We start from the raw sequence: 72,089 nt of genomic DNA, 5'->3' as shown, positions 1-72,089 counted from the left end.
AACTTTAAGTTAATTTAGAGAGCTTCAAGACTAATTAAATTAATAAATATCTCAAACACATCTTCATTTTAAGTTTTTAAATATATTTTGAAATGAATACTTACCAAACAAGTTTTTTTGTTTTGTTTTTTCTTTTAAGAAATTATTTTTGAAAATAGGGTCATTAAGAATTTTTTTCATATTTTCTTTATAAAACAATTTTTAAAATTAAAATCAAAAGGTTTAGGGAGTGGTTGATGATTTGACATGTTGTGGTCATGTAAATCTGGAAATCTCAAAATGATGTAATATTCTCAAGTAAATGTGACAATAATGGATGTGGAATACATGAACATTCTTTTTATTTGGAAATTGTATTTTGATAGATATGTAAGAAACTCCTATGCTTTCTCGACCTGACTCGAGAACTTTATTTTACATATAAATCAATAACAGTTTGAGTGTTTTCGATCTCCTCTCGAAGTGTTCTTGTTGATCCTTATAGTTATTTTACAATAAAAAGGTTTAAAGTCAAATTGTCTAATTTCATTCAATTATGATTGATTCTAACATTCTGCTGACCTTAGTAAAATCACCTGACTTTGTTTGTATCATATATATATATATATATATATATATATATATATTATTCGACCAAGAAAAACTCAACTGATCCAAAAATTTATTGTTGACTGTTGTTGGTTAAAAACTTAAGTTTACACTAACAAACTAAAATTTATTGTTTATTCTTCTTGCCTAAAAACTTAATTTTATAGTGTGGTATCAGAGTCTGTACAGAAAAAAGGGATGCATATGGTATGAATATAATAAAGAGAGTGAGTAAGGGAGAAAATCACTTAAACATGGATACACCTGAACCAAACACTCAACCTATTGCTACTACTTCTTCTTTATCGCTACCAAAACTCTATAAAAGACTAATTCTCATAAAATAGAAAGCCTTATTGAGTACTCTCATGTTCCAGAAGATGCTCTAATTGTCGAAACAATACCTCCTCTATTAAGTTCGTACAACATCTTCAAAAGACAAAGTGTCACTAGATCCATCTGAAATCTTATCTCTACAAATCGCCCTCATATGAAAGAATACGTCCAATCATCTCGACTGGACCAATGCAGCTTAAGAGCTACAAACCAAGAGCAGTACGTAGATCTAGAGATTCTTGAGTATCTCATAAACCACTGGAAGACTGAAGGATATACAACCTTATGTTTTGGGGCTCTCAGACTCATTCTTTCTCTTCATGGAAGTAAGAACCAACTTGTCTTTTGCAAAATAGCTCTACTGGACTCCAGCTACCTCCACTATGAAAATATTGTCATAGGAACTGTTCTAACTACACTTCATGCAGGAAGTGCTGTCCTCACCATCTTCCTAAACTATAACGTGAGTCTTAATGATAATACTTTGTCTACCAGACTGAAAGTACATGTCCAAATCACCGAATCTGACCAAGTTTCAGAAGCCATGTCAGCTACCCTCCATCACCAGATAATATGTCGCTTACAAAATGACTCGATAGATCTTCGTCTCTCATAATGCTCTTCTGATTCTCTATTAATTGTCACCAACCGAGAAGAAGACATACCCTCCATAGTTCAGATTCTAAGAAAGATCAGAAGGGGAGAATTAACTCAGCTAATTCCCCCTCTTTAATCTCTAATATATTTAAAATACACATTACTTATGACATATATTTATATCGTACTTTTTATTTTATATATATTAATGCCAAAATATTGTTTCTGTATGTGAAAATTTATGTAAAAAAATTATAATTAATATCTTATGTTTTTAAAAATATTTGTATGAAATATATGTAAAATACACTTTACTAATAAAAAAAGTTCATAGTTTTTATTTATCAATAATAAAATATGCATTCCATGTACAATTATTTATGAAGAAAAGTTATAATTAATATAAATCGGTGACAGTGTTATAGTTTAATGTAGAGGTGGAGATTATTGCTCCCTAACTCCCAACAATAATGAACCGTTTACTTTTTCGGGTGAACAAGTTACAATATTAAGAAGGTGAATGATCGCAACCTCTCACCGATGGTAATAAATGGAGCACCCCAGCCGGAGAGGTAGTTTGCTCGTGAGAGAAATAAAACCAACCGTTTCTTTCTTTAATCTTGTTTTTGTTAAGTTCATTTGAGGGACATCTCTTTAAGTCCATTGTTAAATACTAGTCTGTGTTAGTGATGATTCTTGGGTACCAAATTGTGTTTGGTTACTCAGTGACCATATACTAAAGGATTTAGTAAGGGAGACTATTAAAAATAGGGTCATGCTAACATGTGCCCTTAGGGCACATGTTAAGAGTTAAATGTAGAAATTTTTATTTAAAAATTGTGCATTGTTTTCATAAACTTTTCATAATTAATGTGTTTATTACGTTTTCCAATATAAATTTACTATATTTAGGTTTCTTAACATGTGCCCCAAGGGCACATGTTAGCTTTATCCTTAAAAATAAACGACCTTAAGAGCAATAAATTTATTATGATGGGTCAACTAACTTTATTGTTCACATGACCCAAAGATCCGAGGTTCATGAATCAACATTTCGGGATTGTGAAGATGTGATTTTTAATTTCTGAGTGCATCTTTATAGGGTGAAAAACACTTATGAAAACTTCAAATTGTTCTTCAAAGATGTATTTTTGAACAAACCACAACAAATTTAAAAAAAAATTAGTTTGGATATGCATATCTGAAAACACCCAGAGACATTTCGGATATACATATGGTGCTCATATCCCTGATCTTTCTCGCGGGCATTATCTCAACATGGCACTCGATCGGCCAGCCAATAACATCCCTAGAGTCCAATCTCAATGAGTGTAGCATCGAGTATCAACCGGCTTCAGTCAGGAATCCAAAGCCAGCCATCTCGCTACTTCCTATAGGCCAAAGTCAAGTTCAACTAGGGTTCTAAGGGCAAATTAGTGCTTAATGACACCACGCGGCAGCCAAATGTCTCATCGATCACTTTCAAGGGCCATCAGGACAAACCAAAGCGTCACACTAACGGTGGCCACCAGATCAACCATATCGATACATGTCGTACAGTCCCCTTGGTCTATTGCCACATACATAAGGTACACTAGATCCTGGTGTAGGATCTTTCACACAACAGAATACCCAAAACAGCCTTTAAAGATAAAGCAATCAAATCAAACAAGTGAAAACAATTAAATGAATCATAAACTTTAAGGTAACCCCTCTTTTTATTCGAAAGCATTCCCAGCAGAGTCGCCAGTTCTGTAATACGGTGGGAGAACTGACTTTTTGAAATGTTGCGGATAGCAAGAGTCGCCACTGACTTTTATTTTATCCAATTTATAGAAAGGCTAAAAGAACAGAAAAAAACCTTTTTAAAAGACTTTGAGTTTGGGGGGTAAGTTATACAAAGGGAAGGTGTAAGCACCCTTTGTATTCATGGTTATCCACGGGCTCTTAATTGCTTAGCTCACTTTTGTTTTCAAAAATGTTTGAAATGTGGGAAAAAAAAATTTTGTTCAAGGACTTTAGCTTGTAAATAAGCGTAGCCTTTTTTGAAAGTATTTGAAAAGAGAGTGTGAAAAAGATTTTGAATTTAGAGCAAGCAATTAGTAGCAACTACCCTAAGTTTTGAAATTGTTCTTTTAGACTTTAATGGGAAAGGGCTATCCATACCATAAAGAGGGCAGGTAGTCCTTTCATTGGATTTAAAAAGGGTCATCGAAATTATCGTTCGCCACAAGACTGTCCCTGCCATGAAGAGGGCAAGTAGTCTTAGGGAAGGATATAATAGTCATTTTAGGCAACATGCGAGAATACCTTAGCAATGGGACAATCATCTTATTTCCGAGGCAACATCGAGGGAAAAAAATCTTATGATGATTTCAATGAATTAAGGCAGCATTTGCTTTAGGTATCCTCGGAATCGAGGGACTTGACTATTTTAGAATCGTAATTAAAAGGCAACAGGCAGCATAAGAAGGGTTACCCTAAAGGTGTGTGTGTGTGGCACAATCATGTGGTTAAGTTCAGATATTTATCTTGTAAATAAGTGGTCTAATTCATTTTAACAAGGCTTGCACTCCCTAGGATTACTAACCACACAGTTAAAAATAAAAAACAAAGACAGAATTAAAAGTTCCTACGCTATTACAATAAACACATGTAAGGCAGAAAAATAAAGGCAATAAAGTAAAGGCGGAAATTAAAAACCTAAATCTATTACAATAAACACCTGCAGATATTACAAGGCTTTGGTGCAGTTACAATATAGAGGAAGAGTTGAGCGCGAAAATAAAAGCAAGATAAAATTGAAAGGAGAGCGAAAAGACAACAAAAAGGTTTTTTGAAAACAAGGCTAACGAACCTAAAATTAAATTAATTAGCCTAAAAATAATTATTAGCCCAAAAATAAATTAATTAGCCTAAAATAATTATTAGGCTAAAAATAATTATTAGCCTAAAAATAAATTAATTAGCCTAAAAATAATTATTAGCCTAAAAATAATTATTAGCCAAAAAATAAAGAATGTGATAAAATCCTAACCCTAATTCATGAAAATGGACAACATTTACCTATTATATATATTTTAGGATTAATGGTTAAAAAAAGAGATTTTACCAGAGTTTTCAAGGGCAATGAAGCAAACAAATAAGTGTAAGGAAGAATTGACACCTGCTCCCCTTTGGCCAAATGAGTACTTGTAAAAATAAGATAATAATAAGAATAAAAATATTAGTAATAGTAATAATAATAACACAAGAAAAGAATTGGGTTTAGAAAATTAAATTATGGACAAAATTACAAATAACCTTGATTTGGCCAAATACCAAAAGGTTTTTGGCCAAATATGAATAACCTTGATTTGGCCAAATACCAAAATGTTTTTGGCCAAAAAGCAATTGGGGTACATCCACTTGGTCAATCCATAGAAAACTTGTTCATAAACCAACACAATGTTACAGTTAAGAAAATAAATGGAAAAATAGAAAAGTGATTAAACTAAAATCAAAAAAATATAAAAACCTGATTATAAATCAAATAAAATCAGAACACGAAACTACAATTTTTTTTAGATTTTTTTGAAAATATGAAAATAGAAATTAAATCAAATAAAATAGAAAAAAGAGGAATTTGCGATTTTGAGGGAGAAGTAGTTTCAGAATTCGACTGATAAGCTAAAAAATTTATTATTGTGCTGCAACCGGAATTGCAACCCTGAAGAAGGAGAAGTAGGAGAAAATATTTTTTGTGTTTGTGAGAAGAGAGAGAGTCGGAGTAAGGGTTAGAATTGTTAGTCCTATTTATCATCATGAATTAGGTTAGAAGAAAAATAACTATAGTAAAACTATTGACCAAATCAAAGCCCAAAAATCAATTTGTTTTAATTCTAATAAAAAATTAAATCAAACCAATTTAATAAGATTGACTTGTTCCCTAAATTTAAAAAATGCTAAAAATAGGACAAATAAGATTAAAAACTTCTTTTTTTGTATTTTTGAATATTTTATGATTTTTGGTGATTTTTGACTAAAAATGCATAAAAAGTTTAAATTGCTTATTTTAAAAAATGCCTATTTAATTAATACGAAAATTAAAAATAAAATGATAAAAAATGATTTTTTGTGATTTTTTAATATAAATGAAAATAAAATTATTACTATAGTTAGAAACAAATAAAAGAAAAAAGTGTTAGAAGTGGGATTCGAACCCGAGACTTTGTACTTGCAAGTGTTACCTCTTTACCAATTGTGCTATATTATTTATTTGAAATTAAAGCCAATTGAAAGTGTATGAAGCATGGGAAAACATTTTGCTATTTATTAAAATATAAATAATTTAAGAGTAAATTATTATATTTTAAAATAGACTTTAAATCGAATATTTATAAAATTCAAGACGTCAATGTGAATGACCTCAAAATTTTATAAAAAATCCAATTTTGAAATAATTTGAATTTTTGAATATGGTGGGCAAATTTTGGGGTATGACACCATCTCTCGCAAAATGCCCCTTGCATTTCGTGGTTGATAGGGCCCTCCTAGGTACTTTTGGATCGGCAGCCTGTCTCATTGCTCCACGTAGCTGTGCAGCCCGCGTATCAAGAGAAACCTGCATGTCAGGAGCAGCCTGAATGTGCTCCTCCTCGGTTCCTGCTTACTATCCCCGTACTCCCGAGATGATAACACATAAGTTAGGCGACTCCTCGGGAACCTTCTATACTGATCAGCTCTCTCACGCTGAGCGGATGTTGTCTGTCTCGGTTTGCCAAGTCTAAATCTAGGGTTATCAGCCATTATCCTGAAAAAATAGCATCGATTAATAAACACTCAGGAGAAAATGAAACAATGAAACAAATATGAAAAATTAAAAAACTCAACCAACATTTCAAATTGGCATATCCGAAAACTCCTCATAGGGGATTTCAAAAATGCACATCCGAACACCCCTGCGGACAGTCATTGTTGCACAACTGCGTCTTCTTGCCCTAAATGTCCAAAAAAACCATTAAATAATGATCCAAATACCCACATTATCCAAATTAAACTTCTATCTAATGAATTTAAATGAGTATAAATTACCTATTACATACATGCAATGTAAAACAAACAATTTGGAGAAACTTACTAAAAATCAGAGCTTTTGGAAACTTGATGAAATGAGTAGAATAAACACTTGCTTCAGTAACCTTGTTCCGTCAAAGTATCGTAAAAATTTGTTTCAATAAGTTGCTCAAAATGAAGGATTCGAAGATGAAGATGAAGATGAGTTGAATGAAAATGAAGAATGGGGGTTTTGTCCGCGCCAAATATATACTTAAAACAAGTTCGGAGATGCATCTCCGAAAATCCCCCTAAACTTGAAAAAAAAATTGTTTCAGATATGCATGTCCGAAAACCCTCTAAAAAAATGATGTGGTGAGTTTGGAAATGCATATCTGAGGGGTATTTTAGAGTTTTCGCCAAGGGCTTCTAAGAAGACATAGGAGTGCATTAAGAGATTCTTCTTTTATCATATCCTAAACCACTCTAAAAAATAACGTGGTGAGTTCGGAAATGCACATCTGAATTCTGGGGGTATTTTGGAGTTTTCGCCAATAGCCTCTAAGAAGGCATATGAGTGCATTAAAAGATTCTCTTTTATCAAATTTGTATGGGCTTGATTTTTATTAAGTATTTCAATTTTAGTGGATTAGTCACCGAGTTATTAGATTAAGCTACAAATAAATAAAAATAAAAGGCAAAATAAAATCGTCATTTTGGTTAAAAAATTAAAAAGAAAAGACAAATTTTTAGGTACCTATGAGTTTAAATTGGGTATCGGTATCTTTAGTACAATTTGTTTTCAAGTTTTAATTTATTATAAATAAAATAAATAAGTGATGTGACATTAAATCATGTTGTTTGATTGGTTGAGGGTACAAATATGTAATTAAGTTCAAGGATATCAAAGTGATCACCAAAAAAAATATGATGTTTCTCGCATATGCGAAGAGGATAGATCATATTTGTAAAAGAAGAAACAATCTAGTATGACAACCTATGTGTATGTGGGGGTTGAGCCTAACACATGTATGTCAATGATATGATCATGGAGTTAGTTTTAGAAAATTTAAATGTTTAAGTTATAAGAAGAATTTATCTTACTTGGGATTTTATATTAATTGATGTTAAGTTGGGCTTTTAGGTCCTTTATTTATTATTGGTACTATATATGTACTCTCATTGAGATGTATGGAATTATCAAAGAAATAAAATGAAGCAGAATTTTCTTAGTTAGCTTTTTATCTTTGTGTTTCTTAGCTTTCTTTAGTCTTGTTAGGATTTTAACTTTATCTCCCTAACAATCAACTCTCAGAAATAATCATGATTTTAAGTCTCATCGCATGGACAGTGCGACCAAATCACACATGTGAATGAACTTTTTTAAATGAAATGCAATGTTTTGACCACATGTAATAGGTGTTGCTTGCATATGCAATGACGTCCAAACATAATCAGTATTTAAGTGTGTCATAAGAATTTTCTCAATTTTCTCATACTATCTTCTCTGTGAAATATTAGTAAATCATAATATCCATTTCACTTCTTTCAGGTTGAATCTTATCAAATACACATTTGTAGGAGACTAAGTCTCATTATAAGACCACTAAATTTCAACCATTGTATTACATAGTCTCCCAAGCACGTAGAGAGTAAGAAAAAATGCTTTGAGTGGAAGACCGTGACAATATATGGTCCCCTAAGCACGAGGCAGGTAGGGGTGAAGTGGTTTGAATGAGATACCATGACATTACATAGTATCCCAAGCACGAGGTGCGTAGGTTCAAAATGCATAGGGTGTCGAGTCGTTCGTTCTTCTTGGTTGAGCTCTTTCTAGGTCGAGCTTGGTAACTACCTGGTATCTTCGTATCTTAAAGATTTGAACTATATCGTGTCTCATGCCCTGCATTTTGAAAACATACTTTTACTTTTCTTTATCTTATTGGTTGCTTCAAAAGTACTTTTACTTTGGTGTAATGATAACAAACGCCTTCAGAATAGATGCATCAGTATAGAATTTTCAGTTTCTCTAAATTTCTAGAGTTATATCTTTTAATGTTCCTTACTTTCTGTCACACGACCACTTTGCGTTGGAGGAGTTTTTACCACCATGTCATCAATGTAAACTTTAATATTACAGATGATCTGGCCATCAAAGATGATATCCATCAACCTTTGATAGGTAACTCCAACCTTTTTAATGCCAAAAGGAATTACTTTGTAATAATAGTAGTTACACGTCTTCATGAATACCATTTTGGGTGCGTTGTCGAGATTCTCTTTATCTCGTAATATCTTGAGTATGCATGTAACACTCCATATTTTCATAATTTAATTTAAAAATTAATTCAATTGAATTATGGGGAATTATTTGGAATTATTGAGAAGTATTGAGAAATTAAGCAATTGGGCTTGAGTTGTGATTAGTAAAGAGGGGGTGCATTGGTGGGCCCTATTACTAATTAAAATAGTTTTATTTTATTTTTTCACAAAATAGAGGGATTGTGAGAAAAGAAGAATAGAACCAAGGAGAAGAGAAAAAGCTTGAACGTGAAAAGAGAAGAGAAGCAGAAAAGTGCGACAGAGGAAGAACGAAGAATCAACCTTCAGGTAAGGGGGGACTCTTCCATTTATATTCTATTATGGGGTTATAGGTAGTAGGATAGAATTGAACATGTTGTTCATGTCAATTGAGTTATGCTTAGGTTGTAGAAATGTTAGGTTTTGGGAGAATTGATTAATAATGTTGTATTGATCATGTATGGTGTGAATTGGATGATTGAAATGTATTATAAATGTGTTAATTTGTGTTTGTGGTTGCTGTTTGGTGTTATAATACATTTGGTTGCGAATTGGTATGGATTCGAGTCTATACGGTGTTGGAAAAAATGGTATTTTTCTTCTACAGCAGCGTAGGAACCGGTTCCAAGGTGGGAGGAACCGAGTTCCAGTAGTAGAAACCAGAAGCGAAGGAATTCTGTACAGCAGGAACCGGTTCCCATGTAGGTACAACCCGATTCCTAGTAGTAAAAACCAGAGAGAAGTTTCTGAAGGATTTCAGGAACCGGTTCCCACGTAGGGAGGAACCGGGTTCTGCGTGACTTTTTCTAAATTTTCTTAACTTTGAAAGCTCCTAACTTTTAAACCGTAAATCAGATTTTGGTGCCGTTTTGAGCATAGTAAAGCTAATCAAATGATTTACATAATAAAATTGTGTTTTGGATCGTGATTCGAAATTATTTTAAAAACACTCGATTTTATTTAGTTGTGGTGGTTTATGCGTACAGGCACATTAATGAATGTTTTACCTGTTATGAAGTTGTGGTTGTAATTGGTGTTTGTTATACATATATTGTTGATGTAAAATATGTATTTTAATTGGATGAGAATAGTATAACTGTGTGTGGCTATTGATTACTGTATTGGTTGATGATTATGACATTTGGTTGGTTTATGTGGATGATGAGCATGTTATGGTTGATACATGCATTTCATAATCATTATGTGATTGATCCTTAACGATGGTGGATCAGTGGTAGCTAATTCCCATTGTGTGGAATTAGTGAGTGGGTGTCGCCGTATCCTTGACGATGGTGGATCGGTGAGATGGGTTATCCCAGATTTTGGTACCACCTGCATGTAGTTGCATTGCATTAGGCTAATTGTGTTATTATAACATGAATGGAAGATTGTCCAATGTTATAATATGTGTGATTGTGTATTGGTTGTGACTAATTGTGTAGTTTTGAATCTGATCGTAACTGTAATTGGGTGAATGATATGTTATTGATATTTTATTATCTATATCTTATAACATTAGTTAAATGTGAATGAGACTCACCCTTACTGTTGTTATTTTTCAGATTTAGGAGTAGCTCTCGTACTTGGTGAGGATTAGCTCGTCAAGTAGTTCGTTAGAGTCAGTTGGGTCTGTGTCATGCTCTGGTCGTGTAACACTGGAACGTTGTTAGAGTTACTTGTTAAACTCTTTTTATTTGGGTGGTTGGTGTTTTAAGTCTATGACTTGGTTGTTTTATTATTCAGATGTTAAATATAATTCCGCTGTGTTAACATGATGATCTGAATAAGTTTGTTTTGACGTTCTCTTTTATGGCATGACATGAGTATTGTTTAATCATATGGAAGTTGTAATGCCCTTTTCATGTTTACTCTGATTATTGTTTAATATTTATGGGGGTATTAGAAGGGTGTTACAATAGTGGTATCAGAGCATAGTCGGTCGTTTGAGTCAGAGTCTTAGTGTCGATTAATCCCTCGTATGCGATTAGTGTAAGGTTGACACTATTGATACTTCTTGTTCTAATAAATATTGTTTTATATTTAGCACAACAATGGCCGGAAGAGGAGGAAGAAACGACGACGCGATTGCTGAGGCTCTGGGTATGATTGCTGGTGTGCTTGGAGGGAATGCCAATGGGGCTAGAATTGGTGCTGACAGGCAGCTGAACAGTTTTCAGAGGAACAACCCTCCGTTGTTCAAAGGAACTCATGATCCCGAAGGCGCTCAGAGGTGGCTGAAGGAAATTGAAAGGATCTTCCGGGTGATTGATTGCGGTGAAAATCTGAAGGTGAGATATGGTACTCACATGCTGTCTGAAGAAGCTGATGATTGGTGGATGGCTAGTAGGGATGAACTGTAAGCTGCTAGTGTTGCAATCACTTGGGTTGTGTTCAAGAGAGAATTCTTGCGGAGGTACTTTCTGAGGATGTTAGAGGCAGGAAAGAGGTTGAATTTTAGGAGCTGACACAAGGTAACATGACTGTGCCGGAGTATGCGTCCAAGTTTGTTGAACTGGCGAAGTATTATGTCCACTTCAACAATGATGAGGCTAGCGAGTTCTCGAAGTGTGTTAAGTTTGAGAATGGTCTCCGTGACGAGATTAAACAGGGTATCAGATATCATAGGATTCGCAGGTTTGTTGATTTGGTTGACTGCCGCTGAATCTTTGAAGAGGACAATATTAAACTGAAGTCGTCACACTCTCGCGAGTTAGTCGACAGGAAAGGGAAGAAGCATATGGATCGTGGTAAGCCATATGGTAAAGGTAACCAGAAAGCTGGAGGCTGGAAGAAGCCTAGTGGGGGAGACTCTAGTGCCCCTATTAAGTGCTTCAAGTATGGAGAACCTGGACATCGCATTCAAGAGTACAAAAGTGAAGAAAAGAAGTGCTACAAGTGTGGAAAGGCAGGTCACATTGCTATTGAGTGCAAAGGGAACACTGTAACTTGTTTCAATTGCGGAGAAGAGGGCCATATTAGTCCTAAGTGTCCTAAGCCGAGGAAGAATCAAGCTGGTGGTAAGGTGTTCGCCTTATCTGGTTCCGAGACTACTCCAGAGGATCGGTTAATTAAAGGTATATGTTTTATTCATGGCACTCCTTTAATTGCGATTATAGACACTAGCGCGACACATTCTTTTATTTCTATGGACTGTGCTAAAAGGTTGAATTTAGAAATATCTAATATAAATGGAAGTATGGTTATTGACACTCCTGCGTCGGGTTCAGTGACTACTTCGTTTGCTTGTTTGAACTGTCCAATTGATATCTTTGGTAGAGAATTCGGAATGGATTTAGTGTGCCTTCCGTTGGAACAACTCGATGTTGTTCTGGGAATGAACTGGTTGCAATTCAATCGGGTTCATATTAATTGTTTCTCGAGGACGGTTATTTTTCCTGAAGATGTGAGTGTAGAAGGTTTGGCGATGACTGCTAGGAAGATAGATGAAGCAGTTAAGGACGGGTCTGCCGTGTTTATGTTGATTGCATCTATGGCAGTGAAGGAGAAAGTGGTGAGTGGTGAATTACCGGTAGTGTGCGACTTTCCCGAAGTCTTTCCAGAAGATATTAGAGAGTTGCCACCTGAGAGAGAAGTGGAATTTGCTATTGAGTTAATTCTGGGAACTAGTCCTGTGTCGATGGCACCTTATCGTATGTCGGCTTCGGAATTGGCTGAATTGAAGAGTCAATTGGAAGAGTTACTTGAGAAGGAATTTATTCGTCCTAGTGTTTCACCGTGGGGTGCACCGGTGTTACTAGTAAAAAAGAAAGAAGGCTCAATGAGGCTGTGTGTGGATTATAGACAACTGAATAAAGTTACTATCAAGAATCGGTATCCGTTGCCGAGGATTGATGATCTAATGGATCAATTGGTTGGGGCATGCGTGTTCAGTAAGATTGACTTGAGGTCGGGATATCATCAGATTTGGGTGAAGATAGATGATATTCAGAAGACTGCATTTAGAACGAGGTATGGTCATTACGAATATACTGTGATGCCATTTGGAGTTACTAATGCACCTGGTGTTTTTATGGAATATATGAATAGGATCTTTCATCCCTATCTCGACCAGTTTGTGGTGGTGTTTATATATGATATTTTAATTTATTCTAAGAATGAAGAAGAGCGTGCAAATCATCTTAGAGTAGTACTGGAATTGCTGAAAGAGAAGAAGCTGTATGCTAAACTGTCGAAGTGTGATTTCTGGTTAAGTGAAGTAAGTTTCCTTGGACATGTGACTTCCAAGAATGGTATCGCCGTGGATCCAACAACGGTAGAAGTTGTGTCTCAATGGGAAGCTCCGAAGTCAGTTTCTGAAATCCGTAGTTTTCTTGGTCTTGCGGGTTACTATAGGAAGTTCATTGAAGGCTTTTCAAGGTTGGCGTTGCCATTAACTAAGTTGACTAGGAAGGGTCAAGCATTCATCTGGGATTCGAAATGTGAAGAAGGATTCCAAGAGTTAAAGAGGAGGTTGACTAGTGTGTCGATATTGATTTTGCCGAATCCGGCGGAATCTTTTGTTGTTTATTGTGATGCTTCATTGATGGGATTGGGAGGTGTACTAATGCAGAATCAACAGGTAGTCGCTTATGCGTCGAGAAAACTCAAAGTGCATGAGAAGAATTATCCGACTCACGACTTAGAGTTGGCAGCGGTTGTAATTGTGTTGAAACTGTGGAGGCATTATCTGTATAGTTCAAGGTTTGCAGTATTTAGTGATCACAAGAGTCTGAAGTATCTCTTTGATCAAAAAGAGCTAAATATGAGACAAAAAAGATGGTTAGAATTTCTCAAGGATTGTGATTTTGGGCTGAATTACCATACGGGTAAAGCAAACATTGTTGTCGATGCTTTGAGTAGGAAGTCCTTGCATATGTCTATGTTGATGGTGAAGGAATTCGACTTAATTGAACAATTCAGAGATTTGAGTTTATTATGCGAAGAAACTCCTAACAGTGTTAAATTGGGTATGTTGAAGCTGACTAGTAGTATTCTCGAGGAAATTCGAGAGGGTCAGAAGACCGATGTAGAGTTGGTTGATAAGTTGACTCTGATTAACCAAGGTAAAGGAGGTGAATTCAGAATCGACGAGAATGGTATAATGAGATTTGGCAATCGTGTTTGTGTTCCTGATGTTGCCGAATTGAGAAGAAGTGTTCTTGAGGAAGGGCATCGTAGTGGGTTGAGTATTCATCCTGATGCTACCAAAATGTATCATGACTTGAAGAAGTTATTTTGGTGGCCTGGAATGAAAAAGGAATTAGCTGAATTTGTTTATGCTTGTTTGACTTGCTAGAAGTCGAAGATTGAGCATCAGAAGCCGTATGGAGCTATGCAACCGTTATTTATTCCTGAATGGAAGTGGGATAGTATATCTATGGATTTTGTTTCTGGGTTGCCGAGGACCGTGAAGAATTGTGAAGCTATTTGGGTTATTGTGGACAGGTTGACGAAGTCTGCTCACTCTATACCGATGAGAATGGATCATCCGATGGAAAGATTAGCTCAATTGTATATTGAGAAGATAGTAAGTCTGCATGGTATTCCTTCGAGTATCGTGTCGGATAGAGATCCAAGGTTTACATCTCGATTCTGGGAAGGTTTACAGAAGGCTTTGGGTACTAAATTGAGGTTGAGTTCTGCTTATCATCCGCAGACTGATAGTTAGACTGAGAGGACAATTCAGTCATTGGAAGATTTGTTACGTGCCTGTGTATTGGAAAAAGGTGGTGCATGGGATAGCTATTTGCCATTGATTGAATTTACCTACAACAATAGTTTTCATTCGAGCATTGGTATGACTCCATTTGAAGCTTTGTATGGTAGGAGATGTAGAACACCTTTGTGTTGGTATGAATCTCGTGAGAGTACGATGATTGGACCAGAAATTGTACAAGAGACCACGGAGAAGATTAAATTGATTCAGGAGAAGATGAAGGCTTCTCAGAGTCACCAGAAAAGCTACCATGACAAAAGACGAAGGACACTTGAATTTCAAGAAGGAGATCATGTGTTCTCGAGGGTGACTCCTACGACTGGTGTTGGTAGAGCACTGAAATCGAGGAAGTTGACTCCGCGTTTCATTAGTCCGTATCAGATTACAGAGAGGATTGGAGAGGTGGCTTACCGTATTGCGTTGCCACCAATGCTTGCGAATTTGCACGATGTATTCCACGTATCACAGTTGAGGAAATACATCGCGGATCCATCTCATGTGATCCAAGTAGATGATGTGCAGGTAAAGGATAATCTGACAGTTGAAGCTTTACCTATGAGAATTGAAGATCGAAAGCTGAAACAATTGCGTGGCAAAGAAATAACACTGGTCAGAGTAGTTTAGGGAGGACCAGCAGGTGGGAATGTGACTTGGGAACTGGAAAGTCAGATGAAGGATTCCTATCCAGAGTTATTTGCCTAAGGTATGTTTTCGAGGACGAAAACTCTTTTAGTGGGCGAGAGTTGTAACACTCCATATTTTCATAATTTAATTTAAAAATTAATTCAATTGAATTATGGGGAATTATTTGGAATTATTGAGAAGTATTGAGAAATTAAGCAATTGGGCTCGAGTTGTGATTAGTAAAGAGGGGGGTGCATTGGTAGGCCCTATTACTAATTAAAATAGTTTTATTTTATTTTTTCACAAAATAGAGGGATTGTGAGAAAAGAAGAATAGAACCAAGGAGAAGAGAAAAAACTTGAACGTGAAAAGAGAAGAGAAGCAGAGAAGTGCGACAGAGGAAGAGCGAAGAATCAACCTTCAGGTAAGGAGGGACTCTTCCATTTATCTTCTATTATGGGGTTATAGGTAGTAGGATAGAATTGAACATGTTGTTCATGTCAATTGAGTTATGCTTAGGTTGTAGAAATGTTAGGTTTTGGGAGAATTGATTAATAATGTTGTATTGATCATGTATGGTGTGAATTGGATGATTGAAATGTATTATAAATGTGTTAATTTGTGTTTGTGGTTGCTATTTGGTGTTATAATACATTTGGTCGCGAATTGGTATGGATTCGGGTCTATACGGTGTTGGAAAGAATGGTATTTTTCTGCTACAGCAGCGTAGGAACCGGTTCCCAGGTGGGAGGAACCGAGTTCCAGTAGCAGAAACTAGAAGCGAAGGAATGCTGTACAGCAGGAACCGGTTCCCATGTAGGTACAACCCGGTTCCTAGTAGTAAAAACCAGAGAGGAGTTTCTGAAGGATTTCAGGAACCGGTTCCCACGTAGGGAGGAACCGGGTTCTGCGTGACTTTTTCTAAATTTTCTTAACTTTGAAAGCTCCTAACTTTTAAACTGTAAATCAAATTTTGGTGCCGTTTTGAGCATAGTAAAGCTAATCAAATAATTTATATAATAAAATAGTGTTTTAGATCGTGATTCGAAATTATTTTAAAAACACTCGATTTTATTTAGTTGTGGTGGTTTATGCGTACAGGCACATTAATGAATGTTTTACCTGTTATGAAGTTGTGGTTGTAATTGGTGTTTGTTATACATATATTGTTGATGTAAAATATGTATTTTAATTAGTTGAGAATAGAATAACTGTGTGTGGCTATTGATTACTGTATTGGTTGATGATTATGACATTTGGTTGGTTTATGTGGATGATGAGCATGTTATGGTTGATACATGCATTTCATAATCATTATGTGGCTGATCCTTGACGATGGTGGATCAGTGGTAGCTAATTCCCATTGTGTGGAATTAGTGAGTGGGTGTCGCCGTATCCTTGACGAAGGTGGATCAGTGAGATGGGTTATCCCAGATTTTGGTACCACATGCATGTAGTTGCATTGCATTAGGCTAATTGTGTTATTATAACATGAATGGAAGATTGTCCAATGTTATAATATTTGTGATTGTGTATTGGTTGTGACTAATTTTGTAGTTTTGAATCTGATCGTAACTGTAATTGGGTGAATGATATGTGATTGATATTTTATTATCTATATCTTATAACATTAGTTAAATGTGAATGAGACTCACCCTTACTGTTGTTATTTTTCAGATCGAGGAGTAGCTCTCGTACTTGGTGAGGATTAGCTCGTCAAGTAGTTCGTTAGAGTCAGTTGGGTCTGTGTCATGCTCTGGTCGTGTAACACTGGGAACGTTGTTAGAGTTACTTGTTAAACTCTTTTTATTTGGGTGGATTTCTTATGTTGGTGTTTTAAGTCTATGACTTGGTTGTTTTATTATTCAGATGTTAAATATAATTCCGCTGTGTTAACATGATGATCTGAATAAGTTTGTTTTGACGTTCTCTTTTATGGCATGACATGAGTATTGTTTAATTATATGGAAGTTGTAATGCCCTTTTTCATGTTTACTCTGATTATTGTTTAATATTTATGTGGGGTATTAGAAGGGTGTTACAATGCATCCATGAAACAATGTGTTCGATAACCAGCGGCTCCATCAATTAGCTTATCATTTGGCATCGGGTATGGGTATTTAAGGCATGCTTGATTAAGGTCGGTGAAGTCGACACACATCTGTCATTTTCCACACGGCTTCTTAACCATCACCAATTTTGCCAACCAAGTAGGATACTTGATTTCGTGTATGAATTTAACATATTTAAATTTATTTACCTCTTTATAGATTGTTGTCCATTTCTCTTCACCCTCTTTTAAATTCCTCTAACCAACCAATTTAAACCCGAGCTTGATGGTGAAGTGATGACACACTGTATTTGTGTCTATTTCGAGGTTGTAAGAGGATGCCCATGTGAATAAATGCATATTCCTACAGAGTAGTGGTATGATGACGCCTTCCCTGTTCTCCATCAAAGAGGTTTCTATATAGGTGGTATGGGAGCTCTTTGAACCTATTTTCATTTTCTTCAAATCTCCTGTTTGTACAAACACGTCCTTTAAGTAAATAACTCTTGGATATATATATCCACAAAATTAACACCATGGGATTTGACCAAAGGTGTAACCCTCCCTTTCACTTCTTGATCTTCAAAATATCTCAATAACATCTCATAGCCTCCTCTTGATCTCATTTCACCATGCTTACCCATCCATTATTCAAGGGTATCATTACTACAAAAAACAAATTTTACCTTGAATGCGAAATGCATTTAACCTCGGCTACAGAAGTGAGGTAATGAAGAGCTTCATGAAAATCTTCTATTTTACCCCTTAATTTTTAAAACACCAAGGGTAAAGTTATCTGCACATGGATTCGAACCCCAGAATAGACATTTTTATGATTTTCAAAATTAGCGCATCACACCTCTCGGTTGATAAATAAAATCGAGGGGTAAGATAGATTTTTTTTTAATTATTACATTGTTTACATAAAATATTAATAAATTAATTTATTTACAAACTACATTGTTTACTAAGAATATTACATTGTTTACACATAATATTGAAGTAAAAATTAATTTGTCAATAAAGATAAAATATTGGATCTCGCTTTCATTTGTTTATGATATAAAACAAAAAATGATTAGATAAATAAATGATTTTCTGCTCAAAAAAATATTTAAGAACACAAACCTTAAACCCAAATAATTTTCTGCTCTTGCAATCCATCATAGATAACTTTTCATGGCAAATGCTTTCACAAGAAAGAAAACAAGATATATAGTGGTGTATGTAGATAGTTTCAAGTGCTTCATGATGTTTCATTATCAATTTTTGATATTTAGAATATTTTTATAATGGAAGTTTTGTATGCTTCCCGCGGGTCACTAATTGTAGTTTATTGAACGTTGATACTCGTTAAATGGACAAAAATGATTTGTTTAAGGACAATGAATATCATAAATAAACATGCTTAATCAACCCCTCAGTTTTAGTTGAAAATCGAGGTAAAAAGTATTTACCCCTCGATTTTAGTTGAAAATCGAGGTGAATAAACTTTTTCTTCTTTTTTTAAAAACATTACAGTGTTTACACAAAATATCAAAATACATTAATTATAACAAATCCAAATTCATCATCGTCGTTGTTATTCTTGGAGAACAACAAATTTTAGCTTTAATCTAGATTTTATTGCATCCCTTGAATGTATCCAACTTCTAATAAGTTATTCAAGGTTGATCGCCCTTCTTTGTTTAACTTGAAGCAAATATATTTTTTCTGCAGTTCCAATCCATCATAGAGAACTTTTCCAACCTTCTTTAAGTTCCAATATTTCATTATCTTGAACAAACGTTTTAATGACAAATGCTTTCACATGAAAGAGAACAAGATATATATTGGTGGATGTAGATAGTTTGTTGTGGATTGATGTCTTGACCATATCTTGAGCGTTATTCCTTTATGAATGTAGGATAGAGATTTGTTGTTGTAGCTCTGTAACAAAATCCCTCGATTTTGTTAAAAAACTGAGGAAAAAGTATTTTTTTTAATAGATAAATAAAATAAAATGAGAAAACCCCTCGATTTTAGAAAAAATGGTGAATGAATTACGCCATATTTAGGAATAAATTTCTCAATATTGTCAACCAAGGAAAGCATTGTTATTTTCTTTGATTGACAACATAAAGGTTATTCCAAAAATACAATAATAACATCAACACCATTATGTGAGATATATTGCAATGTCAGAAAAATGTTTTGTTTAAGATAGAAAAATATAAAACATTGAAGATTTTTTCTGTCTTGCAATCCAACTCAAAGAATGATGAGTACGAGTTTGAGACGGCTACATATAAGTTAGGACTAAGGTAAAACCTATTTAACGAGTGCTTTTATAGTAAGCTCTGATTATTTTATCCCTCGACTGTTACAGAAATCGAAGGGACGGATCAATTAGCTTACAAATAAAAAATAAAATAAAAAGAAAGGTTTCACTTATAAAGAAATAAAAACATAAACTGCATTAGTTGAGATTCGAAGCATGTCCTGAATTATTTTTCCCCTCGGTTATATTAAAAGTCGAGGGAATATGTGGTTTTTTTAAAAAGAAATAAAACATGGCGCACCTTGACTTTATACCTCGGTTTTTTATTGTGTGAGGTAAAAGCTTTATCATGAAATGCATTATTTGTAGTAGTGTGTATTTCATGGTTAAATAAAAAGTAGATAACACCGCTTCAAGGGTGTTGAAAGTCAGCTTGATAATGATGAAGTTGTACAAAGAGGGGCGTTTACCATCACATATTCGACTTTAATTGCCTTGACGTTTCCGCCCCTCCCAAACACGGTGATGATTGAGATGTATCTTAAGACTTGTACCTATTCTCCAAAAAACCTACTATATGTCGGGCAAGTGAATCAACACACTAGAGGAATGAAGAATTGTGTTGTATTGTAAAACGATGTCAAATTAAAACTTCTTTTGTAAAATTAAATGTTTAAATTTTTTTGAAAATATTGAGCAACATAATGAATAAGTAGAATAAAATCAGAGTTAAAAATATATTCTAGCATTTGAGCTTTCACACATTCAAGCTTTTCATCCATTCATTCAAGCTTCTACCATTGGAGCTTTTTCTCCTCCTTTCCATCATCTCATACATTCATGCTTCCACTTCTCATCAATTTGATTTGATATGTTTTTCAAAATTCTATTTTTTTCATGTTTTGATTTGTAGTTAGTTGTTTAAGGTACATTACTTGTTTAGAGTACATTAGATAGTAGTTGAACCAAAATAGGTAGCATACACAGACATGCGTTGACATTTGTTTGGTGTCACATTACATCATGACATCAAACGCTCTTGGAAGACCACCTAGGTCAGCTAATCAGGAGGTACTTAAGGATAGGTGCAATCTGTCAGCGTATTGTGGAGATGAGGAGATCAGACGTAGAGGCAAGACTCTTTGATGATGACAGTCCCTAGTTGGCCCTCACGGAAGACATGATTGTTAAGGCACGAAATGCCTTGCAATATAGATGGAGGAGAAGACGGGGGGTTAGGCAGACCCAATAGTTTATGTTTATTTGTATTTTTTCAATATTTTTAGAATAATTTATTGTATGACTTTTATCATAATTAAGTACTGTGTTTTTTTCTCCATAATTGAGTACTATGTTTGAATAAATTAATGTATGCGTTTTTCTTTGAATTCAAGGCCTAAAATGACCTAAAATATGTGTGCTTCAAAAAATATCAAATTTATTAAATTAAAATTGAATTAATTGAATACATAAGATATTTTAGAGATACATATCTGAAATGCATCCAAATAACTTATAAAGATGCTTCTCTGGATATCGAACCGTGGTTCTCCCTATCAAATCTAACGCCAATCACCACTAGACCAACTAACGATTGGTATTTCGAGGTGGATTTTAGAAAGCAAAAGATTTGTGTAATTTAGACTGCGTACGAAGATGAATTTACAAACACATACGACTTTCCAAAAATGTGCGACCCATCTAAGGGAGAAAAGAACATTCCCCTAAATCCAATCAAACATCCAATCCAAAACATCAAACAAGAAAAATACCTAAAAGAAAATATCTCGACCAAGAATTAAAATCAAATAATTATAATAAATTAGAGGTCTAGCTAACATTAGTACAATAACAATGTTGCATTATGATTGTGTATTTGTATGCTTAACCAAACTTTTAATAATCCCTACCAAACAAATGCATGATTACTTACGGGCCACATGCATGTCATACATTGCTAATAATCAAGAGACAAAAATTAACCCAACATCCATAAAATTAATGAAATTGATCAAAAAGTTCAATGAATTAATTAACAGATGCAAATACTCATTGCATCATATGATAAGTTAGCCTTTTTCCTTTGTTATAGCCTATAAAGTAGTTTACACTTTAAAGTAGATAGTACTAATAAACTTTCTAATAACGAATATCATAATTGAGTTTATGATTTTTGATTAAAAAAAGTGTCCCATTTTATACGGGACCCCTTCAAAAATTGAGCCGTTGTTCAAATTTTCATCTATCATCATCATCATCATAAAAATACATTAATATTTGTACTACTAGTAGTATCAAATTTGAAAGAGTGGGTTGACTAAACTAACAAGGGTAACATGGGAAACATACAAAACTCTTATTACAAAGATCCAAAACATGGCCTCCATTTTTAGCACACTACTATAAATAACAAACTTTCTCTGCAAAGTATCTTAACTTCTTCCATCGTAGAAAAAAACGCAACAAAGACACACTACTAGCTATTCAGTATTCACACATACAATACAATTTTTTTAAATGGTCGATGTGGACCGTAGAATGACCGGTCTGAACCCGGCCCGGGCTCACTTAGCCGGTCTAAAACGTCTCTCCGCCAGAGCCGCATCTATCGCCGCTACCACCACCGTACGTAACGGTCTTCTCTCGTTCTCACCTCTCGCCGATAAGATCATAACGAATCTCCGGGACTCAGGGATTCACGTTCAACAGGGTCTCTCCGACGCCGAGTTCGCACGGATTGAAGCTGAGTTCGGTTTTGTTTTCCCTCCAGACCTGAGAGCTGTTCTCACCGCCGGTTTACCCGTCGGAGCTGGATTCCCTGACTGGCGCGCTACCGGGACACGGTTCCATCTTAGAGGCTCCCTGGATCTTCCTATGGCGGCTATTTCATTTCAAATCGCGAGGAACACGATGTGGGCCCGGTGTTGGGGTCCGAAACCGTCGGAACCCGAAAAAGCTTTGCGGGTTGCAAGAAACGCTTTGAAGAAAGCGCCGTTGTTGATTCCTATCTTTAACCATTGCTACATTCCTTGTAACCCCTCTCTCGCCGGAAACCCTGTCTTTTACGTCGACGAGAATCGAATCTTCTGTTGCGGGATCGACTTATCGGATTTCTTCCAGCGCGAATCACCGAATCGGGGCTCCGAAGTTGTGATTCTCAAGAAACAGAGATCTGTTACAGAGAAGAGCGTTAGCGCAGTTTGTTCTGAAGTGAATTTGACGCGGAGGAGTCTCGACTCCGGAGGGAGGACACCGAGATGGGTAGAGTTCTGGAGTGACGCCGCGGTTGATCGACGGAGGAGAAGCTCGTCATCGCGTGCAGAGTCGTCACCGGAGCGGTTTTTCGATATTAGAAAGTCGGAGGTACCGAAATGGGTTGAGAGTTACGTTGAAGAGATCGGGTCGGTTTTGAGAAAAGGTGGGTGGAGCGAACCGGATATAACCGAAATGGTGGAAGCTTCGGGTTCGGGTTTTTTTGAAGGTGATATGGTTATGTTGGATAATCAAGCGGTGTTGGATGCTCTTTTGTTGAAAGTGGATCGGTTTTCGGATTCACTTCGGAAATCTGGGTGGAGCTCCGAAGAGGTTTCGGAGGCTTTAGGATTTGATTTTCGACCCGAGAAGAAGGAAAGGAAACCGGTTAAGAAACTGTCACCTGAATTGGTTCATAGCATCGAGAAACTGGTGGGATCGGTTTCCCGGTCATGAATGATACTAATTGAAAATTGAGTTGTTCTTATTTTGATGGTAATGCTAATATTAGTTTTATCTATATACTAGATTTTCTTTTTTTACTTAAAAGAAGCATGTTGAGGAAATTTAGGTTTGTACTTCCCTAGCCTCTTGGGTTAATACATTAGGAATTGGGAAAATGCATTATATTCTGCGTAATATTCATTATCATATTCTACTGAATAATTGTAACTTTATGATAAACAATAAAATGTTAATATGAATTCTCTAATTCTTTTTATGTGGGAGTATTTCTTGTTTTATTTAATTTGTCTTGCTATAACGATCTTTTGAATTTGAAATGAAACATGCACAGTATGTTTGGAGTTTGCAAACAAAGAGAATCAATAGGCTCAAAGGTTTTGGTGGAATATCTTTAAAGAGACAGAAAAAGAAAGATATATGTGTGTGGTCTACATGAATATGTTTGTGTTTGGCTTAGAAAGATGTTACATTTTACACGGGGTATCCGGAAAGAAGATGGGAAAAGGCGTAGCCACAACAAAATATTGTGATGTTTGGAAAGTAGCAAGGAAAGATAGGGACCACGTGATGTCTGTGGGTAGCTTAGCTGAACAATGATTCGTTAGATAAATTAGGAGCTCAGATCCTCTCCCGTGAAATGCAGAATAAAGTTGTGTACGAGGGTTGAAGAAACTTTTAAAAGTTTGCAGTAGTAGTTGATAATTTCTTCATTCCTTATCACCATAGTTTTCTCACACCAATGAAATTTAGTATCTATTGGACCGAGATATTGGACCCCCAACCTCTCTTTGATGAAATATGGGAGCGGTAGAGTCGCATAACTTCAAGCCTCCATCATTGGTTATTAGACAGATAGAGTGATCTACAGGAGCACATTGCTGTTGTAACACCCTAAAATCCTGACTCTTAATTTATAAAAGATAAACTGATAATTTTGCAAACATCGGTGTTACATATGCTCAACTTATATTCTCAACAACAACATAGTAAAAAATAGCAGCGAAATTCAAATATTTTACCCTTACTTTAATTGTCTCAATAAAATAAAGTACTTCATAAAGTGATATAACCCAGACTTGGATACAAAAAACAAATAACACATTTTCTTGTCCTAATGTTATAGATCAAAGCTTCAATGAGTAACAACAATCAATTCACAATCCAGTTGTGTGTGCAATGTGATCAACACCTCGACTCTAATGCATGTGGTATCAATCCTGGACATCAGAGTTATATTACTGATTTCATCAATGGTTCTTCCCCTTCGAACCCACTTGTCATTGATCTCCCTTCTGAATCAGTGACTCATCACTGAACCAAAGTCTATACATATATCACTGATATGATACACATGATGCATGACATACAACAACAACATGCGGGTGCATTAATACTCACCACTGGTTCCTCTTCGAACCGTAACAAGTATGATATACAATTATAATTCACCAATAAGAATTCATACAAGTATTCACTTAACTCTTAAAACATGTCAATGTTATTCACCAATTCGTCAAAATGCAACAAAACAGCAACCAATGGTCATTGCAATTGGAAACAACTCGAAAATTGAGTAGAAACAACCAACTATGCGTTGTCGCCCTCGCTTGGAGACCTATAGCTCATTGGGCTAGCTCTCTTTAAACGCACCCGTATCTTGCTAAGCGTGAGTAAAAAACCAAAATAAAACTCTCACTGAACGTATCGCTACGCGAGGCTTCATCCTTGCGGAGTAAGAACGCTTAGAGCAGCAGAACCAATAACGTGAATTCCAACATTGAAGCCCTATGAAAGTTTCGATTTCAACCCAACATCATCCAATTCGCTTCGAAATCATTATGCATATTTCATATCATGTTTATTACATAGATTATCCACTAATTAAACATCTAATTTATCAATTTGTCATAAATCTATAAATATATTCATCATACCAAACCTATGAATATGAACATCCAATTTCAGATTTACACATAAACATTATACCCAAATTTCAACAAGAATTAGAGCACGAATTCCACCTAGATCACTGCAAGAAATTAGGTCTTACACAACTTTCTTCAAAACACATAAAACATCAACAATGTAGAAACCTAATGGAAACAAAGAAGATGGCGAGGATCCCTCTCTATCCTTCATGCAATTTACATCCATAGATGAGTAATTCCCCAATTACCTCAACTTTCCAATATCAATCTAAGTTTTTGGGCTATGATGTTCTTCCCTTCCAAGAGCTCTCATAAGTTTCCTTGCCTCTTTCTCCCAATTTCACATGCTGACTACTTTATCTCCCTTCACATTTTCTATTTATTTGATCTAAAATTAATTTTAATAAATTTTACACTTTACCTTTCACTTTTTCTTATTTCATCTTTTCACTCTACTTTTCTCATTAATTCAACTTTCCCCAAACACTCCTAATTCCCCATTTTCTATAATTTTAATTAAACAAAAATCTAATAAATCTCAATAAACCCCACACTTAACAAATAATTCACATAAACATTTTATCACATAAATAAATAAATAAAAGTATTTAAAAGTCAATTAAAATAATTAATTCAAATTTTGAGTGTTACAACTATCTCTCACTTAAAGAATTTTTGCCCTCGAAAATTACTTGAGGGAAACAGTTCCAGATAAGACTTTCTCATCCGACTCTCCAGCTCCCACGTCATGCTCCCACCAGCAGGTGTAACAACCCAAATCTACCCAACGGTTTATAAAGGAAATCAGAGTGCAAAATCTCAAAATAACATGCTTGAGGCGTCACATTTATCAACTTAAAACATATACGCATACATGCTCATTAATAAAGATACATAACACATATCAATGGGGAGAATTCATAATCCAATGGTCATTCAAAACCAAATCAACTTTAAAATAATGCAGCGAAATTCATAAACTCATAAACTTCAAATAATAGCATCTTGATCCAACACGAAACTTATGTTGAAACATCTAAGACCAACAAAAGTGCTACTCCCACTTGCTTCTTTCCCACCTATAGCCTTATGTTGAAACTTATGCTTTCCCTTATCAGTTGGAGCCCTATTAGGTTTACCATAGTTCTGATTCCCGTTCTTCTTCTCACTAACATTTTATTAGTGAGCAGATCTGGCCCGACTATCCTCATCATAGATTATGTATTTGTTGACTAGCAAAGAGAACTGACCAATCTCCTGATGACCAATGAACTTCTTGATTTCAAGATGCAAGCCACTCTCGAACTTTATGCACTTAAAACCTTTAGCTCCTACCCCATTGTAGTGAGGGATAAACTTGGACAGTTCCTCAAACATATCCATATAATCAGCTACAATCATGCTCTCTTGCTTCAGCTTTAGGAACTCAATATCTTTCTTACTACAAACATCAGCCGATAAATACTTCCCCAAAAATGGTTTCTTGAAGTTCTCCAAGTGATCTCAGTACCTGCAACTTCCAACTTCTGACGGGCATTATCCCACTAATACTCAGCTTCCTATGACAACATATGTGTCCCAAACAACACTTTTTGCTTGTTAGTCAAAACCATAACTCAGAAGATCTTCTCAATCTCATGAATCCAACTCTGATCACCCTCAGGATTGTACCTTCCCTTGAATATAGGCGAGTTATTCCTCTGAATCTTTCCCAACCCACAAAATTCATCAATCGCTCCCCATTGATTCTACTGAGTCTGAAAGGCCTCGTTTGCTTACGCCATCACCTTAGCCATTGCTCCCAGAGCATCAAAAATGTCTTCATCATTTCTACCTATAGCCATTTCTTTATGCACAACCAATCAAAAAAATTTAACTAATCGTAAACATAAAAGTAAATAGCAGTTAATAAAAACAAATATCAATAGTGTTCACACACATGTCGCATACAAGGGCCCAAACTAGTTCACAACCTAGGATGAATGGACAAAGAAGACTCTAACATCAACTATGTAACACCCTAAAACCCCGACTCTTTATTCATATAAGATAAACTGATAATTTTATAAACATCGGTGTTACGTGTGCTCAACATACACCCCTAACAACAACATAATAAGAAATAACGGTAAAATTCAAAGATTAGTTATACTTTAATTGTCTCAATAAAATAAAGTACCTCATAAAGTGATATAACCCAAACTCGGATACGCAAAACAATTAACAAATATCCCCGTCCTAGTGTTACAAATCAAAGCTTCAACGAAACTAAATAACACAGAAATATTAAATAAATGAAGATGCCTTACGCCATCCTCTATCTCAATAACCAGATACTCCTCTACCTAATTATCTTTACTCCAAAAGAGTACAAAACTCCACAACAAAACAAACAAGGATGAGAATACGCTCAAAATATGTTAACGTTGTAAAAGTTAGCAAGGGTAGCAACATTCATGATAATCATCAATGTATGAATTATTCACAACAACAACAATCAATTCACAATGCAATTATGCATGCAATACGATCAACACCTCGACTCTAATGCATGTGGTACCATTCCTAGACATCAAAGTTATGTTACTGATTTCGTCCACTCACTAATGGTTTCCTTTTGAACCCCACTCGTCACTGATCCCCCCTTCTATATCAGCGACTCATCACTTCATTGAAGTCTATAGATATATCACCGACACACATGATGTATGACATACAACAACATATAACATACAAGTGCGATACTTACCACTGGTTTTTCTTCGAACCGTAACCATCACTCATTATAAGGCCACCATCTCAAACATAACAAGTATGATATACAATTATAATTCACCAATACGAATTCATACAAGTGTTCACATAAATCTTAAAACATGTCAATGTTATTCACCAATTTGTCAAAACGCAACAAAACAACAACCATTAGTCGATGGAATCAATAATAGTTCGAAAAATCGAGTCGAAACAACTAACTCTCGCTAAACACAACTATCACATGCTAAGTGCGAGTAAAAAACTAAAAAAATTCACACTAAACGTTTTGCTAGGCAAGGTTTCATCCTCGCTGAACGAGAACATTTATAACAGCAGAACCAAAAATGTGAATTCCACCATTGGAGCCATTTCAAAGCTCTGATTTGAACCCAACAACAACTATTTCGCATAGAAATCATCATACATATTTCATATCATATTCATTACATCGATTATCCACTGATTAAACATCTAAATCATCAATTTGTCACAAACTTATGAATATATTCATCATACAAAACCTATGAATATGAAAATCTAATTTTTCATCTATACATACACATTATACACAAATTTCAACAACAATTAGAGCATGAATTCCACCTAGATCACTGCAAACAAATAGATTTTGGTTTTTTCTTCACCCACCTCCTAACCTTCTTGCCCACCCCTGGTGAATTTACCACAATACCCCTTGTTTCGGAAGTTCATTTCCGAAACGGTACTTTTTTTTGGAAAAAAGGTGTTTTCGGAAATGAACTTCCGAAAACGTGTTTTTTTTAATATAAAATATTGATTTCGGAGATGCATCTCCGAAATAAAGTCACTTTTCAGAAAATGTGGTGTTTAGGAAGTTCATCTCCGAGCGCACCCCCCTTGGAGGAATTCGGAAATGCACTTCCGAAAATAGGTCTGGACAGAAGAAAATGAACAATTCGCTTTATTTAATCGGGTGAAAATTACAACGATAATATTACATAAAATTAAAGTTACATATTGTTAAACACGGGTAGGTGGGGATGAGAGAGTGGTGGGGAGAAAAAAAGGCTTCCAAATTTCAAAAGGTTTATTTATTATTTTAATAAAAATACGTACAACTGAAAGTAACAAATGACGGAGGAGGTGTAACCGGAGCCGAAACATATGACGGAGGAGGTGGATGTCCGGAGGAAGAAGACCCTGAGGTACGTCCACCGCGAGACAAAGGAGCCAATCAATGTAAGCTATAATTTATCATTATCATCAGGGGACGTATCTTGATTTTTAATCTTGATTTTTTAGAAATGACGTCCCCAGATGATAATCATAAACTATAGCTTACATTGATTGGCTACTTTGTCTCGTGGTGGACGTATCTCCAGTTCTACTTCCTCCAGACATCCACCTCATCTGTCATATGTTCCGACCCCGGTTACCACTTCCAAAAACTAACATGATAAATCCAATACAAATACACTGTGCGATACAATCCGAAATCAGAACAAAACAAAACAAAAACATGTTATTCTGCCCGACGAGCGTTACAAAATACACATCAAACAAAAAAAAAACACGTTATTCTTCCCGACGAGCGAACTCCTCCGAATGAAGATAATTATACCAATCCTCATCCCACTCAGTCTCAGAACCATCAGCGTTGATCACGACTCTCACGCCTGAAGACTGAGCTTGAGCATCCGGGCCCCGGGCCCCCTGGGAACGAGAAATAGAGCCGGTCGAAACCTTCTTCTTCTCCTTCACCTCCTTCACCTCCTTCACCTCCTTCACCTCCTTCACCTCTTTCACCTCTTTCTTTGAAGAATCCTTTCTTCCCTTAGCGCCCTCTCTAGAAGACATGTTCCTGTAAACAATTGAAATCGATTAATATGCGAGACAAAATAAAAAACAAAAAAATTTGAACTTCTGATATATTTCGGAAGTTCATTTCCGAAAACTGGGATGAAGGTGTTTTCGGAAATGAACTTCTGAAACACCCCTGCGATGCAATTTCCTGCAACTTCCATGGCAGACCCCTAAATCAACCTTCAAACCAAATCAAAATGCTTCTAAACAACCTAAATACTACTAACAACCTAGCCATATATCATTTATGCAATTAAAACCCTAAATAACATGCATTTGAATAATAGATCTAAAAATTTCAAAACTTACAAAGTGTTAGGATTGAGGGCTTTTGAATGTTGTTTAGCAGTGTGATTGAAGCCTTGATGCAGCTTTGGAATTCTGTTTGCACAAATTTTCGCCTCTGCCACTTTTTGTTTTGATTTAGGGTAAATGATTGGGGGAGGGGGAGTGTTTTGATAAATCTGCAGAAATCGCAGTATTTCGGAAGTGAACTTCCGAAATAATTGTTTCGGAAATGAACTTCCGAAGTAAGTCAATTTTTTTAAAAAACACGCTTTCGGAAATGAACTTCCGAAGCAGGGGTAGTTTTGGTTTTTCGCAGGAGGTGACCACCCATAGGGAGGTGGGTAAAGAAATTTTCTAGATTTTTACATAACTTTCTTCAAAACACATAAAACATCAACAATGGAGAAACTTGATGGAAACAAAGAAGAGGGCGGGGATACCTATATACCCATGCAATTTCATAGATGAATAATTTCCCCCTTATCTCCATTTTCCAACAGCAATCCAAACTTTTTGGCTATGGTATATATTCTTCCCTTCCAAGAACTCCCATATGGTTCCTTGTCTCTTTCTCTCAATTTCACGTTCTAGCTACTTTAACTCCCTTCACCTTTTCTATTTATTTAACCTAATATTAATTTAAAAAATTCTACTCCTTACCTTTCACTTAATAAATTCAATAAACTTCACAATTAACAAATAATTCGCACAAACATTTTATCACCAAAATAAATAAATAAAATAATTTAAAATTCAATTAAAATAATTAATTTAAAATTTGGGATGTTACTGCCACCATCAATATTTAAACGATGAAAATTGACGCTAGTGATTCTTTAAAATGCAAGCTTATGTCCAACACTTTCAACCTTTGAACATTTTATTAAACAAATTTTTTAATAAAAATATTCTAATAATATAAATAAACAAAGTATTTAATAAAATATTCTAACGGCGAAACGTTTGAGTCCTGAGAATGTGCTCCTTTCAAGGTCTCAAATTCAAAACCTGCTAGATACAAATTACTTATTAAAAAAATAAAATATTCTAGCAATATAAATATAAACATGAGTAACAATTGAATAAACCAATTCAATTCAAACTTATAAACCCTCTATATCAAACTACAAACCTCTAATTTGGGGGGAGTACATGATCTTTGCACATGTGCTCATGTGATGAAGCGTGCTCATACGATGCATGTGATTTTTTTATACAATACATTCAAATTTCAAATTTTGCTTGTCTATTTATTGCAGATAACACACAATTCATTGGTTTTCAATAATTTAAATTTAAAGAGTGCTCAGTGCTGTTAACGGATGCTCTAGAATATATGATTAGAACTATAAAGAAATAGAAGAAAGTGAATGAACCGCCAACAGATAATATATAGATGACAATAAATGATATGAAATCCAACCGTGAATCTTGGCCAATAATGTTGATGTGCGTTCCTCATCCTTTCTCATCTGTATCCTGTACAGTATTTATTTAATAGCAATCATAAAGAACTTACTATTTCACTACTTTAATATTTATAAAAAAAAAGTAAAAGATTTTTTATGATAACATATATCGTCGTATTCAATTTATTTAATATTTTATAAACTATAAATGTTTTTTATTCAATTATAACAATAAAAAATTTATGATAATCAATTGGTTGATATTTAATTGAAACTTCTCATGATTTATATCAAATGTTTTTGATATTTTAAACCATACAAATTTTAATTAATTTTTTTAAAATAAATTTTTATGTGACCTTTTAGTTGAAAATACATATAGTACAATCATTCAACAATTTCATTCAAACTCTTGAAGTTTTTTCAAATTGCTAGATATTATATTATTTTTATTCTTTCTGTTCAATTTATTTTTTTAATAACAAGCATGTTATTAGGTTTATTTGTAATTATCATCGAACTTAATAGGAACTGCGCTATCAGTCTGCTAGAGATAAGGTCCCAATATACTCTCTGAATATAGTGGAGTATATGATTGTTTATTGGTTGTAAATCAAATCATATGGATTCTTGACGAATTCTTTACATATATGTCCTTCCTAGTTATATCTTTTGATTGGTCATTATTGGCATGATCGGATAACACATTTCTCATAATGGGTGGGGACATGTAAGATACTTGTGATTGGACAATTTTTTCCTTCTGGCGTATATTTTCTGTTTGGATAGGGCGACCACTCTTACTTCTTTTATTTGTTCGGGTTAGACATATGAGTCCTATGGAGTCGTGTTTCAAATCCACTTGTAGGTAATATTGGTCTCATGTGCCTTCTCTTCTTCCATGCCTAATATTTTAGGCTTGCGCAATATAGGCGTTTGACTATTGGTCTAAGACCCATGCTTATGCAACAATCGCGAGTTTGAAACTCTGGCTCTCTTATGCTTGTCTCAATCCACATCTCTCAAGTACAAGGCCTAGGTGGGACGAAGTGTTTAAAAATATTATCTTAGTCCATCATCCCTATAAATACAAGGCCCAATAAGGTCATAATGTTTGAGAATATTAGATCAGTCCACCATACCCCAAAAATAAGTTTTGATAGGATGAAATATTAGAGCATATTACCCAATCGACTAGCCCCCTAAACATGAGTTTTGGTAGGGACTAAGCATGACAACATAATCTATACTCATGGGTACTAGAATCGGCCCAACACATATTGAGACCTAAGGAGAATTTAAAAATAAAGTTTTTTTTTAATTAATGATTATATTTTTAATTAAATTTTGCTTTATAAATGTTTAAAATGCAAAATATTTATTAAATTATTTTAATCAATTTAGTTTAACATATATTTTTTAAAATAATAATAAAATTAATTCATTTAATTTTTGTTGTGACATTTTGTATATTTAAATAAAATTTAATTAACTTTAACTTTTTTAAATTTTATTTATTTATTTACGTCATAAAAATAATTGACACTATTATACTATTTTATATTTGTTATATTATTGTTATATAAATAATATAGATTAAAAAAGTCATATCTCTTTATTTATTTAAATATAATAATTAATATATTATTTTTTTTATAAAATTTATAATAGTATATTATTAAGGATGAATAAATAATATTACCAAAAATAACTTTATAAAGTAGGGGCAAAACAAGAGTGCTAATTGAATGGTGCTCGTTTATTTGAGAATTAAGTAAAATAGTAATTGAATAAAAGACTTACTAAAAATTACATACATAATATCAATCGTTAGTTGGTCCAAATGGTAGAGAGGACCACAGTTTGATCCCCTGTAACTACGAGTCGAATGAGGCTGGAACCACTTAATGTCATAACTGACTTTCGAATTAAATTAGCGGTCCAGTGGACCGGATACTAGTGGTGAAAATAAAAAAAGTCACATATAATCATTTATTGCTATTGATTTGGAAAGGAACGTAGAGATAAAGGTGATCATTAACACTATACTACTGATTGGTATAGAAAAGTTTGAGACCCTAGGCAAAAGCATTAACACTACACTACTGATTTTAGTAAAAAAAAGTTTGAGGCCCTAGGAAATTGTCTAGTTGGCCTACCCCCTAGGCCAGGGCTGATGGATACCCATCCAAACTTGTCCAGATTTAGACGGAGAAAATCCGTTTTGACTTGATTCGGGTTCGAAGTTTGACTTTTCCCCAATTTCTAAAGATGGGGACGAGACGGGTAATGAGTTCACTTGTATCCACCTAAACTCGCCTAGTTTATATCAATTTTTACTTTATTATTTAGTTTTGATAATTTAAAATATTAGTTGCATGATTAACGCATTGATATTTTTCTTTGTAGTTTATTATTTATAATGTAGGGTTAAATATACGTTACCCCCTGCCATATAGGCGAGATTCGGTTTACCCCCTTTAAAATTTTTATTTTGGATTACCTCCTGAAATGTGAAAATGCTATGTCTTTTGCCCCCTATGGGCACAAATTACACCCCTGTAAAATACTTTTTTTTATTTACCCCCTAGTTTTTACACGTTTAGGGGAGTACTCAAAAATTACAGGGGGTAATCCAAAAAAAAAAGAATTTAAAGGAGGGTAAACTGAATCTCGCCCATATGACAGGGGAACAACGTATATTTAACCCTCCTAAAATGTATATTTGAATTTTTTTTAAGGTTGTTTTAGTTTATGATTTGTAATGTATGTTAATGTTTATTAAGGGTCGAAAAAATTTATGGGTTCGAGAAGGATTCATAGTTTGAAGAAAAAAAGTATTTATATTATTAATATTATTTTTATTTTAAAGATGGGACGAGGCAGGGATACCCTACCTATTTGAGATGAGTTTGAGATTCAATTATTCATATCCATTGAAGATCAGGGTAGGAAACGAGGATTTATAAATTATAAGGGAGTAAGGTTTGTGGACATCGAGGGTAAAAAAGTCCCCACACGCCTAGCAGGAACGAGTGTAAAATATCAAGAAGGGTTTGGTGCTTCTTGGGAGTATGTTCATCTTCTCCATCATGATGTCGACTTGTTTAAGGTTAATTATCTTAAGTTTGTAGAGGATGGAAAGTTGGGTGCTCATGCAGTTTCAATTATTAATTTTTCCTCATCTTTCCTAGAGAAGGAGCTAAATCTCCGTTTTTCTGTAATATTGCTACGTAGTGATTAGGGATGGGAATAGGAAAGGCCGGCCTACAAGGCCTATAGCCTAGCCTGCATAAGGCCAGACCTATTTAATAAAGAGGCCGGACTTAGGCTTTTTTAAAAGCCTATTTTATTAATTAGGCCAGACTTAGGCTATAAAAAAAGCCTATGAAGTCTTATAGGTCGACCTATATTTTCATATATATTAGAGATATGCTAAATAGGTTGGCTCATGTATGCATATATATTAGAAAAAAGGTTAAATAGGCTAGCCTATGTATGCGTATATATTAGAACAAAAGCTAAATAAGTCGGCTTATATATGCATATATAGGCCGACCTATAAGGCTTCTTAAGTAATATGAATTAATTGAAAATTTTAATGAGATACAGACTTAGGCCTTTTAAATTTATCGTTGGTCAGACTCAGACCTTCTAAAACCTAGTCTAACCTAATCTATTTCCACCCCTAATATTGATGAAGCTTTTGTGCTCTGTCGTGTTTTACGATCGGAGGCCAGTTCTGACATCAAGTAGTTCCAGCCCTCTCCCGATCGCAGTTGCGGGGGATCGAACCGTGATTCTTCCTACCAAGTTTAGCACCAATAATCACTAAATCAACTAACGATTGGTTATTTATTAGTATTTTCAAATGTGCTAGTTTTACATTTATTTATTTATTTATTTTAAGAGAGGGGTGATATGTGCATTTTTTTTACTACTGACCATCACTTCGTATCATTTGTTGTTCATCTAGTGTTGATTCATATGTATTTCTTTTTTATTTTATGGTTATATATAAAAATTTCTTTTCACTTATACTTTTCTTTTCTATAATTTTCTTGCATGATATCTATTGTTGGGTGTTGGAAGAAACTTGTGATTCCTCATTGGCGAGACATGTTGATCTTATCATCACTCTATGTAGTTTCTAGAATAATATTTAGATCAACGTTGGACTCATATGATCATGGTCTTTAGGATGCATATATCTGACCAAAAATTAGGCTTATGGGTTAACTTTTTATCACTAGGCATTATGGCACCATATCTTTTTGAAACACATTGGATTGTCTCTCCAACAGTTATTCCAGAAGGACACTTTTTTTGTGATGCTTTTGTTTCTCGAGTTGTCAAGGGTGTTTTTGATTTTCCAGTTGGTAGTTTTCAAGAGGTATATTTTTACTTTAGTAGGTATGATGGTATGGAGGTTATCTTACATCTTCTACCTTGGAAGCTCCGTATTTATATGGATTTTTTAGGAGAGGATCCTCTCCATTTCTTAAAGAAATGGCAAACACCATTACTAAAATTTTGGGATATAATACATTTATATTATTGAAAAGTGTGACATATTTTATATATTTTGATTTTTATATAATAAAATCATTAGTAATGGCACTCTCCATTTCTTTGAAGAAATGGAGAGGATCTCAACTCGATTTTTCAACCCCCTTTGTGTTGTTTTAAGGCTTGAAAGAATTTTCTTATTTTTTCGCTAGGGGTTTTTTACCAAAATGGAATTTGGAGATCTTTTTCTTTTAAATTTTGGGTTTTTGTTACTATGAATGTTTGTGTTTTTTTAGTAAAGGTGTTAAAGAATATGTATATTTTACTCTTACTTATTTTCCTTTGTTATATGATATTTTCCCTTTATTATTTGTCATGTTTGAGCAAATATCATTATGGAAAGAGTTTATCGATATTAGTCCCTTTTTAAGGAAGAGTTTTGCGTGATCATGCTCCTTTTTAGAATAGACTAACGTGAAGACAATTAAAGTCGATCCCACTATAGAGAGACTTTATATGATAAGACTTATCCTATCATCTGTTTGATCAAAGTCAGTTATATATAAGACTTATCCTTTCATGTGTTTGATCAAAGTCATTTATATATCTAGTTCTGATCCTCAGGTCAGTACAAAATCATTATATAAAATTTTAATTTGTTTATTTTATACTATTCGATCAAGATCTAACGGCCAAAAACATCATGAGTGCGTGATTGCGTGGAAATTCTGACTGCAGTGGATCCATTTTGGAATTTCTCGGAGCAATGATTGTTCGTGGCAACGTGTTTTTAGAGTCCAAAGTTGTACTTTCTTCTTGGTGCAGTGGAAGATCGGGGTATGTGCCTTTTTTATCTTCGATGCAGAAAGAAAATCGAATATCTCTCATTTACATGTCTTTGGATGTAAGTGTTTTGTCTTTAATAACGAGAAAATTAATTGAGAATTTGACGCTAAAGCTTATGAAGACATGCAAAAAGAAAGTTAATGGAAGATTAAAAATGTAGTAATGATAAACACTCTTTTATCATTTTATACAAAATAATTTTTTTTGAAAAAATGTCAAATATTTTCCTATATTTTTTTTTAAAATATTTTCGAAAGCCTACCTTTCTCATCCCCTCCAAACTCGCATATGATAACCTTTTACTCTATGATAGGCGCCCCATAGGCTTCTTCCTGGGCCCATCCGACCCTTTGGTTTGGCCGATTCATCCATTAACTTTGTGTGGAGGATTTGATTCAACACTTGATTCCTCAAAATGTTTATTCTTGTTGTTGGGAAATCATACAACCTCATGTTGCCCAACAAGTAGTTTTCTTTCTAGCTTGGTTCGTGCTTCCCTTGTCCTTATCTACTCCTTCGTGATTTGTTCTGCATTGGGCTCTTTCTTTAGCATCTCTAAATTATAGTCCGAATGAAAAGAAAAAAAAAAAACTTATTTGAAGAGGTTTATATATAAATCATTTCTATAGCAAAACATAAAGTGAGAAAGAAACTGGAGTAAATTGAATTTGCTCTTTTTACATTGCTAAAATATACATTTCCATTTTGTAGAACACAAAAGTCTGAGAAATTCTTAGCTACATACACTGTCTTCCATGGTCACTCCATTCAACATGTGCAAGTTTATGAGTCATATTATAATTGAATGGAGTGCTTGTAGGAGACAATTCCTACCCAATATTGTCACCAAAATAAATGGCAACTTTGTACAATACCCTATAGCTACAAATTTGTCCTGTGTAACTTTTCTGTAACTTCAATATTCTGTTTCAACACAATCAATCATGCTTCTTGCAAAACTGGTGTCTCTTCATTCGTAGAGATGCTTGGAGCCGAACTTTTCACCTTAACTCGAAATGAAACCTGCAAATAATTCGGATACTACGTGTTAGTGTTAGTTTTAGTGTCGTGTATGTGTTTGTGCTTTGTAGTATATGTCTAATGTGAAAAGTGCTTCTACTTTTAAGAACTTCTAAAGGGATCGTTTGTTACCTTATCAGAACCGAATACAAGTACATCGAATGCGCGGACACGAGCAGGGTAATTTGGAGGTACCCGGTATCGCTTTCCTTCAATGCTGAAACATAATGATAAATGATATTTAAATGCATTTTTCAAGAATTAATACTATACAAGTAAAATACAGTAGCTTGCATTTATTTAACTTACTCGACGATCCACGTGCCATGTTCACTCCGCATATCAGTTACGAAGAAGGCACCGTCCTTATAGTAAATTCGAGCATGCGTTGGAGAAACCTTAAAAGAGAAAGATTATTCATCATGTTGAATGATGTCAAAAAAAAATATTATGCATGGAACTGAGTTTAATTGAGGTGAAGATAAAATGTTCTACCTCGGGTGAAGAAACTGTAATTGAACTACCTGCAGAATCTTCTTGCACTGCACTCCTGCAATTTCATAATATATCGGAAAATGAGATGAAACTGAAAATCAGATATGTTACGAAAAATTGAGAATGGAACAACGCACGCTATATCGTATGAGATCTATTGTCATTGCGATGTAAGTACGCATACCCAATTATGAAGGGTTTCATTTCATTTTGCGTTAATCGTATTGGTTTTGAAAGACTTGTGTCATCTCCACATGGTAATAAAAACCACCTGCAATTCAACCAAGAAGTATAAACATATATATTAGATTATTAGGTGGTTATCTATGTTATGGTTAAAAATATTCAAAGGACTATATGCGAACATATTTGGTCCGAGACATACTCTCCGTTAATAGCACGCTCAAGTGCATCATCATCTTCAAACCAATTGCGCAGTTGTCCGTTTGCCTGCAAAATAATACATAAATGCCTATTAGCATTCGGATCACAACAAATCTAATAGATATCGCCAGATACAATATCTCTCGGTAACAAAGTATTAAAGTAGCTATGTATGTGCGACATACTTTGTCGGAGAGCCTGCAACTTATCGGTCTACCTTCAAGTTTTGAACTGCAAAAGTAGCATTTATTGTCTATAGGCTTAGAATTCTCGCACGAATAACCGAGAAAGTTATAGAGCAAAGCAAAGTAGGCTCTCATCATTTACCTATTTCCACCTAAGATCCAATTCAACATAGATGGCATCAAAATATCAACGAAAAACCTCCCTCCAACTCTTCCAGGATGAGGAATACGAAAGTTGGTCAAAAACTGTAGAGATAAAAGAAATGATGACTAAGCGCAAGGCATATAATATTTAAGATTGAATTTCCTTATATCCTTCATCCTCTAATATATTTGTAAAATTTAAGTTCCTACCTCCAAAGGACCAAGACCAACACCTAGATATGCCTTGTAGGTGGAAGCCATCAGAGCTGCCATTCTAGCCATTCCATGAATAACCGCAACTCGAATTTTTCTTTCACTTTCATATCTGGAAGCATTCATGGGATCGGAAAAAAACATATGTATCTTCAGTCACCTCACGAAAGAGAATATCAGGTTAAACTATTTGAAAATGGTGACAGATTAACTATTGCATCATGGCTGACATGGCTGACGGAAAATATGAAGCACTGACACATACATGGACATATAATATGACACTGACACATCAACACCAGTAATAGTTTGAAAAACTAGAAACAATTGAATGTGATCGCATGTATTATGTGTCATATCAGACACTGGACACATCTCAAATCCGAAGTGTCGGTGCTACGTAGGTTGTGAAAGCATCTCTCGATTCATATCAAGTCAATAAAACAATTTTTTTAGTGTCTTGCATATTTGAAAAATAAATGGTAAATTACCTCCTCAGGGATGAGTCAACTTCAATTGGGCTCCCTGATTTAATACTTTTTTCCCATGCACTGTCCAATTCCCATGCAAGTTGATAACTGTCCTGTAAAAATGATTAAATAAGCTTTAGTTAGAAAGGAATTTTTTCCTCTCACTGTTTGAGTGTTTGGCTGAGTACTAGTCCCCTCCAAGTTCTCGCATAAAAGCCAAGAGAAAAAAACTGAAATACCGAAATCCATAGAACCGTGAACAACTTGATATGTACATTAGGTCTGAAAATGTAGGATATTGCAGAAACTAATCAACGAAGTGTAAAAAAAAACATATTAAAAGGAGACCGAATGAAGAGACGAGAGAACAGATAAGAGAAATATTATATACCTCAATGGCCATGCATCCTCCTTGCCCCATATTTGGCTGCATGGCATGGACAGAATCACCAAGCAAAGTTACACGACCCTTTCCCCATTTAAATGTCGGTATCTTGTCGTATATGTCTCGCCGCAGAATAGCTTCTTCGTCTGTGGCAACTATGAGATCTACCGCATTATCACACCAGCCCTTAAATATCTTGAGCAACCTTTCTTTTTTTCCTGCAATGCAAAAACAATTAAGAGATTAATGCGATGGTTTAACTTTTTCACAGACGAAGAAGCAAAAGGGCGATTCTTCTAACAAATACACTAAAATGCATACTATTTGGTTCATCGACACCACCGGGTGCTTCTTTGTGAAACGCATACCATTGCATCTTTCCGGCTCCAACATCTGAAGATACAAAGTATTGTTTGTGTCCCAAGAATACTCGGTACCTTCTCAAAGAAAAATTTACATAAGCTTTTAAATCTGATATTAATCATATTAAAAAATAAATAAATAAAAGTCAAAGAAAACTGATAAATACGGATACAAAACTAAAGGCCAACATACCCAACAGAATCAATGTCAGCAGGCACAAAATCTGCAATACCGGTATAACAAGTATAGCCGGAGTAAACAGCTTCCGTTTGTCCAAATAACTGTGTCCTTACCTATTCACAGAAGAACAAGTCAAACAAACATAAGTGTTATGCTATGTAATGTTGCATTTACTTTAATATCGGAAAACTATCGGTAAAGGAATAGGATCAGGGTCAAAGAAAATTTAACAATACCTTGGACCATATACCGTCGGCTCCAACCAATAGATCTCCTTCATATTTTTGACCATTCTCAAGCTCTACTGTTACCTGAAATCCGCAAGCTTGATTAGAAAAGTGTAAATCTCAAACCCAATGATGTGTAATCTCATTAGTGTGCCAATGAATATTCAAGAAGAATCGAATAATAAAGCGTTTTTTCTCTAGTTACCTTGTTTCCATCATCTACAAAACTAACAACATTACTAGCATTCATAACAATATCTTCTCCAACTGCACGAGCAAGGATCCCTTGCAAAACCATTCGACTAATAACTCGTGTGACTGGAAGCCCGCGTTCCACTGCAGGAGTGAATGTATCAAACTTAACGTACCTGATAACATATTAGATATCAATTCACGGCACAAAGCATTAACATCAGTTTGACTTTATTTTATTTTTAGTTTGTAAAGTAGCTTATAGATAAGCACTTATATAATAAGCACTTATGATATAAGTGCTTAATTAAGTTGTTTAACCAAACATGACCTAAACCTATAAAACTCCTCTAACATTGAATGCTCCACCAACTCAAGATTTTAGACAAGTGAAGAAAAAACTCTATATAAACACAATCATTAGAAACATCTAGATGTTTGCACTTGAGGCTTATTTATACAACCAATTAAGCCAAACAACCTAACTACTTTATGGTAAGCTGAAATAAGAAAATCCAGAAATAGAAAATAATCCAAAAAATACCAAATAACAATAAATAATCCAAACTAAAAACCAATTATAGAATCAAAACCAATTCTACTCAACAACATTCAAACATGTCAAAATCAATTATACTAATCAGAAATCAATTTTGCAACATACCAAGAACCAGAAACCCCATCAACAAGGCCATTGATTCTATCACCAGTAATACAACCAACTCTCATAACCTCATCAGCAACATCAGAATCAATAGCTTCCAAAGCAGCCAAAGCATTACTCTGTATCTGAATCGGACCTCTATATTGCCCCTCTCCTCTCACAGCACTCAAATCCTTCTCAAACACCACCACTTCAAACCCTTTCCTCTTTGCAGCCAAAGCAAAAACCAATCCACCAATTCCACCACCAGCCACAAGTACCCTCAGATTCTTCTTCTCACCTTGTGTTGAAGAGGAAGGTGGCGCAGTAGATTCAGCCACTGCAGCTTTCACTTTCACATGCATCAGAAAAACATTCTTCCTCTGTTTTCTTGTTCTGGTTCTTCCATAGGTATGAAAAGATGAAGAATTTTCGAGTGGGAAGTCTTTGTTAACGGGAATTGAGAAATGGGTTCTTGAGAAAGATGCTGTTGAGGGATTCAGAGAGTTGTAACATAAGGTAGAAGCCATGGTTGAGTTGAACAGACACAAAGGTTATTAGGAACCAATTCAACAAAAACACAAGTTCAAGTTTCTAAATATGTTTTTTTTTTGTTGTGTCTGATCAAATACTCAAAACACAAAGAGTGATTTGAATTAATTAAACGGTTGATGAAGAATTTATCAAATGAACAAGAAGAAAGAAGAAGATAAAAAAGAGTGTGAAAAATAGAAGAAACTTGAAATATTATTGTAAAATAAATAAAATGGAAAAATATTATTAGAGGTTGAGATTTTGACAAGAGATGATACTAATAATAAAAAAAGGAATAAAAAGGATAATGGAATTGGTGTGGTTAGAAGTTGCAAGCCACAAATATCAGCACCAAGATGTCCCAATCAATCTCCTATGTAAGTCTCTTGATTTTGTACTCTAATTTCAAAACTTATTATCAATATTTATTTTTAAAAAAATAATAATAATTGTAAAGTATGAATCAGTGAATTTTTTTTCATAATTACCATGATATTAATTGGAGAAAATATTTTCATTAATAAATTATTAAGTTTTGATATCTTCATAATTGTCATGATAATAAAGTATATTATTTTGAGAGTGATAAAAATATTATTAATTAGATGATATAATAATAATAATTATTATTATTAAAGAAAAATTGGAATGTAATAGATGACAAACAAATATGATAATTCAACTATGTTGACTCTAATGTTGCATCTATCACTCAATACTCTAAAAATATTATTAAAAATAAAAATTAAATGAAATTACAATACTCTTGAAAGGACTAAATCAAAATCTAATACAGTGACAATTTAAAACAAAAATAAATAGGGTTAATACTACTTTACCCCCTGCCATATAAGCGAGATTCGGTTTACCCCCCTCTAAAAAAAAACTTATTGGACAAACCTTGCAAAATAAAGATTCCATCAATATTGACCCTGATCAGTTTTTTTGGCCAAGATTCTTAGAATCTTGCCTACGTGGCATTTTTGGTAGTGCTGACTGTACAACACATAAGCAATGTGGCACAGTCAGCACTGCCACGTGGAATTTATTTATTTTTTTAATTTTTTTTTTCAAATTTTTTTTTAAAAATTATTATTTTTTTTAAAAATTAATTTTTTTTAAAATTAATATATATTTTTTTTAAAAAAATTAATATTTTTTTTTTTAAAAATTTAATATTTTTTTACGTTTTTAAAAAATATTTGACAGTACCTGCGGATTTACGTACGGATTCAAAAATACCTGCGGATTCACCAACGGATTTGACAATACCTGCGGATTTACCTACGAATTTGACAATACCTGGGAATTTACCTCGAATTTACCTGCGGATTTACCTACGAATTTGACAATACCTGCGAATTTACCTGCGAATTTGATAATACCTGCGGATTTACCTACGAATTTGACAATACCTGCGGATTTACCTATGGATTTAAAAATACCTGCGGATTTGACAATACCTGCGGATTTAACTACGAATTTAAAATTACCTGCGGATTTACCTTTAAAAATTCATGCGGATTTACCTGCGAATTTGACAATACCTGTGGATTTACCTACGGATTTGAAAATACCTGCGAATTTATATATAATAAAACTAAATTTTAAAAATAATAAAAAAAATAGTAAAACAATTTTGGAAAAAAAATTAATAAAAACGTAAATTTTTTTTAATTTTTCCAATTTTTTATAATTCTTTTTCAATTTTTTTATAATTTATATATAATAAAAACGTAAAAAAAATATTAATTTTTTTAAAAAAAAAAAAATTTTAAAAATCAACAAAATTAATAAAAAAATTTTAAAAAATATTAAATTTTTATTAAAAAAAAATTTAATAAAAAAAGTTTTCAAAAAAAAAATTTTAAAAAAAATAAATTCCACGTGGCAGTGCTGACTGTGCCACATAAGCAATGTGCTGTACAGTCAGCACTACCAAAAATGCCACGTAGGCAAGATTCTAAGAATCTTGGCAAAAAAAACTGATCAGGGTCAAATTTGATGGAATCTTTATTTTGCAAGGTTTGTCCAATATGTTTTTTTTTTAGAGGGGGGTAAACCGAATCTCGCTTATATGGCAGGGGGGTAAAGTAGTATTAACCCAAATAAATAAGTAACAGAGAGTATTATTCAAAAGAGACTTTTTTTTAAAGAAATAAAGGGCCAAGCCCCAAACAGAAAACGTACTAAATAATTTTTTTCTTCTATTACTATTTATTATTTGTAAAAAAAGTTATAACATTTATTATTAAATAAAAAAATAGATATAATTAAGAAAATAATTAGTTTAATAAAAAGAAGCCTTGTATGCCGGTAGAAGAAGAATGAAAGTAGAAAGAGAATATGCAGCGTATGGTTGATAACGATCACTAAGGTGGCTGCTAGTGCTGGGTGAGCCTGAGAGACATTATTTTGAGAGACATTATTTTGATTTTGGTACCTTAATTGTTGTGGTTATAGATCAAACGTGTGGTTGCATGTTGTAAGCTCAACCACGTACCAGTAATCCCAACTCTGTCGTGAAATTAAAATAACTAATTTGATTGGCTTCTGATATTTGCCTACATAGATTTATGGATAAGGACGTTTTTCTTTTCACATTCCTTGACTTTTATTTTTTCTTACTTCTACAATAAGAGAAAAAGAAAGAAGGAAAAATATAGGAAAACTCCGCAAGAGAGAAAGAAAGAGTGTCGAGACAAATATTTTTTTTTATTTTACGGGTAAAATGAAAGTGACGTCTGTTTTTAATGAATCGGCGGATTTTTTGATTCTTTTGTGTATGATTGTCGTGTTTGGTCGAAGGATATAAATATGGTTTATGAAAGAAGGAGTGGGTTCGTTGTTACAGTATGGCGCTACATGTTTGGAAATTGGAATGGGAGATTCTTTGGGGAACTAGCTTCGGTTATAGGAACATTGCTGAAAATCGATGAATCTAGAATTAATAAATTGAGGTTGGTTTATATTCCTATTTTGATCACTACAAAATTAGTGGGGGAAATAAATGAGTTAGGGGATTTTTGGATTGGCGGGAAAAAATATCCAATTCACTTTGTGGAGAACTTAGAGTTTGGCTTAGCAAATGACGCTTGTTTAATTGAGTATAAGGAGGATAACGAGTCTCAAGGTACTAATATAGGATGTGAGTTTGATGATGCACTCGTGATCGATAAGATTGTGAATCAACTCCATGCAAATTGGTCAGCAGGTGCTAATGAAAGGGGGAGGGTGATATTGATCGGTTTATCAAAGGTCTTAATCTTAAAGAAAGTTCTGTATGGCAAGGTCCTTGGAGTTATGACTTTATACAAAAGAAAGAAACAAATGAAGGAGTAAATTCTGAGGTTAAGGATTCTAGAAATAATCACAGTAAAAGTGAGACGGGAACATGTCTTCACAAATCTCGGAACAGGAAATGTGCAACTTTTGTTATTGATCTAAAAAGAGTGGCTAGATTATCAGCTAGGGATAAGTATGAATTAATTTGTTCTCTTAAAGGTAGAAAAAAGAAAAACTCTTATAGCAGCTCGTTGGGGGTTTCTTTGTCATTGGGTTCTAATGTTTCAAGTTCAATGAGGATTGAAAAAATTGGATGACGGTACATGGTAAACCTCAAGAGGTGATTGATGATGTTTGTGAGATTAGTAAATCTATCTGGTTAAAAATTAAGGGAGATTGTTCAAATATGTTTAGCGTGTTGTCAATGGGAGGAGGTGTTGGGAGTAAGAAGGAGGGAGAAGATAAGAGAGGGAAGAGGGAGGGGAGAGAGCAATCAGGCTGGAGTCGGTGTTTAGGTTTTTACGGTCAATGGGAAAGGTGGGGGAGTGGGTGGATCTAATGAAGCTTATTTCTTTTAATATGAGGGGGTTAGAAGAGTGGGAGAAGAGAGGTTCAGAGGTTGATTAGAGAGAAATGTCCTCTGGTGGTTTGCATTTAGGAAACGAAAAATGAGATTGATCGATGACTTTATGAGTAGGTATCTGTGGGGTTCCCTTGAGGTAGGATACTATTTTCGACCTTCCATAGGGGCTTCTGGAGGAGGTCTATTAACGTTATGTGATACTAATGAGGTGGAGGTAAAAATTTCAATGAACTTCGAGAATCATTTAGGTGTTCTGATTAATGTTGATGAGGGGACCACTTGGTGTGTGAATGGTGATTTTAATGCTATTTGATTGATTGAGAAAAGAAGGAGTAGGGTAACTGCTGACCAAGTGGAGGATTATACTCATTTTAATCAGTTTATTGATGCAAATTTTCTAGTTGATATTTTTTTATTATCAGATGCTTGGGTTTCTTTTTGGCCAAATTGTATCCAGGTGGCTCTTCCTCGCATTATTTCTGATCATTGTTCAATTATGATGACTATTGACAAAGAGAATTAGGGTCCTAGGTCAACATGTATGTTAAAATGTTGGGCGAGTTTACTAGATTACAAGGAGTTTGCGAACGATCAATGGCTATCGTTCAAGTGGATGGTTGGGGAAGTTTTGTGTTAAAAGAGAAATTGAAGCTAATAAAGGGTAGTTTGAAATTATGGCATCACAACCACTCTCAAAATCTAGAAGGCATGATCAAAGCAGTAAAGAACTGTATTTCTTTCTTGAAAGTTAAAGGAGATGGGGTTGATTTAAAGGATGAGGACTTGGGTGAATTACTTTCTTTATCGGCATAAATAATTTCTTTATCCAAATTATATTCAAGTATCCAGTGGAAAAAATTTAGAATACTTTGGCTAAAGGAGACAGGTGCAAACTCAAAATTCTTTCACGGTATCATGTCTTCAAGGAGAAGGTCGAATGCTATCATCTCAATTTCAGTTAATGGGATTCAGGTAGAGGGTGTCAATGGAGTGAGTAGTGTCGTTTTTGATCATTTTCATAATCATATTCAGTCGTTAGTAGTTGAATGGCATAGGATATAAGATCTTTCTTTTAAATCTATCACTATAGAGGAGGGGTATGTATTGATGCTACCTTTTTTCATTAGATCATCAACCTTTCTAGTGTCAGCATATAAAAGACTAATATAAAACTCCGCAATAGAAAATTTCACCCTTGGATCAAGAACAAAAGCAATTAACGGTAAGATGTTTATTGTGTCAGGATTTTCATAATACTTGTTGAGTTTACGTTTCATCTTCTCCGTCGTATTTTTTGTGTGTTCATTGTCACTCTCTAAATGATTATTGTTCCCTTTTCCAATGGAGAATATTTATGTCGTATATGAAGCACTAGTGACATATAATGATCTAGACAAATTATTTGTAAATTTGTAAAACATCTCAAGCAAAGAAAGCACTGATGCAACATATGTCCCTAAACCCCATTTCAAATTTGCACCCCTAGTTATTTAGTTTAATGTTAATTTATTTATTTATTTATTAGTATCATTTATTCAACAAATTTAGGTTATTTATTTTAATCTTCTAAAAAAATACAAAAAACATGCTTCATTTTATTCAAATAACCAAAAACACCAAAATACATTTCTTTTCATTTAATTAACAAAAATACAAAACATGCTACTTTTATTAGGTTATTTATTCAATTAGATTAATTAAATTAATTTCTTGTACATAATCACTTAGACTGATATTGTTTCATCACAAACTTGTACATATTTCACAATACACTTGTACGTAGGTCATAAACACAAAGTCAGTCAAATATCAAATTATTTCTCAATCAAATTAACTCAATTTTTTTTTGCAAATAATTGGACGGGATGGATGAACATCCACACTTTCCTCGAGTAACAGATTGGTTGGTGTACATCGTATCATTCGGTCATTCGAACTTAAAACACTTAAAATCAACCTCAACACATTCTAATAATCTTTTTTCACCCCCCGTGTGTCGAAACACTTTTTTCAAATCAATCTTTTTCTGCCCCCGTCCGTTGAATTTTTTTTTTTACATCAATATTTTTCCGCCCTTGTGCATTGAAACTTTTTCCTAAATTAAAAACAAACAATCACTCATTTTCTACCATGAACTACGAGGCTCTAAATTTTCCATTGCACCTGGGAATACGTACAAGATTTTCAAATTCTTTGCAGCACAATAATAAAAAACTAACTTTCCCCTCTTTTATCCCTTTTGTGAATATCCCATAAATAAAAATAAAAGAAAGCATTTAGAAGAAACCAACATTTAGGCTCACATTCAAACCTAGTTAACTAAACGGTTCCCTTTAAGTACAACAGATGTGTGGGGTGCTAATACCTTCCCCTCGCATAGCCAATCCACGAACCCGTATTTGGTTGAGATGACCTTCTTATCTTTCTTTGTTAGGACCATTTCAGGAAAAATGAGGCTTCCACTTCAACACAAGATGTCACATGTTATGAATGTGGTAAACAAGGTCATATAAAACTAGATTGTCCAAAACTCTCCAAGAATGGTGGTGTCAAAGGCAAAAAGGACTTCAAGAATAAAAAGTCCTATGTTGCTGGGAAGATAATGAGATAAGTCATCATCCGATTCGGATAGCAACGAAAGTGTAAATCTAGCATTGATGGCTTCACACCAATCTGATGATGAGAACGATGAGGTTAGTAATGAATTCTCTATTTTCGATAATGATGCACAAGGTGCCATAAATGAATTATTAAATGAGTGCAAAATGTTATATAGAACCATATCAACTCAAGAGAAACAAATCAAAACTCTTGAACAGAAAATGGATACCATGCAAAAACATTTCGAGGTTGAAAAGAAACAATATGTTGATAAAATAGAACAAAAATATACATGTAATAATTGTGAATCACTTTCTTTTCAAATTGTCCAATTAAAGAGAGTCCTAGAAAGATATGAAAAAGGAAAAATTAGTTTAGTAGGTATCCTTAGTCAACAAAGGTATTCTAATGATAAAAATGGGCTTGGTTATTCAAAGTTCTCAAAACTAAGTTCTAATAAAACCATTTTTGTTAAGGCTAGTGACCAAACATCTCAAGAGAAAATTAACAAGCCTAAAGTGGTTCATCACCATCCTAAGAAAAGATTCTATAAAAAGAAACCTTATGTTCCTAGATATAGAAGTAATTTTGTTCCTACATGTTTCTATTGTGGTATAAGTGGCCATACACCTAATGCTTGCTATGTTAGAAACTTTAGTGTGGCAAGTGGACATTATGTGTGGGTAAAGAGAGGTACTAATTATGAAGGACCCAAAGCAGTTTGGGTACCTAACAAAACCTAATTTGTTTTGTAGGTATGCTTGAAGACCACATCAAATCAATGGTATCTCGATAGTGGTTGTTCCAAGCATATGACGGGAGACATCAACAAATTTTCAAATCTAAAGCTTAAGGCCAAGGGTTATGTTACCTATGGAGATAACAATAAAGGAAAGATTCTTGGTGTAGGCAAAGTTGGTGCACCACCTTTCACATCCATTAAATATGTTCTTTATGTTGAAGGACTAAAGCACAATCTTCTTAGTATTAGCCAACTATGTGACAAAGGATTCAAGATCAAGTTTAATAAAGATGAATGCTTGATAGAAGAAGAAGTCACACATGAGGTTAAACTTAAAGGTAAAAGAATCAATAATATATTTATGATTTCTCTTGATGACTTGTCTTTGAAGGTAAAATGTCTCATGGCGAACAACAATGACTCATGGCTTTGGCATAAAAGAATTGCTCATATTCATATGAAACATTTGAATAAATTAATCAAACATGATCTTGTCATTGGATTGCCTAAGATAAAGTTTGTCAAAGATCGACTTTGTGATGCATGTCAAAAAGGGAAACAAACAAAATCAACTTTCAAACCAAAGAATGTGGTGTCTACTACAAGACCACTACAATTGTTGCATATGGATTTATTTGGTCCATCAAGAACAAGAAGCTTCTGAGGTAATGTATACGCTTTAGTTATTGTTGATGATTTTTCTAGATATTCTTGGACTTTGTTTCTTGTGCAGAAAAGTGATGCTTTTAAAGCCTTTAAGAAGTATGCAAAACAAATCCAAAATGAAAAGTCACTAAGGATTGTATCCATAAGAAGTGATCATGGTGGAGAATTTCAAAATGCATCATTTGAAGAAATTTGTGAAGAACAAGGTATCTCTCATAATTTTTCAACACCAAGAACTCCACAACAAAATGGAGTAGTTGAAAGAAAGAATAGGTTTCTATATGTCATAACTTTCTCCTCTTTTATGTTCCCTTCCCATTTCTCTATGTGTCATAACTTGTTTTTATTTTCCTTTATTCACTCTATCTCATAACTTATTCTCATTCATTCCATTCAAACTCTCTTCAAAACTTTGACCATTATTCATCTTCTTCAACCTTTCTCCACTACCATTAAAACTCCACTAAATCAATATTTTATTCCACCAAAATTAAACCCCACTCATCCACTCCTATATAAGACTCCCTCACTCTCAAACTCATATCACAAACTCTCCATCTAGAACAAATCCGAAAATCCCTTTCTCAAACCCTAACTCTCAAAAGCTTCATCCATGGCTTCTTCCTCAAGAGCATCCAAAGGAAAGAAGAGACCTATCAATGATTTTGATGAGCAACCACCTCCAAATAATCCAAAGCTCAATATTCGGAACCGACCACTCTTGTCTTCAAAGTATGGTAACCTTGATTCCTTCCCTTCTCATAGTTTTATTTTTCCGGAAAAATTACAATATCAAGGAGTTTACAATTTCGCTAGTGATTATGGAAAAATCTATCCGGATTTGGTTAGGGAGTTTTATGAGAATTTGAAAATTGTGTTTGGTAGTGATCTATCTAATTTAGATGAAATTAATCTCACCACTTCGGTCCGTAATAAGGCTTTTAGGATGGATGTTGCTTCTTTTGGAAATTGTTTAAGACTTCCTACTACCGGCTAAATTTTGGTTACCGGACATACACCCGAGTGGGAAGGTTTTAACAAAACACAAAGTTTTCTAGATATGATTCGACCCTCTCAAACCGCTACCGTGACTCAACAAAACCCTCTCCTCACAAAGTTTAACATGTTTGGCTCAAACTTTCCAGTTAATGAGAGAATGCTTCATTTCATCATTGCTTATGTTTTGCTCCCAAAACATTCAAATCACTCTCGTGTCAATGAGTTGGAACTTCAAGTGCTCTATGGTGTCAAAAGTAACATCAAGATCAATTGAGCTGTCACAATCTTGCTTCATATGCATAGGCTTCAACACTTGAATGGTGGTTTACCCTATAGTCGACTGTAATACGGTGAACTGACTTTAATTGAAATGTCGCGGTAAGCAAGAGTCGCCACCGACTTTTATTTTATCCAAATATTTAGAAAGGCTAAAAGAACAGAAAAAACCCTTTTTTTAAAGAAACAAGGTTCGAGGGGTAATTTATGCAAAGGGAAGGTGTAAGGCACCCTTTGCATCCATGGTTATCCATGGGCTCTTAATTGCTTTACTCGTTTTGAAAACCAAAGGTTTAGAAATGTAGAAGAAGAGAATACGGACTTTAGCTCATAAATGAGCGTAGCCTTGAAAGTGTTTAAAAAATAGAGTAGAAAAAGATTTTTAAAGCAAGGCAATTAGGAGCAATTACCTGGTTAGATGAAAAATGTTCTTTAGCCTTTCAGGGTGAAAGAGTCTATCCACGCCATAAGAGGGCAGAAAGTCTTTCGTTTGGATGTTAACGGGTCATCGAGTTATCGTTCGCCATAAGACTGTCCCATGCCATAGACGGGCAGGTAGTCTAAGGGAAGAATCAGAATAGCCTTCTTCATTAGGCAACCAGAGGATACCTTAGCACTTCATAGGCAACTTCGAGGGACGAGGTCATATTTGGCGAATCGAAGGCAGCATCATTAGGGACTTATGACCTTGAGAATGAACTGAGGGCAACATTTATCCTCGTATTCGAGGGACAAGGCTATTCTGCAAAAAACACAAGGCAACAAGAGGGGTACCATAAAAGGTGCGTGGGTGCAATAATCACGTGATCAGATTCGATTATATTATCTTGTAATTAGGTGATTCTAATTTGATTAACAAGCTTGCACTCCCTAGGATTACTAACCACACAATAATATGGGGAAGGGGAAAAAGAAACCAGCGGATCAATAGTGCAATAGGTCTAAACAAGTAATAATTAAAGAAAGTAAATCAGGGTTTTAGGGTTACCAACTATTGAGCTTTAACGGTTGGCTAACCCTGAAAAATTGGGAAAATGGAAAGTAAAACAAAAAGGGGTGAGTGCATTATCAATTCGTTGACAAATAAAGCTAACCCTAATTTAAAAAATGGCAAAAGAAATTTAGAAATAAATATGAAGAATAAGACTTAACTTTTGATCTGATATGGTTCGTAGTCGGGGATAGCCTCGAGGTTAACCCTGAAAAGTTGGCAAAAATAGGCAAAATACGTGAGTGCAAAAGAGTCCATTGACTTTTGAGGTTTTAACCTTAATAACAATTTTATAATGCAAATAAATATTTAAAGGAAAATAAAGTCAGGACTTAGCTTTGTAAAAGGCGTGGCTCGTAGTCGGAGGAAAACCTGTTGCTAACCCTGAAAAACGCACAAAGAAATATTTTTTCAGTGTATGGCTAATTCTCGCAAACCCTGATTAGGGCACAAGTTAACCCTGGTTAATAGAATAAATAAAATTGAATTAATTAATTATTGGTTTCCAACCTAATTAATTAACTCGGCAAAATAAGGTTTTGATTAAATTATCTAACCATATCAATTTGATCAATTAACAAAAACATTAGCCTGATCGAATAATTAAATATTTTTATTAGCAACTAAATTAAATTAATCACCTAATTATTCTAATTTAAATTAACTATTTAAAATAAAAAAACTTAGTTTTAAAGAAGGAAAAGATTATTATTATTATTATGTAAAAGGGATTTTAAAAGAAAAAAGAAAGGAATTTGGGTAAAAATAAATAAAAATAATAATAATAATAAATAATAGTTAAACTGAGTTAAATAAAAAGAAAAAGAAAAAGAACATAGCTGCGCTTCTGTGTGTACATGTCCAGAAGGTGCACCATAAGAAGACATCCCCAGGGTCCTTGGATCTGGCCACACGTTGAACTGGTGGCGGTGATTTGAGGATGCACCGTGTGCGCGTTTTGGACCTGAAGCTCTGGATCTGCAAGCAAGGTTAGTCATTGAAAATAAAAGAAAATAAATGCATGCGGCAGGGATCGAACCCCTGCCCTTGCAATTGATAATCAAGAACGCGCTACGCTACCACTACGCCATGCTCGTTTTGCTGTTAACATAACAATTGCAAGATAAGCTATGCGAATATTCAAATAGCAAACTTGCGCGCGCTGGCTTCTTCTTCCCCGTTTCCACTTTTCTTTGAACCAGGGTTTTGGCTATAGACAAAATCCGTTGCTAAAGCCTATAGCAACGGTTTTTTGATGTCACTATTTCCCTGCAAACATCAAGATCAACATACAGTCCCAATAAAACCCAAATAAATACCCAGATTCACAAAAGGCTATGCTCTGATCACGATGGAACCCTTAATTTCTTCCAATTTTGCCTTGATTAAAAATTCCCCAATTTGAAGCTTAAGAACCCTAATAATGGTGAACCTTCAACCTTGCACTTAAACTTAAATCAAACGAACCAGAAAGCATCATAACAATAAGGTAATTATAAATATGCGTTCAAATGGTGCTAATCATGAGTAAATCATTGCAATTGAGTTTGAAAAAACAAAGAGCAAACCGTGGCTTGTGTGTGCGAAGATTCTGATTGCAAGGCCTCGGAGATGATCCAAATGGTTTCAGCAATGTTCCAGGAGCATGTTTGAATCACCAAGAGTCCTTGAATTCCTCTCTAACCCCAAAAATGATTTTTGCTTTTTTCTTGGAATTTCAAGCACTCGACTCTGCTTTTGGTTGCAAAATCCTTGTCCAAAAAACCTCCTCATAATCTGTAGCACTTAGGTACTTATAGTAAGAAGTTTAGGTCAACAAAATTGGCCTGAATTTTGATGAATCCAAGATTGGCATTTGATTCGAAAATCTTCTTTAAAACTTTCTAAAATTTGGCCTAATTTGCATCAATATTGTCCCAATCACCTCCCCACGAAATTTGCTTGCCAATACTGATTTAATGTTGATTGGAATGGATCAATATGATTCCTCAAATCAAATCTTTGATTTTTCTTTCAATTATATCACTTTAAATCACTTTTTAAATGAAATAAAATTATATAAAATCAACTAAAAATCTTAAAATTCGTGGCAAGTGATTTGGATAACTTGGATAGCTTGTGGACCAAGATTAAGTCATAAAATGTTAGGCCCATTTGCAAGAAACTTCAATTTGAACCACTTTTATTTCACATTTTGCCTCCAAAATTTCCCGACTTTGACAAGGCATATCTCCCTCAATTTTTAAGGTATGAGAGAGTTCTAGGACTTTTTGGAAACCTCAAGATGTCCTCTACAAGCCACTTTGGAACATATTTTTCATTTGGGGATTTAATCTTGACGATATGCCCTGTGACAAAAAACTGCTTTTGGTTGACCTTTGAAAAGGACCTATAATCTTTTGATCCATATCTATCAAATGAAGCCTTTTTAGACTTGGCATGTGAGAGACAAAATTGTAGAGAATCCAATTTCCTTTAAAATAAGCTCGGATGGAGAATTTATGATGTTCCATGTAGGATTTATGGCTGGTCAAAGTTCAGTTGACTTTCTCCTATGAAAACCCTAATTTAGAAACTTTTGGAACTGTTGATTTCTGATCTTTCCCTGATGAACCATGATAAATTCTTGATCAAATGGTGAATGATACTTCAATATGAGGATGTTGACAAAAAATCAGGAGTTTTGACTGTACTTTGACTACAGTTGACTTTTACGTCAAACCAGTCGACTGTTGACTTTCTGAGCAATTGAGTGATCAATCTTTTGAATTGAGACCTGAAATTTGTCATGGAGATAATGTGGGGTATCATAGACCATATGGGATGCTTTGGAGCCTTTGGTTCATTGATTTTCCCTTAGAACAACAAACCCTAAATCTTTGAGCCTTGTTTAGGAGAGGGTGTCTTTGAGCTTTGTACCTTGATTTTGATTTTGAATAAGAGAAATAGTATGGGAAAATTTTGGGGTATGACATCGACCAATTACTCATCTCTTGAAAGCTGCTGGAATTAACTTTAAGAATCAACCTTCCTTGCCTATGTCTCCAAGGGAATGTGAAATCAACCACAAAACCACTCTCAAAAATACCGGTATTGTCTTAGCCATGGATGGAACCTTCATTTACAAAGACGATGGTCCAACCGACGTTCCGCCGCCCATTCCGGAAGGAGGTGTTACTATGGATATTCTCTTCAACAAAATGTGCTCTATAGAAACCACCACGGCCAACAACTATAAAGAACAACAAACGGAAAATGCCTTCTTTCGCCAACAATTTGCTCAAATCCTCCAATACCATAACCAACCCAATGAAAAGCAAGAGGATAATGGTAGCCATGGCCAAAATGATAAAGAGATTGATGGCATGGATGATGAATGACTATTATGTGTTTACTTAATTTCCTTTCCGTTTCATGTACTTTCCGTTTAATGTCCTTTCCGCTTATGCATTTCTAGTTTGTACTATGTTTTATTTCCTATGTTATGTTTCATTAAGTTTCAATTCCTATATTGTAAGACTTATGTTATCTTTATCATTATATATTAAGTTTGTGTGTTAACTTTTGTTTTTTATTATCATACATGATGTCTTTTATCTTTCCTCTTCTTTCCCATTCCTTTTTGCTAATGACAAAGGGGGAGAAGAATTATATATCCATGTATGTGTGTATGTTTCTCTAAAAAAATTGTAGAAAGCAAAAATCAAATTCAAGCAAAGCATCATTCAAAAATCAAGGGGGAGCTTTGACTTAGGGGGAGATTGTAATGTTAAAGAAACATCATTTTACCAATTTTAAGCAAATTTTGTCATCATCAAAAGGGGGAGAATGTGAAGATAATCTTTCTACAACTTTGTTTTGATGAAGACAAGATCTCAACTGCAAAAGGAATGGATCAATACACATGAAAGCACAAGATTCAAGTATTCCAAAAAGGAGCTTAAACTTGATTGATCAAAAATATTAAGGTATATGGCATACAAGTCTCTTAATGTATAAACAAGTGTTTTCAAACATCCATACATGTCTCATAAACTTTACAAAACATTAGAAACCCATTCAAACCTTTAAAAATATTTTTTTGGAGTTTTTTACATATGGGAACCGAGTTCCAATTTGGAGGAACCGGTTCCCAGAACCCCCTGCCACTTCATTTTGCGCTCCTCATGTCCAGGAACCGAGTTCCACATTCTGGGAACCGGTTCCCCAGTTCATTTTTTCAAATTTTTATAACGTTGCATATAGGGAACCCGGGTTCTGGATTAAGGGAACCGGTTCCCACGTGAAAATTTTGAAAAATTCTGAATTTCTTCATTTCTTCAAATGGTACCTCTTCACCTTTTATCCTTGCATCCTTCCATACATAATAACCTTTTGTAAGGGTGTCTTAGAGGCTATATATTTTAGTTTTTCAGAATTTGTGCTTTACCTCTTTCATTCATATAATTTAAACAATTCAAGTGTCCATATCTTTCACAAAAATTACCAAGTGTCTATACTTCATTTTTCATTGAAACTTTGTGCATATAACCTTCACTCAAAATACCAAAGTTTCATATCATACATTCGTTGAACACTTGTTTATCATTAAAGGAATTGTGTGCTTGAAAGGGAAGATCAATCCAAGATTGATATATTATTCATCTTCAAAAACTCTTGTAATTTTTCAAACATATTGTTGCTTACTTATTTTCTAGGATTGTTGGAACTAAGTGTGTGCATTGAAGATGATTGTTCTTCTTGCACTTAGTGTTAAAGATCTTAAAGGTTTTAAGAGCCTTTGATCTTTCTATAGGTTAGATAGTAAAGCATCACATTTGGTGTGGATAGGCTTGTACAATCATTCTAACTATAGTGAAATCTCTTTCTTGTGAAAGGGGACTGGAGTACTCTCGGATTGTGAGGAGAACCAGTATATATCGTTGTGTCGTTTATCTTTCCGCATTTATTTTCTTTATCCTCATTCAACCAAACCAGAAAAATAAGAACATACATACCTCTAAAAACCATAAAAAATTTAAGAACCTAATTCACCCCCTCTTAGGCGCATTTCATACTTACAATAAAAACCTTAATCTTTGAAAGTAATATAATACATATTGAGTCAGCATAGAGGAAACGCCCACAAATTTATCATTTCGGTTAAGGAGGGCCATGGCCCAATCCTCAAGTTTGTCAGGAGGTCTAGGAATCAAAATGTTTTAACCCGTCTAGACCCGAGTAAAAGGATCGACAACCTAGATATATTGAATTTATAGTGGTACCTAAATGATCCATTTCTTTCAAGATAATGAATTCATAGGGAATGATCCATAATGAATCACCCATAGTTACATTCTCAAGGAAAAAGTTACATAAGAACATCATTCCTTAAAAACCCTATAAATTTGGAGCTCATAAACAAGTTACATGTCTGAAGTTTTTGCATCCAGAGTTTCTATAAAATTATATGTCTAAACACAACAAATTCCAAGTTTCCTAAAAGTAAACCCATTGAAGGTGCGAGAAACACAAGAAATGGGGGTTTAAATTGGCTTTCAGGATTTAAAACAAATTCTTCCTAAGTCAAAAATAAAGAACACAAGAATAAAAGTATATGACACAATTATTTTTATCCTGATTCACTGTTAACAAAGTTAATGTAGTTTATCTGCCAAGGTGATTTTTACTTCTCAAACAAGGACTTAATCAACTATAACCAAACTGATTACAGACACACAAAAAAGACCATATGTCAATGTTGCAAACCAAAAAAGTATACTCGTCAATATCTTGTTGATAAATTCTGAATAACACTTAGTCTCTCAAGGAACAATCATCCTAAGAGTTGAAATACAATGAGTGTGTTTACAAGATTGCTTCTTGAAAGCAGATTACACAAGTTTAAGTACAATCAAATAACACAAGTGTTAATATAAGTTAATGAACAAAAGCTTCTTGATTTCAAGTTAACGAACAAAAGTTCCCTGCATTTACAAAAATTTACAAAGAATATATCAGAGAGATTTGAGCAGGGTTTCACCATAAGTTTTGTAGAGGATCATTGTTGTCTTCAATATTCCAAGTCTTCCTTTTATAGACAAAAATAAGTTTGTTGGAGGGTTGAATAAGAATACCTAATTCCAGTTGTTTTGTCCATAACGGTTAGTGAGGGAATGGTAGACAACATAGTATTGTCCTTGCACCACTATATCAGGGTAATGGGAACATTTGTACCTTGTACTATTTCCTCGCGTAAATCAATATTGATCTTATCTTCTAATCTTCAGAGGCTTCTGATAGTTGTTGATGAAGCATGCTTAGAAGGATCAAATCTTGAATCTTCAAAACCTAAGTCATGAGATTCTTCAATACTTATTCATCCAGAACATTGTCTTCAGAGTCTTCAGTACTTGGTCTTCAAAATATTTATCTTCAAAATCTTCAGAAATTGTTCTTCCAGAACCTGGTCTTCAGAATCTTTAGAACTTGGACAACAAAATCACAGAGCTAAAGAAGTCTTCAGAAGCTCGTCCAAAAGAGTCACGATCAGAAGCTCTATCAATAACGTTCATTAGAACCATTATTATAGAAGTATTCTGGAACTTGATCGGGTCTTTATATACACCACTGGTTTCCTCCCAAGTCATAGTGTTTTGAGTTCAGAACCTGATGACATCACACACCTTATCATCAGAGTCTAAACTTGTTAGCAAAAGCTACACACTAGACTTAAATTGTTAGAGTACTAAACCGTTCTCTAAGATATCATGTAATGTTATCATTAAAACTTAAGTCTTGCTTATCCCTCGATCGAGAGCTCTATTTATAGTGAAGTCCATGGTCTAATGACCATTAATCAGCTTTGTAATTCTTGTAAACGTCCATAAGTGCTAGAAACATCTTCATTAATCATGCGTAACTGACTCCATCAATGACTTGTAATGTCTCATGATCATTGACCCTTCTGATCCTAAGCCAACCATGATAGCTCCAGGCTATTATCTCGGCTTTCGACTTCTAGAGGTTTTTGCAGCAACTCGGCTGCTACTACTCCTTAAAAAAAGGTGTTTCCGAATGCGTATCTACGGAAGCATAAGGCATAATTGAAATTTCGCCGAGTGAATAAGATTATAGTGGGGTATAATGAGATATTCTCTTCTTGAGCTCAAGACTTACAAAATAATTTTGAAGTATAAAGAAGGTAGCATGAAAGGAATACTTCCTTGATTTCTATTTCATCAGAGTCTGACCAGAAATGTCTGGTTCTTCATCTCAGATCTTGGCTTTCTATCAAAATACGATGAAGTATCATAATCAATTTATGAATTTGAACTAAGCATTAGACCTGGTTCACCTTGAATCTTGATCATGTTCAGAACTTCTGAACTTGATGGCTTCTCATAGATCTTGACCATGTCTTCTCGCTATCCTTCAGAATCTCCAAATTTTGCCTGTCTAGATAAATTCAATGAATTTTTACAAAGTTCTTGAGTCAAACATTGGTTAGAAACAAAAATCTCAGAATAAGTATGGGAATGATCTTTGAGAATATGTATATCAAAATCATCTTAATTTCTCCCCCTTTGTCAGAAATCAAAAAGACTTTAAACAAAATAATCAAAAATATAAACTTTATTGATTAAAAAGATAAAGTAAAAAAAATTAAATAAAAAAGAAACTAAGTTCAAAAAAAAACAAATGTAAAAGAAAAATTTATAGTTTCGACTTCTCAGGAAGCTCGGAAGAAATCTCTTGCTACAAATGCATAATCCCGACATTGATAACCTGTTGTTCTTGATGCCTTTGTTCTTGTAGATCCAACCTTTCTCTGACCAAAGCCTTTGCAGTTCTGAACTCATTCAGAATTTGGTGAAGTAGAACTGACACATCTTCAAAACCATTAGCAAGCGACTTCTCAACTCTTGAAGTAGAACCTACATGTTATTCAAAAGGAATCTCAACCAAAGAGAGATTCTGTTGTTCAAAAGCAATCTCTTCATCCACATTCACTTCTGGAGCAGGAAGCATAAGAACTGGAGAAGTGGACTGGAGTGCAACAATCTCAACATATCTCTTCCTCATTGCTTCTTTGAAGCAGGAGAATTGAACTTTAGAAGCATTGGAATCCATCCACTTCTTGAAGTCATTCCAGATGTCATTTGTTACCTCAGAATTCAGACTTAACAACAATCGTTCACTACAAATTGAAATTTGTTACATTTTTTCTCTCTTGCTATTCGAAAGAATTTTAACGTCAAAACTGCTCAAACCGCACCATAATCACCCTTACTACAATATATCAAACAAGTGCATCCTCCACCTCCAATAAAGAGTTAAAGCTTCTACCGTTGAACTATTATATTCTTAAGTCTTAAAGCTCCCATATAATATATTTACTACATACATAATAAGTACATAAAATTTATTAAAATAAATAATATTATGTATATATATTTTTTTGGTACAAAATATTATGTATATTTTAAAATAAATATATAATATTATTAAGAAAATTTAAATAAATTATGTAAATATGTTACTTTATTTATTTACTCGCGAAGAAGAACTGAGGCAAGCCTTGGCATATATAAGGACTCTTCAAGAAGACAATTGTTGATTTTGAGATATTTCAACTATTATTGTTATTGCTCATGAGGAAGAAGTGTTAAAATTTCATTTTGATTCGTAAAGAAATTTTTTGAAGAAGAGTTTGATTATGTTTTTGCAAAAATATGAGAGAAACGTTATAGGGAGGGAGGAAGCGTTGGATTAGAAAAAATAAAGTTTATGTTTTAGAAAGTTTATGTTTTAGAAAGTTATTCATGTTTTGGTTGTGAGTGTTTTCCCGATTTAAAAGATCTATTTTCCTTTCTTTCTTTTTTTTACATTTATTATTATGATAAAAGGGAAATTTTGTCATTCATTTTTATTTTTAGGATTAAATATGTTTTTAGTCTCTATAAATATAAATATGACAACTTCAATTTTAACTCATATAAAAATTTTCTTTAAATAATATTTTTCACACTATTTTTTTCTCCTTAATTTTGATCTTTTTCGTTAGATTCTACTAACGGATGCTTACATGATCCTCCATATATCATACTAAGTCAGATAAAGTCAACACTAAAAAAAGAGACAGATTGTCAGGGTTTTAAACCCTTTAAATAACTTAAAAAAACAAATTTTCAAAAGCAATTAAGCCCAGAACTTAAGGCATCGAGAAGGGGTTGCTTTTGAAGCACTCAAATTTACTGTAGAATAATTTACTGCTTCCAAGAACTTTGGACTCAAATTTTCCTTTGTATCAATTCTGCTTTCAGACCTTTTAGTAGAACGAGTGGGGGATTCCATTTTGTTATTTATTTTGAGCGTTAGTTTTGATCAGAAATATCAATAGATTGTTACTATAATGTAATGTACTACTAGAATAAGAAAATGTAAACTTTACATTTGGAATAATGTTGCCATTAGACCAGTTTGTGTTTTAATCTTTTACATCTAAGTATTCTCTCTTCTTTGTTTTGTTTGTAATCTGGAATAAATTCAAAGCTATTTTTACATTCATAGATATTTTTAATAACTTCTTTCCCTCATTTAGTAATTTGGGTTAGTCATAGGATCTGCATATACTGATTTTTATTTGTTGCCTCTGCAGCGACGGTGTACTAGATTTTTATGCACTAGAATATTGATTCTCTCACACTTTTAACGGGTTCTGGGTGATATGTGTACAAGAGAGCAGACCCGACCCTAGGAATAGGTAAACAAGGCCACCGCCTAAGGTCTCAGTTTTCTAAATCATAAGAGAATTTCTTTATAAACTTCCTTACCTTTTTGGACACCCGCGACGAAAACCTAAAAATACTCCTACTTCGGAAATGCATTTCCGAAGTAATTTTTTTTAAATTTTTCCAAATTTCAGAAATGCATTTCCGAAAACATCAAATAAGAGTGTTTTGGAGATGCACTTCCGAAATAACTCATTTTTTAGTGTTTCGGAAATGCATTTCCGAAAACTGAAATTTATGAAATTGAAAAAAAAAACCATGACATAAACCATATGAAATTAAAAACAAAAACCATTTTTCTGATATCTTCGTCACACAGATTCAGTTATGTAATTGAGTGATATCACAAATAATCAGGGCCGGTCCTGACTTTTTAGAGGCCCAGGACAAATAACAAAAATGAACCCTTAAAAAAAACAATTAATCAAAATATTTAGTTATAAATAATACTGATATTACTAATTTTTATTTACTATTATAAAATAAATTTAATAATGTATCTTTTTATAAATAAAAAAAGCAATAATTTGAGTTAAGTTTGTTTACCGCTTTCTTTTTTTCTCAATATCAGAAGAGTAGAAGTTGTAAGTATTTAGTTGTTTTGTGACACTTTAGTTAACCGTCAAAATTTATTACAATTAGTGTAGTAATATGAAAATAATTGAATTAATTAAAGATTTATATATATCTTATAAATATTGTGTTATGTTATACTAACTTAAATCAAGATGTTTTAAACTTATTAATTTAATTTATTATTCATATATTCATAAGAATTAATTAAAAATTACACTAATATACAATTTTTTAAATATATTATTATAAAATAAAATTTAACAATATTTTTTTTTTATAAATAAGATCAAACCACTAATAATTATATAATTATATAATATTATTCATTATAATTTAATTATAGAATAAATTTTTGAATATTTAATTAGAAAAAATAAATATCATCTAAAATTTATATTAAAGAAATAAAATTGGAAAAGCTAATAAACTTAATACTATATAGTATATAATAATATTATATTAAAGAAATAAAATTAGAAAAGCTTATAAACTTTTTTTTGACTAAATAAAATATTCATTCATTCCAATCGATAGAGTACATTGTTGCAATACAAATTAAAAATCGCCAAAAACAAAAAGGATAAGGATGAATCTGCAAACAAACTCACAACATCCATGTTAATAGCATAAAACGGCAAATTGCATATGCCTACGAATATAACTATGACTATATTGAAATGTTTGAAATATTCATGCCTCCAGATCTGTAGCGTTATTGGCACCAAAGTCATAGATAGGGTCTGCACTAGATTGAAACTCATCTTTGAACCTGAAACAAATGAACACTGCGCACAAAGACAGAAAAACAACACCGCACAAAGACGGGAAATCAAAACAAACAACGACGCACTAAAATGACAAAATCACAAAAAAAAACTCTAAATATATGTGAAAATCACTTATTTAACTAATAGAGAAAGAAGAACGATTTGGAGGGGTAATTTCGGATCAAAATCGATCCTAAATCACCCCTCTCTAAGGGATACAGAAGAAGATGAAAAGTGACGACGCTAGAGTTGGATAAACAACATATTTATTTTTAAGGTTTCATGTGTCTCATTCAAACCCAAATGAATCTCTCTCTTCGATTGGCAACAAAAATAAAGCTTATAAACTTATTACTATATAAAATCAGAAAAGTTAATAAATTTAATATTACATAGTTTATATAACAAAAATTAATAGTTAGTACACTGCCTAGGTTTAAACCTTGTTCCATGTAGTTTGGCATTCTAATAAAATAAATTACTAAAAACTTAAAACCTGAGGCAAGGATAGAACTCGAGACCCTTACTTTTGATGCTAAGTCTCATTATCGCATGCCATAGATACTAGACATGCAGTATTTCAAAATAATATATATATATATATATATATATATATATATATATATATATATATATATATATATATATATATATATATATATATATATAAAGCCCCATGCCATAAAATAAAAGTTTGAGGCCCCTCTATTTTTGAGACTCTGGGCTGTGGGCCTGCTTGCCCAGGGCCGCGGCCCTGCAAATAATAGATCTAGATTTTATATACAAACATGAACATATGCAACATCCAAGCATGAAACGTTGATTTCGAGAGAAACACCGGAATCCAACGGAAAACCAGCGGCGGGTACTGCGTCTGCGCCTACCACATCTACCAATGCTACTCTTAAATGGCACAGGCGTGTTACTGTTTGTAAAATTGAAACAACAACACCGGATCTGGATGTTGTCTAAACAATTTACAAAGCATCTATTTTTTCGAAAGTGTACTTCTGAAACTTCCAAAAATGAGTGTTTTCGAAAATGCATCTCCGAAAACACCCCTACTTGATGTTTTCGGAAGTGCACTTCCGAACTCTGGAAAAATCTATAAAAGAATTTACTTCGAAAATACATTTCCGAAGTAGGGATATTTAAGGGATTTCGCTGGGGTCACCCCCTAGAGGGATCAGGAAAGAAATTCTCAAACATAATATTAATTTCATTTGGGTGATCTACATATCATCATTACTTTGGCTAGTTACTATTTACTAGCTATGTTTATATAGTAATATCATGAGAATTGATATTTGTACACTTAAACTAACATCTACACCATATTTCAATACGGTTTTGTTTTATTAAATTTATAAAAACATTATTTTTTTTATTATTTTAATTTAAACCATCCTGCAAATCATTGTTGATTTGATAGGGTGTATGTACGGTGTTACTTTTATGGGTGTACATATAACATTGCTCTAGGCCTCTAGTATCATACATGGCTATTTTGCAATTTGGCAATCACGTGGCTGTTTTACAATTTGGCTAACTTACTAATTATGTTTATATTATTACTTTAATCAATATTGTAATATAAAAAAATAAAAAGAAAACTAGAACCAAACAAATAATTAAAAATTTAAAAATTAAAGGAAAATAAATGAACACTACATTTCTTTATCTATAGATTTTTAATGAGCACAATGAATAATTAAAAAAATAAAAATATTTTTTATCGGTTAATATATTTACATAATTATAATAATTTTATAAAAAAAATTTAATTTATAAAAACATGAGTTGTGGGCTTTTAATATTTTCACTAGGTTTTTATAAAATATAATATTTTATCTTCTTTTTTATTAATATAAAGAAAAACCTACTTTTTAAATAAATAAAATCCATCTAATTTGGATTATTTTTAATAAATTTATGGTAGATAAATCTAAAAAATAATATTTAAATTAAAAACTAATAATTTTATTAAATTAATATTAACATTTATTAAAACAATCTTAACTAATTTGTCTTGGGCCTTCAAATATGTTGGGTTGGCCTTGCAAGACAGGAAGATAAAAAAAAAATGAATAATAGTATGATAGAAAAAGGAGAGAAACAAAGTGAGAAAGGAGTGAATATTTTTACAATCAAAAGTAAATTTATATTACATAAAAAAGAAGATATATTGAATTTTATAGTGTTTGCTGTGTTCATATTTATTTTATAAATAATAATAAATTTGAATGATTAAATGATATGTGTAGCATTTATAGTTCTCCATTTTTTATTTTTTAAACAAGTTTCTTATTCTTAATATCTTTCTCTCCACATCGAATCCATATTTTTAAAGCCGTGCACCTTGACAACTGCAAGAACATTTCTCTTATTACTAAAAAATAAAAACTACATTATATAAAAATTTAGCGATTTTTTTTACAATTTATAGGGTGGAAAAAACTGTTGAAATATAAAAATATAGAAATGTATATTCAAACGCACCTCAAATCAATGTGTTTTCGGAAATGCATTTCTAAAATATCTCAATATTTGGTCTTGGGATTTTTCAAAAATGCATTTCCGAAATAATCCAATATTTATTAAAAAAAATTAAAATCAAGGTGGATCAATTGTATTAATTATATAAATCAAGATATATAATTAAATATATACCATTTTAATTCAATAGTTTTTTATTAAAATTCAAATACAATATTTATATTATTAATTGAATAATTAATTATTATAAATTATGTAAATATTCTTTAATTATCTTATATTTTAATATTCTCTTGTATTTAATTATATAATTATATAATTTAACTATCAATTAATTTATATAATTATATAATTAAATACACCTTGAATTTAAATTTAATATTGACTATAATACAAAATTTTTTTTTTGAATTTATAATAATCGGCTTGTATGTTTGCATTCAAATCCATCTATTAAAGAGAATTTGTGATTTCTCTAACTGAAACATTTTTTACGAACTAATACCAAAAAAAGAATATTTGAATTTTAATAATTAATTATTCAATTAATAATATAAAATATTGTATTTGAATTTAAAAAAAAAACTATTGAATTAAAATATATATATTTAATTATATATCTTGAGTAATACAATTAATTATATAATTAATATAATTGATAAACATTGATTTTAATTTTTTTAAATAGATATTAGGTTATTTCGGAAATGCATCTCCGAAAAATCTCAAGACCAAATATTAGGATATTTTGGAAATGAATATCTGAAAACACCATTTTTTCGCAAAAAAAGAGGAGAATTTGGTAAATTCGAAAATACATCTCCGAAAACACTTCTAAAAAAAATGAAATGTGGTGCGTTCAGAGATGCATCTCTGAATTCTAGGGGTAAAAAGAGAATTTTTCGAGAGGCCCCTAAGAAGTGTTAGAACAAGATTTAGTTTTTTATTCAATCTTTAGTTTTGATGATTGTCGCACGCTCGCGAAAAATGAACAAAGTCGCCACCAATATATTTATCCCATAAGGGAAAGGGATATCAGAAAACCTAACAAAGGAAGGAACAAGGTCTTGCGACCAGAGAATCAAGGTACGGAAGTCGGTTACGCAAGGGGAAGGTATTAGCACCCCTCGCGCCCATCGTACTCGATGGTATCCACCTATGCTTGTTTCTATCTAAAGGGTGTGTACTATGTCTATGTCTATATGCGAATGAATGCAAAAAGAAATACGGGGAAAAGAAGGAATTATTTACAAGTGTGCTCGTTCAAGCCCCGCGACTTGATGCCTACGTATCCTTTTTAGGAATCAGAGCGCCGTAGTTCGGCTCCATAGTTTTTGTTTGTTTTTGTGTTTTTTAGTTGGGCGGAGTTAACGCTCGCGCTCTTGCATAAGGGGACAGCCTAGGATGCAATAGAGCGGAGATAACAATGCCCTTAAGAAAGGAGAGAAGAGAGAGAGTTTGAGCGTTTCGAGGAAATCCCTTAAGCAAGGGAAACTCGAGTTACTCTTTGGTTTGTGTTTTTTAGAAGTTGGGAACTTACGCCTGAATGGGACCCTTAAGCAAGGGAGATCCAAGCACTCGAACATTCCCTTAAGCAAGGGATGTTTCAAGGTTCCATTCCCTTTTTAAGAATTTTCACTTTGATTATTAGTGTTTTAAGTATTTTCTTTGTATTTTTTAAAGGGGATTTTATTTGAATATTTGTTAGTGTTTTATGTTGTAAAAGAAAAGAATGCAAAAAGGGAACTAGTCCTAATTTCTAAATCTATGTTGATTAATTCCTAAAAAGAAAAATACGAAATATTAAAAGTATTCACAAAAGGAAGAGAATTAAAATGTAAACTATTTATGAAAATATTTACAAGCAATGACATCTTTATTCATGTTAGAAACTATTTTTGAATTAACAAAGAAACTATTTATTTTTATCTTTATGAGTTATCAACCAATTAGAAATCAAGGAAAACAACAATTAAAATTTCTAAAAGATTCATAAAATTCTAAAAAGTCTAATTGGGGAGAAAACAATTTTTATCAACTTTTATTTAAGAAAAATGAATTAATATTCAAAAGGAAAAATCAATTTTTATTATTTGTTATTAACAGCATGGGGTTGTAAAAGTAATTAACAGATGAACTAAAAACAGTTAAGCAAAACTGGGCCTAAAAGATAGGGGGTGGGAGTAGCAAGGCGCTCAAGGACCAATCCAGATGGCGCGTGGTGTAATAGCAAGTGAGGGGCGTGATTCCAGAAACAATTCCAAGCCCAGGATTCGTGTGGCCCACTACATTGTTCTCTATTTCATTTTTTATTTCATTTCATTTTCTTATTATCAGCATGTGAATATTATATAATATGGTTTTTATTCAAACGTGACATAACACTAGTCCCTTCATCCACATATCAATCGGTGCAGCTCAATTTAAGTCACAAACAGACAAAACACGCCAAGAGCCAACCAGTACGCAACACCTCATTGCGAATCATTGCACAATCATGGGGATAAGACAAAAAATAACAAATACTGAAAGCACTCACCAATGAGGCACTGCCACGCAAGTTCATCTAAGAGAAACGTATAAAAACAAGTTCAGACGCCGGAAGCATTTTCCGGTCGTCTTCTCCGATACAGTCTCCGCCGGAGATGAACCTACACGCCCAGAAATGCATGAGCTCACATCACTCTACTCGGATTTTCACGTAGGTTATAGATCTACCATCAGTTTTTGGTGACTCCCCCTCTAAAGCTCAAACAGAACACATTTCATAAACCCTACCTTGAACACATATTCCCAATGTCTACTCTAAACATGACCTTGCATTCACAGTCACTCATAACGTTCAACAACGTGATTCCTCAGTCCAAACAATCATCATTTCATGGAGAATAATAACAAAACTTTCAAGAATTGACATCATGCAGAATCTATGCAACACACGATCATCATTATTCTCTATCCATGCTAAGAAGGAACACGGAGATTTACCTGAATATATTCTGAGCGAAGGACTAAGACTTCACAAATCCAGATCTACACTCAAAGGCGTGCTTCTGTTCTTGCGGAATATTCAAATCCTGAGAAATGAACTCGGGATCTTTGACTGCTCCTACGCGTTTGATGACACGATCCACTTCAAGAAGCCATTAGCGTTGCTGTAAACTTCCTTTGGAACTTGCTCGGCATCCGAATAACGAAGCAGATGATGATTATTATGCGAGAGTGATGGTGTTGCACTATGAGAGAGGAAGAGAACGTCGGTTAGCAGAGAGATGAGTGAAGTTGATTGCGGAGAGTGGTGGTTGGAGTTGGTTCAGGGGGAGGTTAGGGTGGCCGGAGTTGGTTGAGGGGAGGTTAGGGTGGCCGGAGTTGGTTAAGAGGAGGTTAGGGTGGCCGGAGTTGGTTGAGGGAGAAGAGAGAGAACTGAGAGAGAGGGAGAATGTGGGGAGAAAGAGTGTAGAATGGGAAGAAGAGAGAAGAGAGTGTGTGAGTTTGTGAATCGTGAGAGAATAAAGTGAGGGTTGTATATGCTTTTATAGGGCAAGTGTGAGGTGAATAGAATAGTTCTCTTGAGTGTGGGATTCCAATGAGTGAGCAACTTGCAGCAACTTTCCACTCCTCTTGAATGTGGGACTTTAACAAATATGGCATGGTCTTCATATGGCTTTAACATTTCAGAATTTGCATGGGTTATTATGGAAATGAATGATGGTGGCTTGCTAGCAACATGCTTACAAAACACATTCCTAAGACACCCCTTTTGCTCGTGTGAAGCTATGGCTATGGCTCACTATTTTATCCAAACTTGGGGTCAACTTGAAGAGCTCATGGCACAGAACAAACTTGGAGTTGGGAGCTTCTTAAAATGATGCTTGGGAATAAAGAAAAGTGAGCTAGAACATGGTGTGTCATTGCTGCACGCGCGTGACCTGGCTCTGGAACTGTGCTCTTGGCAAAAGTATGGCTTGGTTGAGGAGTGACTTTGCAGCCTCGTAACTTGCTCCACACATGTCCAAAATTGATGATACTGGGCTCAATAGATAGAGGACATGGCAAGGAATGGTTTAGAACCAAGCTTGTTCAAGATGGTGACTTGTGGAGGAAGAAACATGCATTGACATTTGGCCCGCCACGTGTTTGCTGAAATGCGTTGCGTGCCCAGAATTCTGTGTCGTGGCTGCCTGCAGGATTTGACCAGTGTTGGGGCACTACTTTGAAGGCTTGCATATCACTCAATACTTGTTCAATTGACCCAATTCTTGTTTCAATGGATAGAGGGGATGGCAAGGAAGAGGATGATACCAAGTTTGCATTCATGGCACTTCTGTAGAGCTCTAAAAATGGCTGGAGATTTGGCACGCCATGTGTTTGTTAAAATGCCAGGTCATGACCTGGTCCATGACCTGAATTGTGACTTGGCTCAAATGACTTTTCAGCAACTTCAAAACACTTTAACTCTTCATACAAACTTCAAATGAAAAAACTTCCAACTACAAAGTTCTTCTCCTCCATAAGAGGAACAACTTTGATGTTGGAATTTTTTCCAAACAATGCCATTTGACACGTGTAAATCAGTGCTGAAGTGGACTGCTCATCATGATTCAAAGGATCAAAAATTTTTTTAAGTGTTGAAAAGTTTCCATTTTTGTCTTTTTTCCATTTTTGGACACTTTTTATCAAACTCCCGATTTTATCCATTCTTCGACTTTTCTTGACCGATTTTCCACCAAAAGTCAACATTTGAACAATTCTTCTGATTTTGACTCAAAAGTCAATTGTTCTGATTTTTCGACTATTGATGAAATTCCCGATTAAATCTCTTCCAGTCAGATCCAGTTACACAAACACATCCACACAGTCAGTATGGGAATTTTTCCACATGTAGAGTCCATTCCTGATCAAATGTTGACCAGAAAGTCAATTGGTTGACTTTGGTCAAAGAAACCCTTATTTAAAGAACCAGACGATTTGCAAGTTTGCACTCTTCAATCAATGCCCTGATTTGAAGTAGAGAGACACCCCAATCCAGGAGGACTTCAATGAACATAGAGCCACATGATTGTACCTCAGTTTTCTTATTCTCTGATCAAACTTCTTTGCAATGGAGCTTTTTCTTGCTGGCCTTTGATTGATGCCAATGGTATGCATGCATGAGTGTGAGTTATGACCTAAGTGATGTATGTACATGAATGCAAAGCCTAAGCCAGTTAGAAGTTAAAGGGTAGGACAAATTTGGGGTATGACAGCTGCCCCGATTTAATCGTCTTATACTTGAAGGTGAGATTCGCGCCAGCCTTTCGAACCTTCGAAGTAGAAGAAGATTAAATACCGAAGACCAGAAATTTGTCCCGAGGTGATGGAGTGGTCTTTATTCTTTTATTTTTGATATCTGCTGGGGAAAGAGAAATTTTTGTTTTTTTCTGATGGGAAAGTTTATGGTAAGGGGTTGAAATGGGGTAGCTTGTAACGTAGCCAAGGTGCCAATACAAGGTTCTCACTGGAAATGATTGTTGTATGAAACTGTGGTTGGAAGATACGGGTTTGATGGAAAGGTAGGACCTACGATCCGTGAGAAATGAAAAAGATGAGGATAAGGTCAACGGACCTACGATCCACAAGAATGAAAAAGATGGGGATAAGGTCAACGGACCTACGATCCACAAGAATGAAAAAGATGGGGATAAGGTCAACGGACCTACGATCCACAAGAAATGAAAAAGATGGGGATAAGGTCAACGGACCTACGATCCACGAGGATTGAAAGGATGAGGATAAGGTCAACGGACCTACGATCCACAAGAATGAAAAGATGAGGATAAGGTCAACGGACCTACGATCCACAAGAAATGAAAAAATGAGGATAAGGTCAACGGACCTACGATCCACAAGAAATGAAAAAGATGAGGATAAGGTCAACGGACCTACGATCCACGAGGATTGAAAGGATGAGGATAAGGTCAACGGACCTACGATCCACAAGAATGAAAAGATGAGGATAAGGTCAACGGACCTACGATCCACAAGAAATGAAAAAATGAGGATAAGGTCAACGGACCTACGATCCACAAGAAATGAAAAAGATGAGGATAAGGTCAAC

The 72,089-nt window shown here is 34.0% G+C and overlaps 2 protein-coding genes across 2 annotated transcripts; one reads left to right on the top strand and one right to left on the bottom strand.

Moving 5' to 3' along the window:
* The first annotated feature begins 21,831 nt into the window (after nucleotides 1–21,831).
* On the top strand, nucleotides 21,832–23,471 carry LOC131607680 (uncharacterized). Its single transcript, XM_058879661.1, has one exon. The coding sequence runs from the start codon at nucleotides 22,024–22,026 to the stop codon at nucleotides 23,212–23,214; it is 1,191 nt and encodes a 396-aa protein (XP_058735644.1). The 5' UTR covers nucleotides 21,832–22,023; the 3' UTR covers nucleotides 23,215–23,471.
* Nucleotides 23,472–37,460: 13,989 nt separating this feature from the next.
* On the bottom strand, nucleotides 37,461–42,472 carry LOC131639522 (zeaxanthin epoxidase, chloroplastic-like). Its single transcript, XM_058910014.1, has 16 exons — nucleotides 41,725–42,472; nucleotides 41,074–41,236; nucleotides 40,878–40,952; nucleotides 40,654–40,754; nucleotides 40,420–40,535; nucleotides 40,105–40,316; nucleotides 39,735–39,826; nucleotides 39,241–39,355; nucleotides 39,029–39,132; nucleotides 38,887–38,932; nucleotides 38,703–38,767; nucleotides 38,502–38,588; nucleotides 38,318–38,372; nucleotides 38,132–38,220; nucleotides 37,955–38,039; nucleotides 37,461–37,825 (listed from the first exon to the last, which is right to left on the bottom strand). Exons 1-16 carry the CDS (start codon nucleotides 42,231–42,233, stop codon nucleotides 37,745–37,747), a joined length of 1,995 nt encoding a protein of 664 aa, XP_058765997.1. The 5' UTR covers nucleotides 42,234–42,472; the 3' UTR covers nucleotides 37,461–37,744.
* Between the last annotated feature and the right edge of the window lie 29,617 nt (nucleotides 42,473–72,089).

Source organism: Vicia villosa, linkage group LG1 (genome assembly GCF_029867415.1).
Source record: "Vicia villosa cultivar HV-30 ecotype Madison, WI linkage group LG1, Vvil1.0, whole genome shotgun sequence".
In the NCBI taxonomy this organism is placed as follows: domain Eukaryota; kingdom Viridiplantae; phylum Streptophyta; class Magnoliopsida; order Fabales; family Fabaceae; genus Vicia; species Vicia villosa.
Note: the sequence above shows the minus strand (reverse complement) of the source record. Positions and strands in the feature narration are given on the sequence as shown.

Coding starts and splice junctions, on each gene's coding strand:
- LOC131607680 (XM_058879661.1), top strand. CDS start 22,024: ATGGTCGATGTGGACCGTAGAATGACCGGTCTGAACCCGGCCCGGGCT.
- LOC131639522 (XM_058910014.1), bottom strand. CDS start 42,233: ATGGCTTCTACCTTATGTTACAACTCTCTGAATCCCTCAACAGCATCT. Junction 39,356..39,734: donor GTTGACTCATCCCTGAGGAG/GTAATTTACCAT, acceptor GAATGCTTCCAG/ATATGAAAGTGAAAGAAAAA. Junction 39,133..39,240: donor TTGGTCTTGGTCCTTTGGAG/GTAGGAACTTAA, acceptor TTATCTCTACAG/TTTTTGACCAACTTTCGTAT.